General features: G+C 40.9%; 2 protein-coding genes, 1 non-coding gene and 2 pseudogenes across 3 annotated transcripts; all 5 read right to left on the bottom strand.

Moving 5' to 3' along the window:
* Positions 1-241: 241 nt before the first annotated feature.
* Positions 242-18753, bottom strand: Taf7l (TATA-box binding protein associated factor 7 like). Its single transcript, XM_051141838.1, has 12 exons — positions 18414-18753; positions 13831-13901; positions 12961-13039; positions 12341-12474; positions 10535-10664; positions 10266-10321; positions 8030-8071; positions 7175-7247; positions 6656-6757; positions 6001-6261; positions 5703-5815; positions 242-286 (listed from the first exon to the last, which is right to left on the bottom strand). The coding sequence occupies exons 1-12, from the start codon at positions 18751-18753 to the stop codon at positions 242-244; spliced, it is 1446 nt and encodes a 481-aa protein (XP_050997795.1).
* A 6477-nt stretch (positions 18754-25230) lies between these two features.
* LOC127186070 (uncharacterized) lies at positions 25231-25350 on the bottom strand (annotated as a pseudogene).
* Positions 25351-28654: 3304 nt separating this feature from the next.
* LOC127185347 (osteoclast-stimulating factor 1-like) lies at positions 28655-31322 on the bottom strand (annotated as a pseudogene).
* An 8411-nt stretch (positions 31323-39733) lies between these two features.
* LOC127186048 (small nucleolar RNA SNORA48) lies at positions 39734-39882 on the bottom strand. The gene has a single exon (XR_007830302.1). It is a non-coding gene; the product is annotated as a small nucleolar RNA SNORA48 (small nucleolar RNA).
* Positions 39883-66863: 26981 nt separating this feature from the next.
* Positions 66864-69925, bottom strand: LOC127185348 (melanoma antigen preferentially expressed in tumors-like). The gene is made up of 3 exons (XM_051141840.1): positions 69642-69925; positions 68131-68715; positions 66864-67377 (listed from the first exon to the last, which is right to left on the bottom strand). Exons 1-3 carry the CDS (start codon positions 69923-69925, stop codon positions 66864-66866), a joined length of 1383 nt encoding a protein of 460 aa, XP_050997797.1.
* Positions 69926-72089: the final 2164 nt, after the last annotated feature.

The raw sequence follows: 72089 nt of genomic DNA on the forward strand, positions 1-72089 counted from the left end.
AAAATCTCTAATTGACAAAGAGAAACAAAGTCCCATGTGAAGTGGGGTCTCTAAACCTACTATGCATTTTATATCATCTCGTTATATATGACTATTATCTTTAAATTTGCTATAACTCATAAAAAATACTCAACAGATACAGTTGGTCAAGATAAAGTAAGTAGAGGGATAGAGGCTTGTGGTTCCAACCAGTCTTCATCTGGAAGGTGAATCCACCTTATGTGCTAGCCTGAGGGTTTCCTCATTCCTTCAGAAAACATTTCAGTTGTTCCTGTAGGTGATGAATCTGTAAGGAGAGTGAGGCAGAAAAACATTATAAAAGCTGTATGATTTTTCTGCTATTCTAAAATTTTTTATTCTAAATTTTTCAAAAACATCTTCATTATAATTTCAAAAGTATGACAAAACTCCTTTCCCATTTCAAAGAATTGATAAACATGTACAACAGGACAAAGCCGTTTGAAGAATATTCATATGGTAAAAGATAATATCCATAGGCATTTGTCCAACTTCTAAGATGTAATATAATACTCAGGTAGTTTCTTTCAAGGTTTTTAAAGCTGCCTAAACCATCCACATTTATAACTTCATTCCTCCACTACAGACCAAGGGAGGTTTAAATAAAATAAGTAGTTCAGCAAAGGAAAAATTGTTACTGACTAGTATTCCTGAGATGGTGCTGAGTCCCTGAGGTCCTTCAGTTGTTTCCCCCACATGTACAACTATTATTCTCTACCCCCTTTTTTGGTAAATCTAAATGTTTTTTGAACAGAGCATATTATTGATATATGGCCTCTGATATTTAAAATCCTTGGTTCATATATTGTTGAACTTTCAATGTTAAGAAGGTAAAGGATTCTGCTTAAGGGAGTGGCCCATCCCTAGCTACAACTCATAAGCATAGGATTGCAACTCATCCACAAAAGGTGTTTATAATTTTGACCTGTAGCCAGTATTAAAAGAACACTGTCACCCCCCCCCCCCAAAAATCAAGACCATAAACTGACTTAAAAAAAAAAAACCCTCAGTATGACGTAATTCCTCACTTCTTCAGATTACAAACCAAAGGAAAACAGGAAACCAGTTATCTACAATCTTAAAATGCATTACTTCATCTAGTATTTACTCCTATAGATCAAAAAACAACAGTCATTTGGCATTCTTTGACATCATCTTAGTCTCACAATGTTCCAAAAAAACAGTCACACCATCAAGACTCAAGCACAATGTTGTGACCATAATATCTTTTAGTATGCCAGACTTATAAAGGGAAGCTTAAAATTGACTATGCTCAAAAACTGAATATATTTCCTGTTAGGAATCTAGGCTTATGTGAAAAATATACAGAGGTCATAGCCTGTGGTAAAAAGAAAAGAAATAATATCACTGTAGTCAGTTTGTAAAAGTAAGGTGATAAAACATTGGGATAGTCTTTTCTCAAAATGAACTTATGCTAAGTTTTCAAATAAAATGCTTGTGATTATAATTTCATAATTTACTCCTTTCCCTGTTCTCCTTCCAGACCCCTCCTCCCATATAACACACACATTCCTAAATACATAGGTGCAGCTTGCTTAGTTTCTATAATATTACTTGTATGTATATGCTTCCAGGGCTGGCCATTTAGCACTATGGTACTAAGATAACCAATTTAATTGCCTGTAATTCTATTTCTAGGGTTGAGGCCTATGAGCCTTTGCAAATTTGGAGAGGTATTTTGTTTTTTGTTTTACAACTTTAAAATTTTGTGTGTGGGTAGGGATGCACACATGCCATGGTAAATGTGGAAGAGAGAGGACAATGTGCTGGAGTCAGTTCTCTCTTACCACCACCTGGTTCCTACAGCAGTCAAACAAAGATTATCAGGCTCAGTAGGAAGTGCCTTTAAAAGCTGAGCCATCTTGCTTCAAATTTGTATGAGACTATATTAATTTCAAATATTTATGGCTTCATTATAGTATTTTCATACATTTTTATAATATATTTGTGTCATTCCTTATCATTGCCCTGCTCCAGTCCTCCATATTCCCTAGTTAATCTCCTCCCTATTCCCAACTATCACTACTTCTATTTTTCTTGTTTTTTGACTCTATTTTCATGTTTCATTAGGGTTGTTTACGCATGTGTACCTTACCAGAAAAAATGTTTTTACCTCCACCAACAAATGTTTCTATATATAAATACTCAGGGATGAGTAAAACCCTTACATGGTAATCTATCAACAGGCTCAATCATGTGCAGGTAATCAAAGCTACTGTGAGTTCAAAAGTGCAACATCTGTGCCTTGCCTAGAAGTCAGTGCCCTATACCACCACCACCACATCATTTTCCTACTGGCTATTACATTCTTTTTCTCCCTTCTTCCATGATGCTTCCAAAGTCTTGGAGAGGGTGTTAGGGGTGTTCCCAGTATGGCTGGGCATTTAATAATAATTTGTTCTCTAGACTTTGTCCAGTTAGTGAGACTCTGCTATCACCACTGATGACAAGTGCTGCAATCAACACTAACTGACTGCTAACACCAAGTTTTATTTGCTGCTCCTTGCCAGGTACCAAGACATTTAGCAATTCAGAGTGCTGATCAATCAACATCTTAATATTCTACTCATGTTAAGTCAGATGTCATGGGCCTTTTGTAGTATAGGATCTAATGTTTTAAAATGTTAAAATTGTAAAACCAAATTCACAGTTACATACTACCATAGGGATAGAGATTGTTTTTTAATATTATTCTTTTTTGATTACTCGATATCAGCAGGGATAAGGGATAATGTGAACTTGTAGTCTGTGAACTCAGCTAGCCTCTTCTCATTCAGATGCTAAATGACCACTTACTATGACCAATGACTGCTCCAGTTCTTCTTCCTTTATGGACTCCTTTACTACTTCCCCCTTCAGATAGGTTTTTCCCCAGCTACAGACTTCTTGTTGAGCTTGCCTAATTTAACTTAGCTAACCCATTAAACCCCTCGGCTTCAATGCTCATTTTTGTGTACAGGCATCCAATACCCCATTTTCAAAGGTACGTCTAATGAAACTTGCCATCTTTTCATTCTTTGTACCTTCCAAATCCTCATCTTGTTACATTAGCTTCAGTTACTGGTACACAATTTCTCAGGTACTTGGGCTTTGGAGTCATCTTTGATCTCCTTTTTGACCTGTAAATTTGCTACAGTTTTGACCCTGGAATGTACCCCCAAAACCCATATGTTTAAGAACTGGTCTCTAGTCTGTGGCAATGTTAGTAAGTAATGGAATCGTTAAGAGGGACTGGTGGAATTATCTTAGGTGATTTGAAATATGCCCTCAAAGGGGATTTGAGGATTCTGGTTTCTTCCTCTCTTTCTTTTTTGCTTCCAAGCCATATGTGTTAGGTAACTAGATAGAGATTAACAGTTTTAGAGGCCACTGAATATGGACCTACATACCGTTTTTATGGAGACACTACAAATGGAATCTTCACAGTTGTTCCCTGCCCCCATGGGATTTAAACTATGATATGAAAAGGTAGAATTTCTGGATTTTGCTGAGGTCCAATAAGAGAAAACTACTTCCTTCTAGCAAAATAATTGAATATGAGTTCAAGTATTTTACCTCTGGCCCAGGGTAAGGACATGACATTCTGATTTGCCTAAAAGACTGGAGCATTACATACTATTGCCTCCTCCCTTAAGAATTAATCCAGCTAGCCAAAATACCACTCCGCAGGAAGGCTAATTTATCTAAGGATATGTTAAGAAAGAGAGGCAGAGGTAAAATACTTGAACTCATATTCAATTATTTTGCTAGAAGGAAGTAGTGGCTAGCTGGATTAATTAATTCTTAAGGGAGGAGGCAATAGTATGTAATGCTCCAGTCTTTTAGGCATAATTATCCCTTAATGATATAATCACCTACACACACACACACACATACACACACACACACACGTATAATACCAATTTTAAAATAAAAAATTTTAACTACATCTGATTATCCTGCTTCATACTACACAAGGAGTTGCTTAAACCCACTTAAGACTAAAACCCATCTTTCCTATCCTAGCCAACATGTCAAATGATGTAACTTCTGCTTTAATTCTGATCTTATGTTAAACAACTCTCTTCATTGTTTTACATGACACACAAATGATCAAAGTAGTCAAGTTCTCTCTCTATGTGAGATCTTAAATATGCTCCACCCAAGAGGCTCATCCTATGTTTGTTATACTCTTCCAGTATAAGCATAAATAAAATTTCCTCAGAGAGGTTTGCCATGTTCTTGCAGTTTAATCCAGGGTTCTCCTTATTCTAATGGGAACACTGACATTTTTTTTCCCTTCATAGCACTTCTTTGATGTGCTATGAAATCTCCCCTGGCAGACCATTAGCTCTATGAGGGCAGATGTTGTGATGTATCTGTCTTATTCAATACTCTCTATCCAGTGCTTTTCACTCCATGGTATTCAATAAGTGTCAAACGAACAGACTTTCAAAAAGATCCTGATCCACCTTGCTATTGTCACTCAGAATATATGTTTACTATTATTCTTGTGAGACACACATTAGAGGTGAATTAGTTTTTCATAGCAAATTATTTATTTTAAAAAGTATTTCTTACCTCTTCACACTTTTGTTTTTCCAATATATTAAGCTGCCCCAAAACATTTTGAAAATGCCTCTGAAAAAAATAAGTTGTATTAGTGATGAAAGATGTGTCTCAAAGAAAAGGAAAACCATAGAACACAGTTTGTCACATATTTGATAAGAAAGCTGTCAATTATAGGAAGAACACTCTTTTTAGAAAAGCTGGAGAATAAAACTACTTCCTAACTACTGTGCAATCCTATCTTATTTTTTCCTTGTCCTAAAATAAATGGAAGAAATTTCTACATGCTACATTTTCCTAGTGTTGTAGAAATCTTTTGGCTACGACTTACTAAAGAAACTGATTTGGAATCTAGTGTAGATTCCTCTTTCTTTTCCTCTCACTAAAATAGAACATTACTACTCCTAATACAATGCCATATATCTCTGAATCTTTCAAAATGTATCTATACTTACTATCTTTGGCTATTCTAAAGGAATACAGGCAAAGTGGGTATAACTCTATGTCAAGCTGCTTCCCTTTGACAACTACTGCTCCACAAAAAGGATTATCTTACTACCAAGATGAGAGCAAATGTGGCATATCAATATATTTTCCTTTCACTGAAACCCTGAAAAGTCTCCATGAAAATAAAATAATTCTTATATTAGGCAGAGGCAAGCAGAGCTCTGAATTCGAGGGCAGTCTGGTCTACAGAGCAAGTCTAGGACAGCCAGGGATCTGTTACACAGAGAAACTCTATCTTGAAAATTCAATAAGTCACAGAGGAAGGAGAAGCAGACTATTTGAATGGGACCTGATAGGCTATGGTAATATGGTGAGGGAGGAAGTCCCCTTTTGTCAGAGGTCTAGGGGACAAGAATGGGGTGGAAGAGGGAGGAAGGGTGGGAATGGGAAGATACAAGTGAGGGTATAACAATCGGGATGTGATCTGAGTAAGTTATAATAAAAAATTTAAAAAAGAAAACCAATAAATAAATAAATGACATGATTCACTCCTATATCAGCACAAATGATTTAAAATTTTTAGTTAATGTGTTCCTTTTTTCTGAAACAGATACACAGAGATTTTGAAACTAAGATATCAGGATGTTTGCCAGCTGAAAAGACCTTACCTTGAGGGTCAAGTTTTCTACATTGTTAAGGAGATCCTTCTGTCGCTGTGCTTTTTTATAAATATATTGGAGCTTTCTTTCTTTGTACTGAATCAATTTCTTAATTCCCATGACTGAAAGAGGTAAAGAAAGGATTTTTAGAATATAAATACAGCTTTAAGTAATGGACCAAGTCACAAATCAAGTACAACTCCAAAGAAAAAGAGCTTCTGAAAACTAAGCATGCACATGATTCAGAGTTAGCCTTTTACACTGCCACCCACTGTATCCAATCCCTTTGTCTTTTCCTTTGACTTACTTATTGAGGTGTAATCTTTGCTTGTTTCATAGAGGCTAAATTGAAAAAATTTGGCTTGCAGGTCCCTTTCTAACTCTTCTTCACAATGGTCTGTCTCTTGTTTTTTTTCCTCTTCCTCTTCCTCTTCATCATCCTTATCATCATCCTCATCAGTCTCCTCTTGATTGTCATCATCCTCATCTTCAGTTTTATCACTTTTATCTTCCACATCATTACTGTTACTGCCAGAATCATCAAATATCTCCCGGAGCATATCAAATTCTATTAATTTTAAGCAAGGGAAAATTGAACTGATCTGAGGTTTTGGAAACGACCATAAACTTACTATCTACTTCACTAGGCAACCTGAACATTTTATAAATTATTTTTCTATGGAAATATCATTCCTTTTGTAAAATAAGGACAAGGAATATGAAACACTAACATTCATTTATGTATTCAATTATCAAGATATCTAGAGAATCTGAGGGCCCATGGGAAGTTGAATACCATGGCATAATAGGGGACTAGAATTGCAATTTAAAACCCTAAAGCACAGGTGGACTGATAAAGAAAATGGCACCCTTTTCCTGTGACTAGTCTGTGAGTCTGTGGATCTGTCACACAGTTAACACTTGCCCTATCTGAAGCTCCTCCTCTGTTTTCAGTAACGTACCTGATGAGCCAGGTCCGCTCATCTGTGTGGTTCCTGAAGTACTTGAAATGCACCCTTCACTTTCTGTTTCTTTGGTTTCATCATCTGTAACTACTTCCCAGCCTTTCAGGATAGTAGTCAAGGAAAAAGCCAAAGGGAGAGAGAGCACACAATTGAAAGGGAAGTGCTCTTTAACTAAAAATGCTCTTAATATTTAATTTAGGCCAAATTTAGATAATTGTATCTGCATTCCTAGTGTGAAGAACTGCCTTATATTAAATTACACACATTACCATTTCTAACTAGAAAATAGCATTTCAAAAATCTTAAGTTATACTTATCAAAACTAGCACTCTGACACCAGAAATGAGGACTAAACATGATGCTTAGTGTTACAGGGCTTAGCTGGCATAGTAAGGCTCTGAATTTGATCTCCAACATCACAAACAAAAACAAAACCAGCAACCAGAGGTGAGATTTGTCAGCACATGCACATGAGAGGAAATAGACTATAGGAAAAATACTTGATATAAAGGATACGGACACTGACAGCTTCAGCATCTGAGCACAGCAGTCTCTTCAATTCTTTTTCCACATTTGGAGATCCAGTGTACTGAAAAAATGTGTGGAGGAAAATACCAGTAATGCCATTTAGCACTCAGTTTTATGTAGATACCCCTTTCCTACATATTAATGAATTGAAATGATCGGGCCTTATTATATGCTCATCCAACAATAGTCCTGCTTAAACAGTGCTATTTATGAAGGAATCTACCCAAAATCTGTATTTTGTAATACTAAGCTCATTTTTCACAATTAAATCACTTGAGATGCAATTTAATTATCTGCCTATAACACAATGGAAAAGATTTGAAGCACTTATTGTCTTATTTACCTTGACTCATATTGACAAAGAGCAATAATTCCATGTTAGTTACTTATAATTTGGCTTAAAATCCAAAATTCCCAGACATCATTGTCCCATTTTTTTTTCTTAAAATGTTCCTGTAAAAACTAGATCCTATCTGCATGTTCTCCCTTGATTACAGTTTTAAACAATTACTCCACAGCAGTTAATTCATCATGACACAAATATAAAACAAGGCTTTTGATGAGAAATCCCACTAATTCAAGCAATTGTTGGTAAATTGAACCCTGGACTCCAAAGAATAACTTTTGAAATGAAAATAAGATGGGGGGAATACAGTCTGTAATGCCTGACATCACTAGCAAAATTGTTTGTTTTTCCCTAGAAGTTGTTACTGAATATTAAATAATTATTTCTCAGTAAATAAAATCCAGTCTATGTGTGTATATATGTGTGTATGTATCTTTATATGTATATATACATGTCATATTAAAGTATATAACAAAGATGATGATGGATGCTTGTACCTCACTAAAGTTGATTTCATCCATTTGTTTGGTATCTGGGAGCTATGAAGTAAAGTAAATCAAAGAACAAGGTTATACTTTGTCCTATTTAAGTCAAGCTTAAAGAGCTATACAACTATATTTAAATACTTTTATATTTGGTAGACAATTAATTTCATTGACTGGCACGTTATTGAGCCAAAGTTAGCACATTCATTAGAAAAGTTTATCTACCAGTTTAACAGCTTCTTTCAAAATTCTAACAAAGTTTTCTGTACACATACACAAATTTATTCTAAAATTCATATAGAAGAATATAGTTTCTAAAATGTTTGAAACAATATTAATAAAGCAAAATGAAGTGGTAGCAAACAACCTTCGGATTTCAAACTTACCACATTACAGTATTTGTGAACTGATTGATGCATGGATCAGAATAAAACAGAATAAAAAACTCATAAACTGTACAATACAAATTACAAGAGATGAAGGAGTAGAGGGAGAGGGAGAGGAAGAAGAATGGGAGAAGGGGAATCTTGAATTAAAACTCATACTTTTTTAAAACTGAAATATGGATTACAGGCATAAATATAAAATGTAAAACTTTTGAAAAATGATTAAGAGAAAATATCCCATATCTAGGATAAACAAAGACTCCTTAGATTTAACAACAAAAAGCAAGATTCTTAACAAAATCATCAATATATTAAGTCTCATCAAAACTAAATATCTTGCTGTATGAAAGAGCTTGTAAAGAGGACTAAAAACTCAAGCTGTCAGCTTCAGAAGGTATTAATAAACTATGCATATATGATAAAAGACTGGCATACACAACAGAAAAAGGAATCTTGAAACTTAAAACAGTAAGAAGTCATTTTAGAAAATGGACAAAAGAAGCAATGTGTCATGGTATATGTTTGCAATCCCAGCATTCAAGGAATGAGGCAGGAGAATTATTGTGAATTCAAAGCCATTATCTATCCAAAAGATAGAAATTAATACTACAATAAAATCACAATACAGTTATTAGAATGGCTAAAATAAAATGACAATACATAATGCAAGTGAGGAGATAGAAATTTGGATCACTGTGAACATAAAATACTTTCTCTGAAAACAGTATGGCAGTTTCATATAAAACTAAAAATTCTTGCAGCTAGTGAAGTGGCTCAGCATTAAGATGCTTCTTATTAAACCTGATGACCTGATTTTGATACTTGGAATCAATTCTCAAAAGTTGTCTTGTGAGTTCCATGTGTCTCACACATGCATGTACACACACTAATTGAATGTAAATACATTTTAAAATCTAATACTTGGCAAGGGACATACATCAGTTGGTAAAGGGCTTAGTTAACGTGTACTAGACTCTGTGATTAATCCTTAGCAACATGTAAAACAGAGTACGGTAGTGCATGCCTATAACCCTAGCATGTGAGAGGTGGTAGCAAGATGATCAAAAGTCATCTGTGATCACACAAGTTCAAAGCCGTCCTGGACTACATGAGAAGGACCCTGTCTCAAAAACTATTTTTTTACAAACTTTCCTCTTAGGTGCTCAGTGGTTAAGGGCACTTGTTGCTCTTACAAAGGACCTCGTTCAGTTTGCAGCAACCACTTACGGTGGTTCACAATCACCCTTAACCCAAGTTCCAGGCCATCCAACAAGCACACATGTGGTACATATATGTGCATGCAGGCAAAGTATTCATATACATTAGGTAAAATGAATAAAAATCTAAAAATATATTTTAAAACAAATGGTTCACCATTATTCCTGAGCATTTATCCTAGAGAAATTAAGGTTTATGTTTACGCAAAAACTTGCTTACAGCTTTATTTTTAAGTGTCAAAAACTAGAAACAATACAGATATGTTTTACTGGGTAAACAGTTAAACACATTGGTATGTTCACCCCATGGAATACAATTCACAAGAAAAAGGAGCCTTTGATACATGCCATTCTTGATGTTATATACAGTGTGTTTAATATATTTTTTAAAAACTACAAAGATGAAGAAAAGATTTTGAACTGTAAGGCACTAAAGACCAGGATCTCATTCTGTAGCTAGGGATTCCCTTAAACTGATAATCTTCCTTCTTTAGCCTCCCAAGTTCTGAGATTACAGGTAGGTACCACCTCATCTGATGGCTTATAAATAAATCAATGAATTCCTAACTGACTTTCTCCCTTTCTTTCCGTCTCATAGTTCTCTTCTAATTTACCCAGTAGAAACACAAATGGCATGAGACTAACCTTTTTTGTTGTTTTCCGGAACCTTTTCTTTCTGACATTCTTAAGTGGTGGAGTAACTACAATAAAAACATGATGAAACATATCATATGACTGATGACTGTCCTGTATCTACATGAGTTTGATAAAGAAATATGTCATGTGCCTGGCATGACTTCTTTCTCTAAAAATAAGAGATAAATGAACAAGGTAAGAGATCCCTGACTTATAGGGATTTGCGATGCAAGAATTAAATGTAGTCAACCAGAATAAGCGAGGGATTGGTGACTTACTGCCGTGCTTCCAGTTATATATTTTTTTATCTGTCTTCTCTTCATCATTGCCAGTTACAGTAGGATCAGTAGAGGTAGATGGCTTTTCTGGAGAAGTCTGGGGCTCTCCTTCAGCACTGCACACAAGCATCTACATTTAGCAAAGACAAATAAGGTGACTATTACCCAAATATTGGTTAGTAATCAATCATGAGCACACCACCAGAAATTTGGAGAACAGAAGATTCTTGGCATTTCCCAAAACCAAGTACAATATACATTCAGATTCTTTACTATATTCATTTGCTATCCTCTCTTTCTTCCTTCTCCTCCTTCTCTCCCTAAAGCATGATATATAGATTGGACTTTTACCTACTGTTTACCACTGCAGAAGGAATATCATGAAATGCATACATTTTAGCATTTTGATTTAGAGACGTAATCAAAAAAGCTCTAGCAGAGATGATGAGTAAGAAGCAATTTTTCTTCAGAGTTAACACACTGCTCTAGTAGAAAGTGAAGAAAAAGACCTTAGCCGTTCATATTTTTAAATTGATGAAAGTCACTATAAATGTCAAACAAGGAACGAGAGTCTGTAAAAGTAAAGAAATGAAAATTTAAATATCAGATACCAAACCAGAGCATGGCATTATGTTCCTGAGCAGTTAATTTGATGATTATAAATGGTAAATAGCCACCCTGGCGTGGTGGGGCACCCCTGTAATCCCAGCACTCAGGAAGGCAGAGTCAGGCCGATTGCTGTGAGTTTGAGGCCAGCCTGGTCTACAATGTGAGTCAAGGACAGCCAGGGCTACACAGAGAAACCTTGTCTTGAAAAAATGGTAAATAGCCATTTACCATGTGGAAAGAAATAATGACAGAAAGACTGAAGATTCCACAAAAGATATGAGAACTAGAAAATTAAGAAAATCAAACCAGTGGTGGTGATATAGATGATAGGTGGAGCACTTGCCTAGCATGCATGAGGCCCTGGGCCTGGTCCTCAGCACTAAAAAGCAAACCAAAACAATATTTTATGAATCTGTGGATATCACTCAGTTGGTAGAGTGCTTGTCTAGCATGCACAAAGCCCTAGATTTGATCTTTAGCACAACTTAAGAGTGCAGAAAGGCATGCCCGTAAACCTAGCACTTGGTAGTTGAAGGTAGGATTAGAAATTTAAAGTCCAGGCATGGTCGATGGCCAAACTCTGCCAAGACAGGGTAAGCAAGTCCTTAATAGTTTCTGCCTCACAAATATGTATGTATATATATTGGGCCAGAAGGCTGAAGAAGATGATGCTCCAACATTATAGAGAGTTTTGGGTGACTACTCAGGTAGCAAACTGTCTCTGCCATCTTCTCATTTGGAAAGCTACTAACCTGCACTCCCAGTATACTCCACGTAATCAAGCTTATTCCTTCTCAAGTCTCTGATGGAGTTGAAGACCAGGTAGCTTAGTTTTACAATGAAGCTTAGTTGTTTAGGGGTTAAGATGTTTTTAGGTCTAAATAGATGTTTTAAATTGATAATGACAAGATGTGATGGAGATTGATTTACATTCAGAATTTTAAACGCACCAAGATAGGAAAGATGTCTTATTCAAGGCTGCCAAATACAAATAGCCAAAACAGTAAGCATGCAACATTTATATAATTCCTGATTGTGTCATGGTTCTTCTTGCTGTAGATAATCTATTGTATATAGGTGTAATAATATAAATGTATATGTAAAAAATTTTAAGAAGAAATTTAAAGTCATACTCAGCTACATACTGAGTTTGAGGCTAAACTGGGATATATAAAAACATGTCTCAAAAATTCATACCTGAGAAATATCTGCTGTTTTATAAAATGTTTTTCTATCAACAGTTTTCAGGCTTCCAATAACACAAGGCAAATTAACCAGCTTAGCAGGCAGTGAAACATCTTCTACCTGAACAACTGCGTGGTGTCCATCAGCTAAAGGAGAGCAGAGAAAATTAATATTGACATTCCAATGGATTCTTCAGTCTCCCAAGTATTTGAATAATAATGACATATGTGAGACAGAAAAGTTCTTCAATAAAACTTGCTATTTCTTCATAGGCTAGAAACCAATATTTAATTAGTAACTTGCAGAAAAAGAGAGTAGCTATAGCTTGTTTTTTCATAATGTATGCTACTAGTTAAAAAGTATCTAAGTGTCTTTCTAATGGTAGCAAAAGTGAGAAACAGCAACTGTTTTTTTGTCATCACCAAATGAAAATTTCGTTCATTTAAATGCATTCCTCTTAAAAAGGCATTAATTTTTAACATTTATATTTGTGTGTTGTCTAAAAGTTGGAAAGGTAACATACTGTATCTATTCTTTTTCATTATTCTTTAATGCCTAGTATAGTGCCTGGCACATAGCAATCTGTAGCAAGCTACTGTTTAATATATTGTGAATTTGTCTTAGCTACTTACGAGAAAAGTCAATTTTTAGTTTATCCTTCATGGCAGAACCTCTAGAATGTATAATCTTCCTGACAGCATAAGCATGTTCCTAAAGGGAGGTAAATTAAAAATCAGAAAGATGGTCTAATTGATAGCTTATGGAATACATATTCCAAAGTGAGTCATTCCTTCCTTAAATAAAACATTTCCCAAATGTTAATTATGCTATGTACCATGAAAGACAATGTATTGTATAAGTTAGGTGAAGTCAACACAAATTTCATCATTATCTTTTAGGAACTACAGTTGGTGCTTTCTCCTAGCTTTTCAGTTCTACTTCTTATTGCTATCTTTCCATTGTAGTTGTTAAGGAAAGGCTTAGCTACAGTTTACTATAATTAATTAGCTATAAATGGATAATAACTTTCTGACCATCTCTATCATAGCCTCCTAAATGAAATAATACTTGAACATGGTTATCAATGGAAAAAGAGACTCAAGCATAATGTTGGAATGAGTTTGATAACCTTGCTTGGTGATGAATTTGCAGGTGACATAGTGGTAGTCCCTCCAACTACCTCTTCTGAGATGACAGAAAGAATTTTAGAACAATCTTACCTTGGCTGTCCAGAAAATTGGCTGTTAATATTTGTGATAAGTAACTGGATGATCCATAATTGTCATAGTTGCTTTGACAGGGAATTAACCCACATGATTGATGTTATATACAGGAAGAAATAAATATTGTGAGAATAGGCACTATAATAGGACTGTTTACTAGAACATTATTTCTGAGAAGCAAGTGTTCTGATTTTTTATAGCCTGAAATACAAATGTTACCTAAGCAGAACTGTACTTTTGCATTGAAGATATTGATTCTGAAATATAAAAGTGACTTACCGGAGGCAGTCTCAATATAAACTGTTCCTCGATTTCATAAGATTCATCATGCTTTAAACTCATGGCTTGTTCTTGAGTTCATAAAAACACAAAGAAAACAAATGGTAAGTCACTATAAACTCTTGCTCACTCTGATGACCTCCTCTGGTAATGCTGGTTATATTATGTAAGATCTTACCCATAATTCTCACTGAAATTGTGCATATAGTTTAGTAATACTTTATTTGACATATTGACTTCTAAAAGTCATCATTTCCAAAGTCAATCCAAGTTACATGATGCTACTTGATGAACAAATAATTAAGCTGTTGTGAAACATGATTTAATATTTTTAGTAATATATTTAAGACTGTCAAATAAGTACATTTCAACAAACTAAATGTCCTCCATGGGGCTGAATGCAAACAAAGAAAAGAAAGGAAGGAAGGAAGAAAGAAAGAAAGGAAGAAAGGAAGAAAGAAATCCACTCAGACTCACTGATTTGAAGTGAACAAAGAATTTTCAATATTTCAGTTGCCCAAATAGACCAATATTAGCCATTAGACAGTACATGGTATAGCAAAAAGCTTTTTTTATGGCTCAACTGCAATAACTCAATACTTCCTTGGGAGAAAGTTAGAAAGTCCAGTGCTTATATATCTATTACATGTACACTAGTTTCATGGAATTGATAAATTCCTTGAAAGAGTGATATGAATAGAACCTAAAATCTGATTTTATTTATTCATTGCTATCACTGTTACACTTCTGTCTCTCAAACCAAAGGTGCTTTAAATCTATCATTTAATCCTAAAGTCACCAGTTATTTTAAATATTCTTATAAAAGATATTTAAAATAATCTTAATATAGATTTGTCTTAATACTTCATGCATGTTTAGTATTCTCCACAAGAAAAAATTTTAATTTAAAATACATCTATGTAAAATGAATAGTGTAATCCAAATTAGAGGGTTTTCTGACCAATTATGTGTACCTTATACACTAAGTTATGGGAAAAACTCTAGTTAAAGCACAGCCCCAACACTCTGTAAATCATTAACTGGGACCCTACTTTTAAATCCAAATCTTCCTTAAAAGCACTATAACATATTTTTTAACACATAGAGTGGGACTCTCAGGTGAAAACTCACTAGTTAAAATTTCAATCACTTAGTATAATACTGGGAAAGGAAGCATTACCCGGGGTAGGGAATAAGAGAACAGGGTAGAAGCAAGAATATGGAGAGGGATAACTAACACTAAAGATATTTTGTAAAAGATGTGGAAACCTACTACTGCAGAATCTTCCTAAATTATATATATAGTTTAAATGGTTACCCCATAGTAGAGGACAACACCTCAATTTGACATCACATGCTTACAAATAAAAACCTCAGTACCAGGAATGGTCTATCTTTTTTTGATTTGTTGGCAAACAGGGTCCCATAGACCCCCAAACATTGAAGCATATTGTCAAATGTTTTTGGTTAACCCCCAAGAAATTGGTAGGAAGACCCTATTGCTGAATATACCACATATTTGATCATAGAAAATGAAGAAATCATCCCTACTGCCTAGCTTCCATAGTGATAGAAGGTGCTATGCATACTACCAGAAGAGAAAAGTAATCCAGCTTCAAACCCTGCAAGCTACAGTAACAATTGGTATGGCAAGCTATGCCTAATGTTGCAATAGAAGTATAAATGATATGGGCATAGCCAACTACCCTCCGATTGAATTTGAGACTTGCTCCATGAAATGGAACTGGTACTGTTAGTGGGGCAAAGAACCTGTAGTTACATAGATCCCAGACCCTATAAGAAAACCTACTACTATTATTATGCTAAATGTACACAGTATTAAAATGACACATAATGACTTATTGCTATTCCCATAGATCAGCTCATCTCCCAAACAATCAGAAAAGTTTTTGTTTTATATGAGACCCACGATGTGTTAATATTCAGAAAATGAGAGGCTGTGGAGTGCTCATCCCTAAATGGCCCTAAACAAACTATATCACACCTCTCAGCCCAAGGCTCAGGTATCTTCAAGGCAAAAGGGAATAAAAAGATTATAAGAGCCTGAAGTGGTAGATGACTACCAGGAAATGGTGATTTAGACACAACAGGACAACTGAACATATTAACTCACAGTGATTATGACTGCATGCACAAAGGCCCACCCCCTACCTTTGAAGCTATTGGCATTCTATAGTTGGTGGGAGAAGGAAAGTCAATTTTTTAAAATGGTGTGACCCTTGGTGGGTTGACTACACCTCAGGGCAGACCCCATACCCAAGAGTAGTTAGCAATACAAATTGGACTCCAAGGTTTTGTTTAAGAAAAACTCCACAAAATTAGGTTTGCAGGGAGGTAAAGGAGGGTCTAGGAACTGGGGGAGGTGTATGAATATGATCAACATACATTATGTAGAATTCTCAAAGAATTAGTTGTAAAAAATAAAAAAATAGTAAAAACATTTTGAAAAGTAATCCTTTAGTATAATTTTGAAAGTTATTAGAAAAGTATAGGAAGTACAAAGAGGCCAGGAATAAAAAGGACACCCAGGAAGGGGCTAGAGAATGTATAATTTTTTATAGTTATTTCTATTTTTATTGCTTATAAATATATATGCACATGTATATAAATAATGAAAATAAACATGAGTGTATATGACTGAAATACATCATATACATATATGAAAATGTCAGTGAAACCCCTATGCACAATTAATACACACTTATGCAAAATTGTAAAGTAAAAAGTAAATGCAGTAATCTTGGGGCTGGGCATAACACCTAATGAGAGAAAACAGAAAATAATTAAGACTTGGAATACAAACACAGATTTTAAGGAAAAAGCTGCTAAGCAAGGTTTTGTCAGATCATTATTATCTTTTAGACTTCTTAGCAGAACCAAGATTGGGGCATTTTGTTTATTTTAATGCCTATTTTGGCAAGTCCTCTTTTACAGAATAAAAACTTTACGAATCCAAAGTATTTTAAGTTATTTCCTTGTTAATAGCCCCAGTAAAAAGGTCTGAAGAGAGAAATGGTGAAAACCCTAGTTGAAAAGAATTTTAATAGTTGAAGAAGAAGAAGAAAAACTGGATGAACTGTATATTAAAGAAAATTAATCTGCTTTTTTCCCCAGAAATAATTTTCTTAATTTGTTTTTGAAAATTCCACAAGACACAGTTAAATGAATAGAATTTCTGTCCACTGCTCACATCTGCCTTATCTCCTTTCAGTAGGACAAATGGAATGGTGTGGCCAAAGAGAGCAAAAGCCCTTGCTCCAGGAAACACAAACTTGGTCCCACATTTTTTTTTAAAAGGCACAATTGTGAGCTGCTATTTGGAGACTGTCCCCTTTCCCTCTTTTTCTTAGGGAAACTGACAGAAAAGTTCTGCTTCTCCAGCTTCTGCTCATTCCTGATGAAAAAAAAAAGCCCAGCTATGCCACAGGAGCCTTCACACCTCACAGTTGGTCGACCCAGCTGAGGCATGATGCTGCGGAGACACCTTCCCACCTTCCCTGGAGCGTGGTGGTCCTCACCTGCTAGCCCAGACACTCTTTCAGGCACCCTTGGTAGCTGGGAGCCAGAGCCCTGACAGCAGCTTCTGAAACGGAGCAAAGAGCATGCAAGAGAGCCCTGGCTGACAGGTAGAGCCACAGCGTGCTCAGGTCCCGCCCCTTGCTCCGCCCCCGAGGCCACCAGCCAAACAGAGGGCTCCAGGCCTCGAAGCTTCTAGGCCATTTGTTCAGCCTCTAGGCTGTGTGTGTGTGTGTACTTGCACACGGATACGCAGAAAGAGAGAAAGAGAATGAGCTCCCCTGCTGCCCTGCGGGTGGTGGGGCAGGCGCTGGAACCTGAGGCCACCTAAGGGAGCTGGTGCGGGTGCCAACACACAGAAAAAAGGGTGGTGCAGCACATGCTTAATCGTCCAATCTGAGAACCTGTCACTTGGCTAGGCTACTTATGGGTGTTAAATAGAACATTCCCGAAGGCCCGAAATGGACTAGCCAGTTCTGAGCACTCCTCAGCACAGCAGGCCATAACTTCCTGTCCAAGAGGCCAAGCTGCTGCCTGCAACTTCTTGCCCCGACAGGTTTCACAACTCAGAGGAATCTTGGACCTTTTGAGGCTCACAAGTCCCTCTGTATGTGGGGACACAAGTGAGCCGCCCAGCTGAGGGCCACAACTGCCACCAGTAGTGCTGCAGGGCCCCCCCTAGGCCCCAAACCGCCTCTCTGAGTCTGGGCTAGCGATGCCAGCCATTACTTTCTATCAAGGAAGCCAGGCGGCAACCGGAACCCATAGGTGTCGAACTTCAGAGAGCCGCTCCCCAATTGTGGGGACACAAGTGCGCCGCCCTGCTGAGGGCCACAACTGCCACCAATAGTGGTGCACGGGTCCCCCTAGGCCTCAAACTGGCACTCTGAGTTCCGGCCCTCGTCAGCGACGCCGGCCATTACTTTCTATCAAGGGAGCCAGGCGGCCACCGGAACTCCTAGGTGTCGCACTATAGAGAGCCTTTCGAGGCACACAACCCCGCCCCCCCCCCCCACTGAGGAAAACTAAATTCAAAAGCCACTCACCTTGCGTTGACTTTTCGATGGTTTTGCCACGACCACGACCACGACCTCGACCCCGACCCTGACTACGACCCCGACCCCGAGCACGTCCACGCCCTCGAGGAGAGGTGCTTTCGTGGTCTTCCTGGGGCTGGGCCTGGCTGGCGACAGGAATGTCCGGGCCTCCAGCACCTCCGCTGTCAGATGGGTCCGGAACACTTTCCGCACCAAGGCCGACAGAAACTTCCTCTGATGGTGAAACAGGTGTTGAGGGGGCTTTGGGAATCTTGGGGTGCCCCACCTCAAGGGGTGCCCCCTCAGCGGGAGCTCCCTCAGCCCGCGCTCCCTCCTCCGCACGCTCCATGCCCCGCACTACTCTGAAAGAGTCTGGGGACAGGGGGCGCTAAAATGGCGTCGAGTTTTGTCACGTGGCGTAACGGGTTCCCGAAGCCCGTGAAATTATGCAAAACTATATTCCTCTTAAAGGGACAGTGGCACTAATAAGACGCTTTGTTGCCCGTCAAAGATTTTTGAACTTCTCTACTGCTTAACACTAATAATCAAAGCTCAACTTTAAAGAGTGCTTTTTTTGTGTGTGTAGAAAATCCAATAAATAAAGTTGGCAATCGCAAAAAAAAAAAAAAAGTGCTTTTTTTGAAAGATTTGTACAATCATTTCGTCTAGATACCTATTTTGTTTTTATGGTCAATGAATCCACATTAGCAGATCTATAAACCTTCAAAATAAAAGTTTTGGTGCGTTCTGGAATCCACCTATATTTATGATGGCTGCTAGAACTCTCAAAATAATATTTGCAGCCTACCTCTAAAATACTGAACCCGGGACTGGAAAGATGGCTCAACAATTAAGAGCAGAGGACCATACTTCAGCACCCACATTGGGTTGTGCACAGCTCTGTAACTCCAGCTCCATGGGGGAATGTGATGTCTCTTGCCTCCAGGGCACCTGTATTCATGTGCACACAGACATGCAATAATATATACACAATTGAAAAATGAAGTCTTAAAAATAAAACACTAAACCTTATTAGAATGTGTCGCCCCTTCCCTTTACTTTCCTTGTTTCTGTTTTTATATACAGTAAATAACACTGAAAACTGCTTAAATTTTTTTTTTTAAAAAAATCAGCTGTAAATGTTAGATAAATACTGTTCTAGCAAAAATGTCTGATGAAGCTGCGCACGGTGGCACAAGCCTGTAATCCCAGCACTCGGGTAGGCAGATGCAGGTGAATCTCTGTGATTTTGAGGCCAACCTGGTTTAAAAAGTGAGTCCAGAGCAGGCAAGGCCACACAGAGCAGCTCTGCCTCATTAAAAAAAAAATGTCTGCTGAAGTAGTAGCATGATAATTGTATATATTATAATGCATTGCATTGTAACAGTTTTGAACATGCATATACATACACTGATCATATTGATCCCTCTAGTTTCCTCTCTTATTAATTTTTTGTCCTTCCTACTTTTCCCCTTGTATTTTTTTTCAGATCAGAATCTTAACTTTTATTAACTTTTTAAAAAATAAATTTTAGTTTAGCATAATGACATTTTCATAGTGCATGTCATTATATAAGTGGATTTCATTTGTTCATGTCCCTTATGACTTCCCACATACCCTCTATACACCCCCCACATTGGTTATCTTCTTTTGCCCAAATAGTCCCTCCTTTCTTAAACACATGTGTGCTATTACTCTTTGCTCTCCTCCCTTAAGATTTCTTCTTCCACTCGTATAATCTCTTTCCACTTTAATGACTTCCCATCCCATACATATGTAAACACAGAATATATGTATGCAATTTAAATTTTTTAGATTTATTTATTTTATATGTATGAGTGTTTTTGCTTGCATGTATATACACTACAGATATGCCCGGTGCCTACTAGATTCCCTGGAACTGACGTTACAGACAGTTGTGAGTCATCAAGTGAGTTCTGGAAACTGAATCCAGCTCCTCTGCATGGAGCTTACGTTCGGCATTTAAGTGAAAATGTGGTATTTGTCTGAGTCTGGATGATTTCATTTAACGTAATGATCTCCAGTCACACTCATTTTCATGTGAATGTCATGACTTAACTTTGTCATCCCAAAATCTCATTTTTTATTAAAATAAATTTCATTTTATAATGACTGTATGAAATTCCATTATGTGTATGTAACACATTTTTTATCCATTTATCTATTCATGAGCATCTAGGTTGATTCCATTTCCTGGCTGTTTTGAATAATGCAACAATAAACATGGATCTCTATGGTATGTTGATTTAATCTTTCAGGTATATATCCAAGATATGATATTTCTATTTTTAGTGTTTTGAGATACATCCTTACTTATTTCCATAGTGACTGTACTAGTTTATACCCCTACCTGCATTGAATAAAAGAGTTTCTCTGTAACATTTGTTTTCTTGATGCCACTTATTCCAAATGAGGTGAGATGGAATCTCAAAGCAGTTTTTATTTGTGTTTTCCCAATGCCTAAGGATATTGAACACTTTTTCAAATATTTATTGACTATTTGTACTTCCTTTGAGAATTGCCTATTCGGGGCATTGGTCTTTATTGGGATAAAAAGCATGTGCCAATTCTGCCTGGCTTGGAGATGAGTCTTTATGTTGTACTTTCTTGTTATTGTAGTGCAGGGGAATTGAACCCAGGTCATTGTACTTGCAACTGCCTGTCCAATCCGCATTTTACTTTCGTCTTTGGACATAGTCTCACTAAATAGCTAAGCAAGAATGAAACTCACTCTGTAGTTCAAGCAAGTTTTGAACATACAGTCTAATTGACAGTCTCCTGAACAGGCCAATTTGTATTTTCTTTTGTTGATAGGCATTATCACAGGAATGAAATGAAATTTCAATGTAGTTTTGATTTGAATTTCCCTGGCAACTAAAGATGATGTATTAGCCATTTCTATATCTTTACCTGAAAAATGTCTGTTTAGTTCATTTGCCATTACTGATTTATAGTTTTGCTGTTGTTTCCGTCTTGAATTCATTACATAGTCTGGATAATAGCTGGTAAAACGTTCTCCCATTTTAAAGCTATCTCTTCACAGTACTAACTGCATTTAGTATTCTTTTTTCTTCTTCTTTTCTTTTCTTTTCTTTTTTTTTTTTTTAGAACATATGAGGTAGAAAAGTTCTCTTCTGCTCCTAATATTTGAGGTTATAAATGCCTGCTATATTTTTTATCTTAAGTCTAGGGAAATTTCTTCTATAATTTTACTGAATCAATTTTCTCTGCCTTTTATCTGTGCCTCAGCACACTCTTGTACACCACACATGCATATGTCTTATCTCTTGTATCCCAGAGATGTTTAATGTTGGGATGGTGAATTGTTTCTTCTTTAGCTTGATGTTTTTTGGTATGGCATATTGCTAGGGGGTGCAACATTTCCTCCAGATTGCAACATTCGCTCTGGAAGATAAGGAAGCTCACATACCTCAACAGAAAGCAGAAGGTAAGCCAAAGGTCACAAGCTGAGGTGAAAAAAAAGTTGGAAGATTCTTAAGGGCCCCTACCAACAATAGAAAAAGAGTATTCAATCACTAGGGATGGAGATTCTGAACAGCTGAACTGCAGAAAGAAAAAATAAGACATTTGAACTGTAGAGCTGCCTGCAGGCTGTGGAGAGCACTGGAAGTTTGTGATTTCCCCCAAGTGGTCACCTATGTCTGTGTGGGCTTTTCAATGATACAGCTGCTTTTGAGTTATCCCTGCTCCTTGTAAGTGAGCCCTCATCCGTACTCCTGTAAGTGACCCCACTGAGAAATCTCACACAAACAAAACCCATAACTAAACAAATAAACAAACCAAACAAAAAACACCCTCATGGTTCACCAAATGGATATTGGTACAATTGTTAATTTTGTCTGTGGTGGGCTCCATTTCTGGGCTGAGTAGAGGTGTGTGTGTGTGTGTGTGTGTGTGTGTGTGTGTGTGTGTGTGTGTGTGTGTGTGTGTGTGCGCTTATGTGTTGTCTCCTCAAGAAAAGTATGTCACACAACACTGACATATGGATAAAATAAATTAACTCCGTCTCTAGTCCCTGGTATATTTTTCTCCTGCCTGGTTTGGCTTACTGGTAGTTATTTCCATTATTTTTCCGTAATATATTAAGATTTCATTTCTCATACCCCCTGTTTTATCAATCTTTATCTTTACTGAATTTCTCATCCAAGTCTTTAACTAATATCTTTACTTCATTCTCCTATTCATATGAATTCTGTTTAAAGCAACTGATCATTTCTAATTTTCAAAAGATTTATTTATTTTATGTGTAGGCATGTTTTGCTTGAATGTATATAAGTGCACCACACACATGCAGTGCCCATGAAGGCTAGAAGAAGGCATTAGATCCCCTGGAACTGAAGTTACAAATTGTTGTGAGCCTCCATGTCAAGTGTTGGGATCCAAACTCTGGTCTTCAGCAAGAGCAGCAAGTGCCTTTATCCAAACACGGAGCCAGCTGTCTAGCCCTACACTGTTCATTTTTATCCAAACACGGAGCCAGCTGTCTAGCCCTACACTGTTCATTTGTAAACCAGACTCTTCAGCTCTTTGTCTGGGCTTCAACTACTTCACTATCTTTGGACTCGTCTCTCAGAGAGTTATAAAATTTAGGATGAGTCGTCATTTCTTGTTCTTTCGTATTTCTTGTTTATTTGTTGCAGTGTGTGCATCAGTTGGAATGAACATTTCCTTGGTTTTACATGTGGATCTCCTTCATGGTTAGCCTTCTTTTTTTTTTTTTTTTTTTTTATTCAATCCTCAGTACTGCTCCAAGCATAAAAGGGAACTGCTATAACACCACCATTACCACCACCACAAAACAAAAAGAAAAGAAAAGAAAAGAAAACCTACTTCACTTTCAGCCATAGAAAAGCAAGGGGCAGCTGGGTGCAGTGGCACGCATCTATAATCCCAGCACTCAGGGAGGCAGAAGCAGGCAGATCTCTGTGAGTTCGAGGCCAGCCTGGTCTACAAAGCGAGTCCAGGACAGCCAAGGCTACACAGAGAAACCCTGTCTTGAAAAAAAAAAAAAGAAAAGGAAAAAAGGAGAAAGCCTGAATATAAAAGTGTGTGTGTGTGTGTGTGTGTGTGTGTGTGTGTGTGTGTGTGTGTGTGTGTGTTGCACATGAATATCAGAGTATGGATGTGGACATTGGGAGATAACTCTGGGAGTAAGTTCTCTTTTCTACCCTAATGCGTGCTCTGCAAGTTGAGCTCAAGTTTTCAGAATTCACAGCAAGTGCTTTTATCTATTGAACTGTCTCTCTAGCCCCTCAACTGAATTTCTTATGTGTCTTAATGAGCTCTTTATTTCCAAGATTTCTGTCAGTATCTCTGGCTCTTTGCTGAATTCCTCATTCATATCCTGTGTCATCCTTCTTACTTCTGTATTTTCTTAGATTTCAATTAGGCTTTTTAACCTTTTATTGGTTCTTTGTGAATTTCACTTATGTACCCCAATCTCACTCATCTTCCTCTCCCCTAGTAACTGCCACCCTTGCAACCTTGTGCCGAAAGAGAAGAAAAATCTCATTGTGGAAGCTGTAGTGTGTCAGTGTGTCCTACATTATACCCTTTAGCCTACACTTTTTTGCTTGCAAATGTTCCTTCCAATGACTCACTCATCGCTCTGGTATGAGGCCTTTGGCTTCTGCTACTCTATCAACACTGGATCCTCACTGGGATTCCTCTTGGATATCTTGTTGCTCTGTGTCATGGAGATCCTGTAGTTTGGGACTGAGCCCCTTCATGTACTCTAAGTTTATCAATGGGGTAGATGTTGGGATGGGACAACTCAAAGCCATGGATCTGGGCCTGAGAGGTATCTGAGCTGGGCTGTCTGGTTCTCAAACCCTCAGGGCCAGCTCACCAGCAACTCCCACAACCAGGACCAGCTCTAGCTGCCCAGGAGAGGTGCAGGGCTGCTTCTCGAGTGTTGCAGCCAGAAAGAGACAGGGCCAGTTCTCCCACTCTCATGACTCTGGACCAACTCTCCTGCCTGATATAGTTGGTGAGGGACAAGGGAGAGGAGGAGAGCATCTTTCCCTTGTCTGCACCACTACACAACAGACGGGAGAGGCAGGGCCAGCTTTCCTCTGTGGCTCCCCTGCTACCCCCACATCCAGGGTGAGCTCTACTGTAATGCCTGGGAGAGGTACAGGGCTCACTCTCCTGAGTGCTGCAGCAGGTGAAGGGCAGGGACAGCTCTCCCATTCTGATGACCTCAGGCCAGATCTTCTACCTGCCATAAGTGACAAGGGGCAAGGGAGGTATCTCTACCTCTCCCATGTCACTGCTCAGCAGAAAAGTGGCAGGGCCAGAACTCCCATGCTGCCTAGATGAGGGGTAGGGCCAGATCTGCGTAGCCCTCAGACATCAACATGTCCCTAGACAGTATCCCAGACAAGGGAAATCTGCCTGGCCTTTGGTGGTAACAGATACCTGCTGCTGCAGGGACATGGTCCCACATGTGGCCCCCGGTAGCACTACGGGACAAACCCCCACCGTGGTCCTTGGTGGAAGCACTGAGTACTCACACCAGGCTGTTCCTCACTGCCCTGAGTCTCCAGTTCTGCCTCTCTTCATTGGTTCTACATCCTTCTGTTTCTCTTTCACTTCATTTCTTCACCACTTGCTTCTGTTAGTGGTGCCTGGGGACCCTGTGTGTCTGGGATTGTCTCAAGAGTGGCCTCAGGAGTGCTATGTCCTGCTCTTGCACTGTGGCACCAGGCATGGTCTAGGCCCCCACGCCCAGGCCTGCGCAGTGCCAGACTGGTGATTGGCTCAGACTTGCTTTTCTTTAGGAGATGTTTGGCTACTAATCATTCAAATGTTCACAGGTCAGAACACTGAGCATAAACATAGCCTCTTTCCTCTCCGCCACCTACTGACACACACTTGATACCGTAATGCCTCTATGGGCAGGGTCAATTCGTTTTTTGGGTTTTGTTTTCGGGGATTTTTAGAGGGGGTTTTGTTTTGTTGGGTTAGGGTTTTGGTTTGGTTTGGTTTGGTTTTCGAAACAGGGTTTCTCTGTGTAGCCTTAGCTGTTCTGGACTGGCTTTGTAGACCAGGCTGGCCTCGAACTCAGAGAGTTCTCTGAGGGCTGGAATTACAGGTGTGTGCCACGGCACCCAGCCATTCATTTTTACATAACTGTTCTTTTGAAACTTTCATTAGGGATTTCAACATCTTCAAGTCTGTTACTAGAGAAGTGTAGATGTTAGGAGTTTTCATATTGCTTTCTTTTCCATATTTATTGTACTCATGTGTTGAAATTTGTACACCTGTTGAGCTATCTCTTTAGATTTTATGTGATGGCCTTCCTGGTAAGTGTCTTTCTCCTAGACAATGTATCTGGGGTATTGATTTGTTGGATAATGCCGATATTATTCCTACCTGGGCATTCTAGTAAAATTCCCTAGGGCCACTGTCTCCCAAGTGCTGAGATTAAAGGTGTATACCACCATGCCTGGCTGTTTTTCTTTTCAAAAGTCTTATTTCTCTATTGTTTTTCCATTTGTGCATGTTCATTTTTAAAAATTATTTTGTCATTCTCCTAGTTGTTGAAGATGTTTTTCTTGTTTAAATCTTAGTCATGTCACCAACCTGGGCAGAAGCTTGGCCTGGAACTGGCCCTTGCCCGTTACTGACAGGCTGATCTTTGAAACCCAGTCTCCTCGGAATGGCATTGACTTACACTAGGAAGGACATTTGATGAAGACAAAAGAGTTTTAGGAAATGAAAACTGTGGGAAGCTTTCATGTCCCCAGTTTCTGGTTCTTCTTGATACTTTGTGGCCTTGTGGTTTTTCATTTTGTTTTGTTTTGTCTTGTCTTGTCTTGTCTTGTTTTTAATCCACCTATGACTGCTGACCATAACTTGCACTAGTCCCTCTGGGCTATGTCAAGGGGTCACTGAAACTAAGCTCCTTTGGGAGTGCTCTGGTGGAAGTACTGCACAGCTTCTGGAAGCTGCCTGTGTTCCTTGGCTTGTGGCCTTTTCCTTCCCAAGTGGCTGTTCATTGTTTTTCAAGTCTCTTCTGCATTAACTTCCAGCTAAGAATTTTTTTAAAAGATAAAGCCTACTTAGGTAATCTAGGATATGGTTTCAAATTCATCTGGTTAGCAACCATAGTTCCCATCTGCAAGGGGTATCCTCAGGGGCCAGATGTTCTGCTTGACACAACTTGTGCAAGACTAATAGTTTTTGGAGCTGAATTCATCCTCTCCTTCAGGAAACAACACTATTTAATTGGGAAATACTTTGGACCAGTTAGCCAGGTTGTGGAAATCTGGCCTCAGGACAAGGCCTCAGGGGCTCAAGTGGAGACAGTGCAGAAATCATTTGCAGAACAAAGTGGTAGGAACCATGAGATTTGGGTGCTTGTTGGAGGGTGATTATGCAAAACGATCTTGTAGAGTGCCACCAAGCTGGTGGCAAATGCCCAGGAGAGCAACAGCCAAGTTAAGGACTGTGATATGTCACTGACCTCCCATACTCCATCTTCTATGCCTTGGAAACAGATTGTGTTTTACATCGGGACATCGTGTAAAAGATTGCAGAGTTCTGGGTGAGATACAAGACATGGGAAAAAAGGAAGGGTAAGTTAACAGAAGTGTAGTGTATTTTCTTGATTAATGATTGATGGGAGTGGGCCCAGATCACTGGGGGCCATGCCACCCCTGGACAGGAAGTACTGGGTTGTATATAAAAGCGGCTGACAAAAACTCTGAGGAACAAGCAGTCCTCCATGGCCTCTGTCAGTTCCTGCCTCCAAGTTTCTACCTTGCATTCTTGTTCTGACTTCTCTGAATTATGGACTGCAAGGTCTATGATTAAATAAACCGTTTCCTCCCCAAGTTGAGTTTGGTCATGGCAGTTCATCACATGAATAGAAACCCTAACCAAGACAACCATCTTCCTCCATGAGAAAAGCTCACTAGAGACTTGTAGGTGTCCAATAGCTGCATGTGTCTAATGGCCACTGTATGAGACAGCAAATCAATAGAACATTATATTACAACAGAAAATTCTGTTGGGCAATGCTGTTCTTAGAGAAAGCAGGTAATAGAATTTGCATTATAATAGGAAATTAGATTTAATGATATGTTTCTTTTATTTCAGGTCCACTTTGATTTTCTTCCCCACCCCCCTTGCATGCAGAACTTTTCTACACACGTTTCTTGAAGGTATAAAGTCACTTGGTGTTGACAAGGAACTACTTTATTGGTAAAATTTTGTTGCCATCAAAATATGACGGTGACCAGTGTTAAATGTATAAAATATTTACATAACACAGCACAATAAGTTTTAGGCATTTGGAAATTACACCACATATGAAGACAAGATACTACCACCTGCGTTTTTACAATCATGAGCTAACTGGTCCCTATCTGGTGACTGTGCATGGTGTCAAAGGACAACACAGGCAGCAGAGAATTGCTTTAGAGGACACTGAACATTGTGATCTAGAAACACATTATGATGCCCGCACCACTTCTCTCAACGCGGCCTCATAATCCTAGAATGGCAGGTCCAGCTGATATAAAATGGAGAAGGACAGCGCAGCATTTATTCTGTGGAGATGCCCCACTCCTAAGCATGCACTGTGACTTTGTACACAATTCATCCTCCAAACATGTAACATCCACCCTTGTTTTTTTTAAAGGAGTTATTTATTTACTTATTTACTTACTTATTTAATGTATGAGTGCTCTGTCTGCATGTACACCTACAGGCCAGAAGAGGGTACCAGGTCACAATATAGGTGGTTGTGAGGCACCATGTGATTGTTGGGAATTGAACTCAGGACCTCTGGAAGAGTAGACAGTGCTCTTAACCACTGAGCCATCTCTCCAGCCCCTCCATCCTTGTTTTGTAGGTGGTGAGGTCCATCAATTTTGCACCCAACTGTTACTTCTTTCTTAGTAACTTTGGGTCCAAAAATTACCTGGAAGGCAACTAGGGGCTACTGCCATTACCCCACCTCTAATAAACCAATCCTTAGTTAAAGAAAAAAAAATTTAAAGTCTGTGGATTGCCTTCTGATTTTCACCCAATTATTCTGTTCATTTTCACAGGATTGTCCCTTGAATCTGTTCTTGATATTTCAGAAGTTCATCATTTAGAGTCTGTAGCATGGTCTCATATTATTTAAAAAAAAAAAAAAAGGAGTGCAGCCAAAAACCTATTAAAGCAAAATAAACAAACTCTATTGAAGAGCAAGATCAGACCCCTCCTCTTGGTTGTGCGTCCCAGGAACTCTCTGCTGTTTGGTCCATAGATGAGAAACTCCACTCTGCCAGGTTCTGCTGGCAGGACTTCTCAATCTTCACCACAGTGGGCATGTGGACATCGAGGTAAGAGGAAGCCATGGAGCTGTGGGTATTGAGGAACTCAACTGTGCCTTCTGAATGGAGGACCACGAGGACAGAGGCTCTGCCCCATTACAAGATGGTTTCAGGTGACTGTGCTCTGCGGGACTGGGCAGTCACATGCCATCTCTACCTGCTACTGCCAATCCCTGCAGCACCAGAGCCACTGCCTCCCTCTCAAGCTGGATGCTACAGGAAGTCTCTCTCTCTCTCTCTCTCTCTCTCTCTCTCTCTCTCTCTCTCTCTCTCTCTCTCTCTCTCTCTTGTTTTTATTATTTCCAAATAGCTGACAATTTTCTGTTGAGAATTTTGATTTATTGTTATTCTAAGCATTTCCCCTTGAGAAAATCCCACTCAAAAAAAAATTCCAATCCTTAGTTAAAGAAAAAAAATTTAAAGCCTGATTTTTTTTTCTTTAGTTTGACAAATAGAAATAATTTTTTGGTCTACTCTGGTGAACATAAAAGTACCCAGTCACTTATTGGCAAGCCATGGGTGAGACTCATTCATGTGCATCCTGACTCATCGGATCATAGTGCAACAGTGCCACGTTCATACAGACCTTAAAAAGAGCAGTTATCAAGAATCTTCTGACAAAACAACCAAGATTTTGAAATGCCAAAAGCAAAAGAAGTTTAGAAATCAAAGCAGCTCCACAAGGAATCAGTCTGAGTCCTTGTTAATAGCTCTTCACAGTAGATGGCTTCTGGCTTGGCGGTGGGGGTGGGGAGGAGTCAGTTTTCTTTAAGGGGCTGGCCACTGAAAGTTTGACCATGCTCCAATGAGTGTATGGGCGACACAAACTGGGCTTGGTGGGGTTGTTTTCGGGGGGAAGGGGCACAAGGGTCGGAAGGTAGACTTGGGAGGAATGGGAAGCGAGTGTGGTCGGGGTGCATTGTACGAAATTCCTGAATAATTAGTAAAAATATTATATTGGGGGGGGGGAAAGACAGTGCTCAGTGTTACTTAATGTTTGAACATCATCTGCCCCCTGATTCTTTTTCATAAGTGATGCGCAGGTGGCATTGGTGGCCATGTCAGAGGCCAGCATCTTAACATTGTTTAAGTCTGTCTTTGCACGTTCTCTATAATCCTTTCAGGCAGCCGCGTGCAGAGCTTTGCCTGCTGCCTTGTTTTGCTAGTAAACAGCACTTCTGATGGGGACACACACACACACACACACACACACACACACACACACACACACACACAGACACGGCCCTCTTGTCAGGCCCAGTACAGGGACAGTGTTTCCAGTGGCTTTGTCAAAGCCGTCCACACCCACATGATTGTCCAAGCACTCTCTCAGCCAGCTAGTCTTTCTACAACTTCATGCAACGGATTGTCAATGGATTAGTCCTGTTCTGCTCATGCAGGTCTCCTTCTATCATCTGGTGTCATTCATGTCACCAGAGATTAGATAATATCTCTTTTCCTAGATAAAAACTCCTTCCTCAAAGTACAATTCATCTGGAGTTCTGGATTCAAACACACATAAAACTCTGAAGACTTTAACTTGCCCTGGTTTGTCAGATGTAGGAGGTGGCTTGGATATATACCACAGTGTGGAGCAGGCAGCCTTACCTGCAGTCTCTGGGGAACTGGTCACCAAGCCTGCAAATGGCTGCAGCTGCTCTAGATCTACAGGCAACCAGTGCAGGACACTGAAACCATCAAGCATCCACCTTTTAATCACAGCACTCGGGAGGCAGAGGCAGGCAGATCACTGTGAGTTTGAGGCCAGCCTGGTCTACAAAGTGAGCCCAGGACAGCCAGGGATACACAGAGAAGCCCTGTCTCAAAAAACTGAAAGAAAAAAAAAAAAAAAGAGTTCTGTACCGTTTGATCTCTTCCTGTGTTATTTAAGATTTTTAATGTTTATTTTATGTTTATTTTGGTGCCCATGGAGATGAAAAGAGGGCTCAAGCTCCTCTGGAACTGGAAATTGTAAGCCACCTTGTGGATACTGGACACCAAACCCAGGTCCTCTACAAGAAAGTGTTCATAGCCATGCTTTCCCTATTTCAGTTTTGATGTTGTATGTCTGTATACATAGAAAACCCAAGACAGCTTAATAAAAAATATGTAGTTTGAGGCGGCCGTTCCTGCTGCTGCTGCTGCTGCCGCCGCCACCTCCGCAGCTGCTGCTCAGGCTAAACACACCCCGAAACAGGCCTCCGCACTATAGACCCACAGCCCCCGGCGCTGCACGCAAACCTGACCGCCAACAAGAGTTCCTGACAGCCAGCTCAGCCAACTGCCACAACACTCCATCGACCTCTGCTGGACTGTAAAGCTGGCAATTTCAGTGAAAAAACCGCGGTGAGACCAAGTGGTGGCTCCGAGCACACCGCGACAGCTCCTTCCGCCCAGGGTCAGAGCCCAGCACACACATGCGCACCCTCACTGACATGCCCTCGCTGCCTTAAGCACTCCCCGCGTTGCCCACGCAGTAGGTCCGTTGGTCCTCTTTCGTCCTGTGGCCACCTCCGCCGCCTGAGACACCACCCAAGGGAACCATCACCGTAGAACACAACCAGACCAGAGCCGAGCTCCCGCCCAAGTCTGGCCCGGAGCCCAGCTGCCGATCGTGTGGAGCCAAACAACTTTGGTTGGCCAGCACATTAAGTCAGCACATTCACATAAATTACCTTTTGACAGAACTGTGGCCATGGCCACATAGTAAAACCAGCATCCCAGACCCTTCCCTCACTTCGGACTCCTGAAGGTAATTAGGTCAGACAATGGACCCGCTTTCATCTCCCAGGTAAGTCAGGGATTGGCCAAGATCCTGGGGGCTATTTAAAAATTACATTGTGCTTATAGACCCCAAAGTTCAGAACAGGTAAAAATAAATAGATCTAAAAGAGACCCTGACTAAATTGACCATTGAGGCTGGCTTAAAAGACTGGAGATGCCTCCTACCTTTAACTCTGTCCTCTTGTTTTGTTCTAACCCCCTATAAGATCCTTTATGGAGGCCCACCACCCCTGTCTACAATGCTTCAATGCTTAATTCTTATCAGCCTTTTGCTTCCAAAACTGATTTACAGGCTCGCCTAAAAGGGCTACAAGCGGTGCAGGCCCAAGTTTGGGCCCCCCTCGCCGAGATCTACAAGCCTGGCCACAACCAGACGGGGCACCCTTTCCACATCAGTGACTCAGTCTACATCAGGAGACACTGCTCTCAAGGACTTAAACCCAGGTAAAAGGGACCTTACACCATACTCCTGACCACGCCCACCGCTCTCAAGGTAGACGGAATTACACCCTGGATACATGCCTCCCACGCCAAGGCCCCTCCCTCCGACTCTGACCACTGCACCCAATGGCAGCTCCACCATTCGAGGATCCTCTAAAGATAAGACTGACCAGATCTGGTCCTTAACTGTGCTCTCCCTCTTGTTACTGATTCTCAACATAAAGGCAGACCCCAACCCACACCGGTGGCCCTATAAAATTAACATGACAGGTCGTCTCCCAAAATGGAGATTCCATCTGGGAAATCTCTCTTGAGACAACCCTCTGGCCACCCTTGTATCCTGACTTGTGTCAACTGGCGATAGGGGCCCCCGCTAATTAGGATATAGAGGAACATACCGACCCCAAAAAGGCCCCAACCGTTGAATCCCCTTCCAGAAAGATAGGTTTAGTTCCCTGGGGAGGGTGCGGGACTGTTAGACGAAGGAGTCTGTTATGACGGCTATCCTTCTATATATGTCCAGGTTATCATAAAAAGAGAGACAAAGGCAAATGTAGAGGGGCCTACGACTACCATTGTAAGGCCTGGGGATGCGAGACTACAAAAAGTACTTATTAAAAACCCTCCTCCACCTGTGACTTTATCAAAACTAGACTCAAGATTAAAGAACCTCCGTCCAAGGCCCCTTTGGGCCCCAACTCTGTCCTTGCAGACACTGGGGGACAACAACGTGTGCCCCCGAGGCCCCAACAGTTGTATTCCTTACTCCTCCCTCTAACCTATAGTGGGCCTGCAACACTGGACTCACCCCTTGTATATGTTAGTCTAGCTTGTCCCTAGAATTTACTGCCAGACTGCCCAGGCTTTCGAGGACAACTTTAAGGTCACAAGCCCTTCCCACTTTCGGAGAGAGCCATTCACTCTGACTCTGGCTGTCATGCTAGGCTTAGGGGTTGCGACAAAAATAGGGACAGGGACGGCAGGTTTAATTCGAGGAACCCAGCAGTTCACCGAGTTTAAGATAGCTATAGATGAGGGCCTACGCACCATAGAACAGTCCATCACTAAGTTAAAAGAGTCCCTCACGTCACTATCTGAGGTAGTCCTGCAAAATAGAAGAGGGCTAAAACTGGTGTTTCTCAAAAAAAAAGGAGGTTTTATGTGTAACTTTAAAAGAACGGTGTTGTTTTTATGTAGATCATTCTGGGGTGGTTAGAGATTCTATGACCAAGTTCCAAGAATGCCTTGACAGATGACAGCGGGAACAAGAGGTCCACCGGGGATGGTGCGAAAAATGGTACAGTCAGTCCTCTTAGTTTTCCACCCTGACATTGTCTATCATTGGACCCTTGATTCTACTCCTGCTCATACTCACCTTCGGCCCTTGCCTCTTAAAACGCCTAATGGCTTTTATTAGAGATCGACTTAATGTCACTCAGGCCTTAATCCTGACCCAACAGTACCAAGCCCTTAAAACTCAGGAGTCTCAAGATTGAGACTTTTTACAACAAGAGTAGGGAATGAGAAACTGTAAAATTCCAGCCTTGCTTGCCCAGTGGCCTGAGAATCTACACTTCTGACCCCAGAGGCTTCTCCCAGTTCTCGGAACTGCTAACCTCAAGAGTTCCACCCTAATTCCCAGAATAGTTACATGCAAATTTGCAGGTATCAGATGTCCTCACAAGAAGTTCCCTCAGGCCAGATGTCCTAATATCCATATGGATTCCAGTGATAAGCAACCTCACCTGCTTTGTGTTTTTTGCCTTTAAAACTAGGCTGTAACAGCTACTCGAGGCCCTTCACCTCCCAAGTGCTGAAGGACCCTGACACATCAACAATTGGGACTTCTGGTGTGTCAGTAATAAATTTTACCTATACCTCTCAAAAATATGTAGTTTATAAAAATAACATGAATTTAAGACAGGCAACACTAATCTTCTGCATTAGAACTATTCATACCTGCAAAGCTCGAAAATACTACACTTGGGCAGGACAGATGACTCAGAGGTTAAGAGCACTGGCTTCTCTCCCAAAGGTCCTGAGTTCAATTTCTAGCAACCACATGGTGGCTCATAAACATCTATAATAAGATCTGGCCCAAGGGGCATGTCCCATGAAAGCCTTCACTTACCAGGAAAATGAGACAGAGGGGAGGACATCCTATTGGGACTCTAAATGAGAGAAGCATGGGAGAATAGCAAAGTAGAAGGATCCAGAGGGTCCTAGAAACCTACAAGTAGAACATTATGATAGGCAGATTTGGGCCCAGGGGTCCCGCTCAAACTAAGGCACCAGCCAAGGACAATACAGGAGGTAAACTTTAAACCCCTACCCAGATCTAGCCAATGGACAGAACATTCTCCACAGTTGAGTGGAGAGTGGGATATGACTTTCTCACGTACTCTGGTGCCTCACATTTGACCATATCCCCTGGAGGGGGAGACATGGTGGCACTCAGAGGTAGGACAGCAGGTTGCCAAGAAGAGACTTGATACCCTATGAGCATATACAGGGGGAGGTAATCTCCCTCAGGAACAGTCATAGGGGAGGGGAATAATGGGAAAATGGGGGGAGGGAAGAATGGGAGGATACAAGGGATGGGATAAACATTGAGATGTAACAAGAATAAATAAATTAAAAAAAAAAAAAAAGATCTGGTGCCCTCTTCTAGCAGGCAGACACACATGCGGGCAGAATATTGTATACATAGTAAATAAATAAAATCTGAGAAGAAGAAGAAGAAGAAGAAGAAGAAGAAGAAGAAGAAGAAGAAGAAGAAGAAGAAGAAGAAGAAGAAGAAGAAGAAAATACTACATTTACAAAAGCTGGGGAAAAAAAGAATTGCTCTGTAGGGGGACTGGAGATGTAAATTAGGTCAAGATGAACTGTTAGTCTTCCAGAGGACCCAAATTCAGTTTCTTGCACCAACTATGAGGTGGCTCACAACCACCTGCAACTCTAGCTCCAGGAGGCCCAATGCCTCTAAGCTCTGCATGCCCCTGCACTCATGTACACCCCCAAACACACACAATGAAGGAGGATCTTCCTTGTTAAGTGATGAGAATAGTATTTAAGTCATTGCAATCAAATCAATATAAATATCAAATTAAATAAATAGATCAATGGAACAAAATAACAGGGTCTAGGGTGAGATCTCGGAATATGTGAAAAGACAATGTATACTAAAGGCAGTAGCTAATTCAAAAATGAATACTGACACAAAAATTGGCTGTTTGAAAAAACAAAATGCGTTCCTTTCTTACATAATGTAGATAATGTAGAATGATAAATCCCAGACATCTTAATAGTTAATGTAAAATTAAAATGATGACAGTGGAAAATATGTATACTTGTGTTTGTTATGGTGCAAAGACAAATGAAACCCAGTTACATTAAAGAAGATACCAATGTATTCAGGCATAATTTTAGAAAGAGAAAATAAAGACCACAAAGATGCAGCAGTAGATAAAACAGAGATAGCTCAGAGGGTAAAAGCACTTGTTTGGCAAGCTGGTGACTTGAACTCAATTCCCAGAATCCGAGTAAAGGGGAAATGAAGGAACCAGCTCCCCAGAGTTGTCCTTGACTTCTACAGGTATTCCATGGCTCGTGTGGGTTATCTATCTATCTAAATACTTCTCTCACACACACATCATGTATACACACACATAAATACACACAATAATGCAATTTTAAAAGAAAGAGAAAGTAAAGAGGACAGGTGTGATAGTGCACATCTGTAATCCTAGTAGTCCAGAGGCTGAGGCCAAAGGTTCAAAGCAGGTTCAAGACCACATCAGTCTACGTAACAAGACTGTTTCAAAAACAAAAGGTATCATGAAACAGTTCATGATGATATTTCTAGTTCAAAGTAAACTTACAGGATTTACTTTTTGCAACAAAGTCTTACTATGTAGCCCAGACTGGCCTCAAGATCTTCCATGTTTTCCTCTTCGGCTGCTCAGATTACAAGACAGTTTTTTGTTGTTTTGTTGCTGTTTTCAATACAGGGTTTCTCTGTGTAATAACCGTGGCTGTCCTGGAACTCTCTTTGCAGACCAGGCTTGCCTCAAACTCACAGAAATATGCTGCCTCTGCCTCCTGAGTCCTGGGATTAAAAGTGTGCACCACCATGCCCGGCCAAGCTGCAATTCTTGACTTTAAAATATATACATTTTTATCCAACTCTTTTTGTGCGCTGGGGTTAAATATGTTCAACTTATTTAATATTATACTATACTGTTGAAAATCCTAGTTGCTAATGACATTAACCTATTTATTTCATCCTAAGCACATGTTTAATAATGTGTAAATAAGTTTTAGCATTGTTACTAATACTTATTATTAAATATAATTTGAGATTTATGATACTTTCTTCCATTGAATATATATCTCACCAGTTTAGTCAAACTCCTGTGCTTTAAAATAACATAGACACATTGGTTGTGTTAGTCTCACAATGACAACTAGCACATTCATTTTGCTTTAAATAGTTGTGGATAATTTTGAATTGATTATTGTTATAATTTTGTAACACGTTTATATGATTTTATCATCTAAACTATAAAAGTTCATCCAGAGAAATCTGGCTTCCATTTCTAATCTTTAATAAGCTGCGTAGTGCTTTGAATGAGAATGGCCCTCATAGGCTCATATATTTGAATACTTGGTCCCTAGCTGATGGAACTGTTCGAAAAGGATTAGGAGGTGTGGTCCTATTGGCAGATGTATGTCACTGGAGACAAGCTTTGAGGTTTCAAACAGCCCATGGCATGCCCAATTAGCTCTCTCTGCCTAGTACTTGTGGATTGTGATGTGAGCTCCCAGTTACTGCTCCACTGCCATGCTTGCCTGTCTGCTGTCGTGCTCCCTGCCATCCTGATCATGGACTCGCTGTAACTGTGAACACCCACATAAACTTTTATTCTATACGTTACTATGGTATTGTCATGATGTCTTATCACAGTAATATGAAAGTAACTATAACAATGTGTTATCTCCTTATTAAAAGTATATTTCTGGTTTTCTTTTGCTTTGTTTTTGTTTTGTTTTCTTGAGACAAGATACCTATGTATCTTTGATGTCCTGAAACTCACTCTGTAGTCCAGGCTAGCCTCAAACTCACAGTAATATATCCCCCTGCTTCTGTCTCCTGAATATTGAAATTAAAGGCATGAACCACCATCACCCAACAGAGATAGACGTTTTTATGAGCCTTTTGAGTATATTATACTGCTAAGTTATAAAAATTTAAATATAAGTTCCCATATTTCACCTTTATTTAGTAAAAGTTAATATATACAAAGAACTATAGGCAACTGAGGAAAGCTGGAAGTAGGAGAGGTAGTCTTCCCCAAGAAAGAGCACACCAATTGGTTGTCCAGTGGTAAATGGTCATCTCTGAAAACATACATATAAATCATTATATGACTGAACAGATTGCATTTAGCAGAAAATATTTATATACATATATGCATACAAAAGAAATTAGTGAAAAAAGAGACCATGAATTTGAAGGAGAGCAGGAAAGGGTATGTGGGAGAGTTTACGGGAGGAAAGGAAATAAAGAAAGGTTGTTACTATATTATCATCTGAAAAGAATAGAAAAATAAATTTAAAAATACAGTAAATACATTATATCCTATGGTTTTAGCTGTGGTTTTATCTCCCAAAGTTTTGTGTATAGGACAGTGGTTACTAGTATAGTAATCTGAGTAGCAGTTGGGACTTTTAAGAGGTAAAGCCTAATAGGAGGTCCTTAGGATGCTATTGAGGCTGCCCTTAGAATGTATTATGTAGCTGTTATCTGAAGTGTCATTTCTCATGAGAATGGGTTGTTCTCAAAGCCTGAGTCTGACCCCTGAATCACTCTTGGGTTTCTGGTGATGCTACCTTTCCATTCCTTGTGTACTCCTACCATCATGCCATCTAGCCCTTACCAGAGGCCAAAAGAGCCACCCAAAATTTGGATTCTCAGTTTTTCCAAAATGAAATACATATAGCATTTTCTTTCTTTCTTTCTTTCGTAAGTATACATTCTTGGGTAAATTAGCATAATAGTAAACATGGACTAACTTACATGATTTAACACTAGAAGGTCCTACAATGGTTATCTGCATGTTGAAGAGAGCCAAAGAATGCAGGGAGTGTTCAGGCTAAACAACTGGGAGCCTCAGAACAAGGGAACCAATAAAACAGTCACAATCTAAGGCTGGAGGCCTGAAACATCTCTAAAAATTGTAACAAGCCCCCAGACCTTATCACAAGTGACTCTATGATGGAAGTGTCACTCACCTGTAAAACTCAGCACACGGACAGCACCACCTGCCAAAAGTAAAACAAAGGCCCAATCTGTCACAGTCCACAGCGTTGGGAAAAGTCTCTACATGTACTAACCTTGCCTTTTGGCTTCTGCGGTTCCACTTCTGGAACTGAAGTATGTTCTTCACTGAAGTATGTCCACCCAGGACAAGGATTTTATGCTTACAAACTGACCCTGAGAAAGGAGAGGGGCTACACTGGGATCCTGAGCATTCAGTTGAGGTACAGACCAGCCAATAAAGACTTTCTTTTAAAAAATAAAACCTTTTTATTGATTGTTTGTTAGTTTCACATCACGGACCCCAGTCCTGCTCATCTGCCCATCTATCTCCCTATTCTCCCATACCTGTTCTTCACCTTTGCAACACCCTCCCAAATAACACACACACACACACACACACACACACACACACACAACACCTCATCATGGAAGCTGTAGTATGTCACAGTGTGTCCCACAGTACACCCCTCTGTCCACACATCATCACTCGGAAATGTTCATTGTAATGAGTCATTGCTCCGGTTCCAGATCTCTGGCACCTGTGACACCGTCAATATTGGATCTTCATCTGCCTCCTCCTAGTTATCCTGTTTTTGCTTTGTCACCGAGATCCTGCAGCTTTGGGTCAGCAGGACTGGCCTTTTTCATGCATCCCAACCATTTGCAGATGGTACAGATTTGGGGGTGGGCTAACTCAGAGCCCTGGATCTGGGCTAGGTGGTAGCTCAGCTGGTCAGCAGGCTGGTTCTCCCTTATCTGCACCCCCAGGGTGAGCTCTCCAGCACTGCTCTGGCTAGGCCACCCAGTGCTGCCCTCAGCAGCAGGCAGGGGCAGTTCTCCTGCTCTCATGCTTGCTCACAGGCACCCAAGCTTTCATAGCCAGCTTCGCTGTGCCGCCCAGTGAAAGTACAGGGCCCATGCTGCCAAGTGCTAGAGCCTAGGAGGCTGGGCAGCTCTGCTAATCTCACATCCTCAGGGCTGGCTCACCAGTGCCTTCTGGAGCCATCAGGGCCAGAGCCACTCTGTTTCCCAGGAGAGGTGCAGGGCCTGCATTCCCAAGTGCTACAGCTAGTGAGGAGGGTAGATCTAGCTCTTGTGCTCTCATGACCTCAAGGCCAGCTCTCCCAACTGCCACAGGTAGCAAGGAGGGAGGCATCACCCCTGTGCCCATGTTGCATCATCTCAGATAAGTGGTAGGGACAGCTCTCCCACACTCTTGTGCTCAGGGCCCACTCACCCACAGCCCAGCCGTCATGGCCAGCTCCACTGTGCTATCTGAGCTGGTTGCAGGGTCCCCTCTCCCAACTGCAGCTGTCAGTGAGAAGTGGGGCCAGTGCTCCAGAGCATGCCAGTCAGTGAGGAAAGGGGCCAGATCTGTACAGCAATACCAACTCCTGCTGGTACATTAGCCATAGACCTAGACATGGTCCTCAGAGGCAGCCTCAGTCTAGCCAACCATCAAGCTAGGATGAACAAAGGGCTGCCATCTTCTCTGCCCCTGACTTATATAAGAAGACCACCACCAACAAGATGCCTCTTTGAACATTGCCAGGGGGCAATAAAGACATTCTATTGGTTTAAATCCATTCTGAGCAGTCTTCTTTAGTGGATACTCACAACAATTATAAGTACATTTCCCTTTATGCTTTCCTCCATCTGAACTCTCTTAAATACCCTTCCTCATTCTCTTTCAAATTCACCATTGTCATTTAAAAATAATTATTTTGTTAGGATTCTAATTTCTTCTTTTTTTTCTAGAGCTTCCAGATGTGTTATTAGGTTGTTTATGTGGGATGATTCCTTTTTCTTTTTGAAGGCGCTTGGTGCTATGAATTTTCCTCTTAGCACTGCTTTCAATGTGTCCCACAAATTTGGGTATGTTGTTCCATCATTTTCATTGAATTTCAGGAAGTCTTTTATTTCTTCTCTTATTTCTTCCATGACCCATGTGTCATTAAGTAGAAAGTTGTTTAGTTTCCACGGGTTAGTATGCTTTTTGTTATTTCTGTTGTTGTTGAAGTCCAGCCTTAGACCATGGTGATCCGATAAGATACAAGGTATTATTTCAATCTTCTTGTATCTATTGAGGTTTGCTTCATGACCAACTATGTGATCAATTTTAGAGAACGTTCCATGGGGTGCTGAGAAAAAGGTATAATCCTTTGCATTTGGGTGCAAAGTTCTGTAGATATCTGTTAGATCCATTTGATTCATGACATTGGTTAATGAGGTTATTTCCCGGCTTAGTTTTTGAATCAAAGACCTATCCTTGAGTGAAAGAGGGGTGTTGAAGTCTCTTTTATAAATGTGGAAGCCCTTGTATTCGGAGCATAGATGTTCAAAATTGTGATGTCTTCTTGGTTGACTTTACCTTTGACGAGTACGAAATGACCATCATCATCTCGTTTGATTAATTTTGGTTGAAAGTCTATTTTATTAGATATTAGAATGGCTACCCCACCTTGTTTCTTGTGACCATTTGCTTGGAATATTTTTCCCCAACCTTTTACTCTGAGGCAATGTCTGTCCTTGTGGTTGAGATGTGTTTCTTGAATGCAGAAGAATGTTGGGTCATGTTTATGCATCCACTCCGTTAGTCTGTGTCTTTTTATTGGAGAGTTGAGACCACTGACGTTGAGAGATATTAATGACCAGTAATTGGTAAGTCCTTTCATTTTTGGTATTTGTAACAGTCGAGATTTTGTGAGGTTGTGATTTTGCAATGGTATATTTACCTATTTCCTATGTACTTTTGGTTGTAGTTTGACCAGTTGGGGTGGAGCTTTCCTTCCAATAGCTTCTGTAAAGCCGGATTTGTGGCTAGGTACTGTTTGAATTTGTTTTTGTCATGAAATAACTTGTCTTCTCTGTCAATGGTTATTGATAATTTTGCTGGATATAGTAGTCTTGCCTGGTATTTGTGTTCTCTTAGGGTTTGCAGCACCTTTGTCGTCGCCCTTCTGGCTTTCATGGTCTCTGCTGAGAAGTCAGGAGTAATTCTGATAGGTTTGCCTTCATATGTTACTCGGCCTTTTTCTCTTGCCGCTTTCAATATTTTTCCTTGTTCTGTGTATTTTGTGTTGTTATTATTATGTGGCGGGAAGATTTTCTTTTCAGGTCTATTCTATTTGGTGTTCTGTAGGCCTCTTGTATGCTCGTATGCATCTCTTTCTTCAAATTGGGAAAATTTTCCTCCATTATTTGATTAAAGATGTGCTCTGGGCTGTGGAGTTGGCTATCTACTCTTTCCTGTATCCCTATTATTCTGAAGTTTCGTCTTTTTGTGTTGTCTTTTAGTTCTTGAATGGTCTGTGTTAGGAACTTTTCAGATTTAGCATTTCCCTGAATGGTTGTTTCCAGTTCTGCGATTGTATCTTCAAATCCCGATATTCGTTCTTCCATTTCTTGCAATCTGTTAGATAAGGCCACCTCTGAGATGTTTGCTTTCTTCTTTGATGCCTCTTGATCATGTTTTTCTTCTGTGTGTTCCTGCATCATGGCTTCCATTTTTATCTTCATGTCTTGTACTGTTTTAATGATTTCCATCATCTGGTTATTTATATTTTTCTGAAATTCAAGTGCCTCTTTATATGACTCTTTTAACTCTTCAGCCCTCTTGTTTGCCTCCTCCTGCATTTGTTTACAGATTTTATTTATTTCTTCCATTATCATCTTCTTTACTAAGGACTTGAGGTCATTTTCTTGCCTATCCATTGCTGTTAGGTTCTCTAGGTTGTTTTCATTGGGATTGTTGGGATCTGGAGATACCAAATTGTTTTGGTTTTTGTTAGTGTTCTTTCGCTGTCCTCTTGTCATTTTGATGGCTCTGATGTTGGAAGGTATTTTGTAGTGACCTTTGCTGGTTGAGAGTGGTTAATTGATGACTGATTACAGGTCAGGTGCTCTTGCCTGTGGGGATCAGGGAGTATTTCCGTGGAACAGGTAGGTGATCCGGTTTCATTCCTGGTGATTTTCCTCTGCATCTTTGGCTCCAGGCTGAGTCAGCCAGAGTAGATATCTGTTTGGACTTTACTGTTGTAATTCAGAACAGCAGTTTTGGGATCTAGAATAAGGTCCGCACACAAACGTTCTGGTTATGTAAGTTGATCCCAGCTGCCTGTCCTTCCTGTGGCTTTGTAGTCCACACCCCAGGTAGTTCAGATCATCTGGGGGTGTAGCTGTCTTTTAGCTCTGTCTCTATACCCTGTAGCGGTGTCCAACCTCTCCCAGAACTATATGCCTGGAGGGACCAAGGTCGCTCTTGGTCAGCAATTAGACACTGCGGGCAAGACCTAAGGTTCGTCTCCTGATAATGTGAGAGTACCTGCCTTGTTGGGGCCAGGAGTCTCAGCTAGGCTCTCTCGTTCGGGGAGTGCAGGGCCAGAGCCTTGCAGCTGGGAATTTAGGGAGCCTAGGGTTGCCCGCGGAACCAGATCTTCCCGCCGGGCTATGGCACTCCTTTAACACTCTAGGTCAGCAATTAGACACTGCAAACATGACCCACCCATGTCTCATCTCCCTATAATGTGGGAGTGCCTGCCTTGCTCAGGGCTAGGAGGGGAAATTAAGAGTCCGACAAAGCAAAAGGAAACGCAGAATGAGAATATTCATAACTATTACCTTTAATATCAAATCAAAAAACTTACCGTGAATCATGCTCAGATATCTATAAAGTTCCTTGACATGTACTCACCTGAACATAAACACCTAACAAACACAAATGCAACAACTTAAAAATAATTCAAAATTACAGAAACAAGCAAAACAGTAGTGTAAGTTAATAAAATATAAATCTTACATGTTTCAGTAGCATGCTCTCTTTTGGATGGTTTAACAATGCACTGAGATCAAACCCCTAACGCAAATCTCAGGGTGATTTCCATGTCAAGTCTTAAAACACACAAGAGATACTCATCCCATTGCATGGACAGCAGCAACCTCATAATTTACAAATGAGCGAGTCTCTGGAGAGAGGGAGAACCTGTCTCCCCTACAGGTAAAAAAGCTTTGAATACATACTGGGGCTTAATGGGAAACACACACACACACACACACACACACACACACTGAGAGAGAGAGACAAAGACAGAAAGAGTCAGAGACAGAGACTGAGAGAGAGACAGAAAGAGAAAAACACACACACAGAGAGAATGAGAGGGGGGGAGAGAGGGAGAGAGAGAGAGAGAGAAAGAGAGAGAGAGAGAGAGAGAGAGAGAGAGAGAGAGAGAGAGAGAGAGAGAAGCTGCTAGACTACTGATCTTTGACTCATCAGGGATCAGCACCAACCTATAAGTTAAAAAAGATGAGAAAGTCCAAAGTCAATTCTCAATTCTCACACTCCAACAGTGGGCCTAGAAACAAGCATCTCCAAGACTTAGACATTAAATACAAATTGTTTATCCCATTGTGTTTCCTCTTTTTTCTTTTTTTCTCCAGCAGGGCTTTCTATCATTTACAGCACTTTAAACCGTCTAGCATTTATTCCTTTTGTTACATTTACCTAGTTTGTTCACGTATTTGTTCTTACTAGTGTACTTCTATCCTTGTCCTTTCCCCTCCACTTCCTAACATGCTCCTATTTTTCCCTTCTCCACTCTCCTTTCTTTTATTAGGCATTGCATGTCCCTGGGTTCCTCCCACCCACCCAGTTCATTTGGTCAGTTTACTATTTCCACTTTGGTCCACATTCGGTTTTAACTCTATGGTTCACTGCACAGTATATTCGTGATTCCTCTTCTTTTCTCATTTGTGCTGTGGTAGTTGGATATAAGCAACTTTGTGTCTCTTTACAGACATGGTCTATAATGGTGATCCAGTGCTTATTTTTGATCCTCTCTAAACAGTACTGAAGTTTTACCCCACTGGAGGAGGCTGCTCACTAACATCTCCAAATAAACCGTGAAGAGATACCAAGAGCAGGTGACGGAGACATCACAGCACAGATGCATAGGTCATATGAAAAGCACGGGAAACGGTCATAACCTCTTAAATGTGTAAACTAAAGACAATGAAGTGGTTGGAGGGCTCCACTGAGAATTCAAACGCCACACGAAATAGGACTCTCGGGGTTTCAGAGAAGACACAAAGTAGCAGGTGAAGGAATTCAACTAAGGACCTGGAGATGCAAACCAGAAACATGCATGAGTAGGTCAGCAGGACACTGTGAGTTTGAAAACAAAAAAATAGAAACATTAGAACTAAATAACAAACAAACAAAAAGCAGGGTAGAAAGGTTCACCTGCCAACTGTATCAGTTATCCTAAAGAATATTAGGGCTGGAAGAAAGATTCTAGGAAATTCTCCACTTAAACATCAAGATCATAGAAGAATTAAATAACCAAGGTGAAACTCTGGCAAGACCTAACTCAGGTCCTGCAGCATGCTCACAACCCGCAGCAAGGCATCATCAAGGTGGTTTTTTAACAGGGACACCGGGTGGTTTGAGCTACACAAATCACTAAAGGTAATACAGCTCAGACATACTTTTAGAGCAGAGAGCATGGGATGATCTGAAAAAGAGAAAGAAAAGAGTGCTGGCTTAAAAAGGACACATCCGAAAAACGGAAGGACACACAGAAAAGGCCTTGGGAAAAGCTACAGATCTGCTCATGACAAAAGCTCTGGAGGTTCTAAGAGCACACTGCTCCACATGAAACGCTTCTACATGGCCAACTTGTAGCTGACATTGGTTCAAACTGTGAAAACTAAAGACCGCTTCATCTAAAGTCAAGGAATAAGACAATGGGGCCTGCTCTCTAAAACTCTTTTCAATATGCTGCTGGAAGGCTTTGCCTACAACAATGATACAAAAGGAGGAAGAAAGTGGGATACAAACAAGAAAGAATGGGGTTAAATAATCTCTCTCTGGGCAAGTGAAAAGCTCAAAAGGTTAAGAGAGTACACACACTCAAACACAAGCACTAAGATGTACCTAACACTTTCACTAATGAAGCAGGATTCACAGCTACATAAAAAACTGTGCAGTTCACACTCACCAAAAATACATGATACTAGGAAAGGAATCAGAAACGCAATTGCAGGTAAAGTTATTTCAACTTTTAAAACACCAAGGAGTATACCTGAGGGAATGAAATACGTGAGCAAATGAAACTTTGAAACACTGAAGAAATGGAAAGAGACACTAGGAGAGAAAGGCTTCCCATTCACACAGATGAGGCAAATGACCATATTACTGAAAGTTACACACAGGTACAATGAAATGCCTTGCAAAACACCAATTATATTTAGCACGAACTAAAAGCATGTTCCAAAATACAGAGACGAGAACAAAAGACACAGTTAGGCAAAGCAGAAGCTGCAGCAAAGCAATGCTGGAGGAAGCACAATACCTGTTCTCAGATGACACTATGGAGCTACAGAAACAAAAATGAATGCTACTGCAGGAAAAAGACATACATAGACCCCCCAGATTGGAATAGATGGCTCAGACATATAGCCAAAGACACTTATACTTTTTAAATCATTTTTTTGTTTTTCGGGACAGGGTTTCTCCGTGTAACACAGCCCTCCCTGTCTGTCCTGGATGCCCTTTGTAGACCAGGCTGGCCTCAAACTCTCAGCGATCTGCCAGCCTCTGCTTCCCTGAGTGCTGAGATTTCAGGCCCATGTCCCTTACACTTCACCAAATCTAAACCAACATAGATCACAGTTCCTAATGTGTGATGGTACATACAGAAACCTCTCTCACAAAAACAGGCTGAAAATGCTTTAAGATATAGGCATATCAAAGCCTTTCTAAAAAGAGACCCTGGAGACAGCTTAGGAAACAACAAGAACTGAGTCAAAAGATTGTATGAAGAAACAAGCTTCTGCCAAGCAAAGAAAATAAGTACAAGTGAAGAGACAAATGTCAGCATGGCCACAATGCTTTCCCACTAGCTGAGATAATTAATATCTACACTCTATCATTTAATCGCCAAATAAAGAACCACCAACCAACACATGCCAAATGCACTGAACAGTTCTCAAAGGAATACAAATGTCCAATAAATGGATTTTGTAATCTTAAACATCATAGTCATTAGATAAATGTTCATCAAAAGCATTCTGAAAGTATACGGTCCCAGTCAGAAAGGGAGAAATCAAGAAAACAAGTAACAGCCAGGCACAGTTAGACATTACGCCCCTCCAAACCTGAGGACATTTGTTCTTTTCCAAGGAAGGATTAATATTAAAGGAAGATGAAGATAATATTTACTGAGCGCTTAGAGACAGATATTTTACTATAGCCCTTAAATATATCTCTCCTTTAATTTTGAGGTATAATTGAATCATGTTTCTGCCATTATAGCAGCAATTTGAAAGATTCTTAATGGATATGAAATTTCCAAAGATCAGGCAACTAGAGAATGGTAGCATGCAAGGCTGAGCCCCCCTAGCCAGTTACCTTGCATGTGGCCTAGTCTGAGAGGTGAGGCCAGCATGCAGGCAGCTGTTCACCCAACATCCTCTGCTCTGCTGTGTTTTGTTTCGATGTTCTATTTCCTCTTTCTGGAGCTTAGTAAAAATGTTCTCCTACAGCTGTTTAATTAAACAGTAGAGTGACAGGCCGGAGAGATGGCTCACTGTCTTTCGAGAGGACCCAAGTTTGATGCCAAGCACCCGTATCAAGTAGGTCACAACTCCTGCTAACTCTAGCTCTAGGAGATCTGACATCCTTTCTTCCCTCCTAGGGCAGTGCGTTCATGTGTATACATAAACACACGCAATTTTAATATAATATATAATTTAAAAAAAAAAAAAGAAAACAGAGTTGGGCACAGTGGCACAGGCCTGTATTCCCAGCGCTCTGGTACCCCTCTGTGAGTTCAAGGCCAGCCTGGTCTACAAAGAGATTCCAGGACAGCCAAGGCTACATAGAGAGACCCTGTCTCGAGGGGGAAAAAAAGAAATTAAGAAAGATAAAAGAAAGAAAGAAAGAAAGCAAATAGCTGGGTTTGGGATGCCTTTATTCCCAGCATCCCTGAGGCAAAGTTAGGCAGATCTCTGTGAAATCAATGCCAGCGAGGTCTACAAAGCCAAGTTCAGGACTGCCAGGACTAAAAGAGAAAACCTGTCTCAATAAACAAAACAACATAAAACAAAAAACACTTTTGTTTAAAATAAAGAAGAAAACAAATAACAAATGCTGAGGAGGATGTAGGGAAAAGGAACAGTTACACATTGATGTTGGCAATTTCAGGAAGACAAATGTAACATAGGTTCTCTCATATGCAGTATTTAAAGACGTATTTACACACATATATGTAATACATATGTAAACATACACGCAATTGTTCCCTACTTATATTGACCTGATGATGTTCTTTTCTCCCTCCATCCCTTTTCCTTTTCCTATAATCCTTCTACTTCACACAATCAGTCATTATTTTACTTTTATTAAATATATACATACATATTATAAGCTGTGCATGTTGGCAAAGGCTTTTAATCGCAGCACAAGGCAGGCAGGGGCAGGAGGATCGCTGTGAGTTTGAGGCCAGCCTGGTGTACAAAGTGAGTCCAGGACAGCCAAGGTTACACAGAGAAACTCAAAGCCAATATATGTATGTATATATATATATATATATATATATATATATATATATATAATATAGTGTGCAATAAAATATATATATAAATGTTTGTGAATGTCATAACAAATCCCATTATTTTGCATATAATGGAATATTCTTAAGTGAGAAAAATGCAAATTGGCAGAAATTGAAGAAATTTTAACGGGAGCCTGACCAGGAATCTTCAGATATGTTCAGCTTGTAAAGTTCAGTGATGATAGAGCAATTGTCTTTGGAGAAGTGGTGACTAAACTCACTGAAGTATCCTAAATGGAATCATGGACCACAATGACAACATTATGTGATTAAACCCATCAAATACAAATTAAATATGTGGTTTACTTATTAGGACTTCAAGAGTATTCATCTCCCTGTTTCTGGTAACTCTTTTAGAGTTCTAAGTTGTGTATACTAGGGTAATATGGGGGCAGGAAAACTGTGTCATGAGCCTAAGTTCAGTTTATAATCTAAAGAGGTTGTGAGATACACATCTGTAATGACATCACTAGAGACAGAAGCCGGGGGATCGTAAAGAGCCGTGAGAAGTTGCATGGCCACCGTGACTGGAAAAATCCCAAAGCATCTGAGAGCCTATTACACTAAACAAAATCACGTTCCTCTATGGCAAGTATGAAAACAAGGTCCATGAGCATGTACTTGCTCTTCAGGTGTGAAAACCAAGCTAAATTAATTAAATCCTGTAGAAAGCGAAAGACAAATCTACACAGTTCGGTCCTTACTGTTTTAAAGAGCTGGCCCGTAAAAGACGTTGCGGCAGGTTGACGCAGAACTCCAAATCCTCGCAGCACAGCTGTAGAAATACCAAGTCCTTCTCAGGGATATAAATCTCCTGAGCTACCGCTACCTCGGGAGAAAGGCCGGCCTCCAGAGACAGCACCACCTCACAAGAAACGCACCAAAGGCAAGCAGATTCAGAACCACTGGGGAATCCGTCCAGGTCACAGATTAATCCCTCTGCCCTTGTCATTTAGCCCCAAACAGGTTTAACTTACTCGTAGTTTACCTAAGTAAGAAGGTTCATGTATTCAGCAGCGGCAGCCACTCATTTTCGGAGAGGCTTTCCCCATGGCGGCACAGGCGTCCCAGGCCACGAGAATGAGGAAGCCGCCCTCGAAACAGTCCCGCCTTCTCCAGTTTAAACCAGTCACTTGAGAAATCTGATTGGTTCCTCGGCCTCACCTGACTTGTCACCAGATACTTCCGCCATCCGTGTGCGCCGATCATGTGCCGCATTGCTAGAGGGCTCGGAGTATGTGCCAGTCCACTTCCCTAAATACTATTAGACTAAGAAAAAAGAAAGTCACCCATAAAAATTAAACCCATCTCTGAGTGACACATAACCACCACCTGGCCTCAGATTTTTACTAGGCCTTGTCTCAAGCTCAGATACAAAGCTATCACAATTAGTGGAAACACTACCGGAAGTGTTTCATTCAAACTCGAGGATCTCCTGGAACTTGCTCTGTAGATCAGGCTGGTCTCTGTGCGAACTCACAGAGATCAATGCTTGCCTTTGCCTCTGGCTACACAGAGGAATTCTTGTTTCAAAAAAACAAAACAAAACAAAACAAAACAAAACAAAAACCAAACAAAAATAAATAAATAAATATAGAGCCGGGCATGGTGGCCCACGCCTTTAATCCCAGCATTCCAGAGGCAGAGGCATGCAGTTCTCTGTGAGTTCAAAGCCAGCTGGGTCTAAAAAGAGAGACCAGAACAGCCAATTCTACAGAGAGGAATTCTGTCTCGAACAACCAAAATGATGATGATGATAATAACAACAACAACAACAACAACAACAACAATAATAATAATAATAACCACAACAACAACAATAAGAAGAGGAAGAAGAAGAAAAAGTAATATACATAAATAAACCAACAAAAGTTGAGTGTCACCTATTGGAAAACATGGCTGTAACTTAGCACTCTGCTTTCTCTTGACAAAGATACTTGCCGAGGTGACAGCAGTCACAAAATGTAGGGTGCTTGAGAGGTTATTTTTGTTTGAGACAAAACTGAGGAACAAAGAGACATAATTCTTTTTTTTTTAAGCCACCACCACCACAAAGAAATTGCAGGAATAACCAATGATTTTTCAAACGGTATTCTGAACACTCTGCAGAGAAACCACTATAATATTTTTGTAGGTATTTCAAGGAGAAAAGAATACCTGCTCATCTTAGAATATTAACTGTCAATAAAGATGGTGGCCCCTACCTATTTAATATCTCATTTTTATCCTACAATACTGATCTTATTCCTCCTTACTTTTCCACATTCTCATGCAATTGTATACAATACCGTTGCTCATGGCATATTCTATCCCTTCCTGCCTACCATACCCTTTCTTGCCTAAATCCCATGAAAGAAAGGAAAAGGTGCTGAGAGCATTATAGACCATGGAGGTTCAGCCCAAGAGGTTTCAGAGGGCAGTCAAATTAGCAACTGAGTAAAAGGCCATTCCTGTGAAATTTTGGCTAAGCCCTTGGCTGTGTTGCATTGTTGTTTATCTATTTGCTTTCCCTGCCTCTTTTCTTGGAATCTGCCTGAGGCTAAACTGAGGAGTTTCCAAACTAATTGTATTGGCAGATGAGATTTCAGGATAGCCTCATATTGACTGGTTATTAGTCATCACTCTTATGCAGATTTGCAATGTTTGAGACTCAAAGATGTTGCTGATTCCAGAGCAGTGAGATTTCTGCCAGGGGAAGCTACCTACAGGAAGGAGAATCATCCCAAGAGAGAACAAAGTGTGTAGCAGTTAGAAAAGCTGACAGGATGGAACCATCTGAGCACTTTAACCTCAAGCATAGAGCTACAGGCTCTGGAGCTTGTCTTGCTCGGTTTTGGTCTTGCTTTGGTCCAGTATGTCCTTAGAGTGGCCCTAGTCCTCCCCTTTGGAATGATAATATATATGCTGTGCCCTTGTATGTAGGAATTATGTTATTTGGTCTTTTTTATCTTTAATTGTTGAAGGTTCCTGTGAAGAAATTGCCTTGAGTCTCAGAAGAAATTTGGACTTAAGGCTTGTAAATGGTCTGAAGGTCATATTTTTGTTTAGATTTGAGAACTTCTATGATTTTGCTGAAAATATTTTCTGTGCTCCCTTTTTTCTCTTTCTTTTTAACTATTATTAGAGGTAGGGTCTTTTGATTGCATCCCAGATTTCCTCGATGTGTTGTTCCTGTTTTTGTTACTGTTTGTTTGTTTTGTAAACATTTCTCTTTGATTTCATAATCTTTCTTTTTTTTCTACCCTGATATAGTCTCCTTTTCACTTCATTCAGTTTGATGATTAGACTTTCTGGTTTTCTTTTTCTTCTTCCTTTTATGCTTCTTTGTAGTTTATTTCAGGGTGGGTTTTCTTCTATGTTTGTATCCCTTCATTCAATTTTTCATGCTTTTAATTTTTCATTATCTAATTTAAGTGTTTGTATTTTCATGGTCTTCATTCAGTAATTTTTCCATTTCTTCTTTTAGCTCCTTGCATTTGTTAACAAGTGCTAATTTGAAATTCTTATATATCAGCTAAGTTGTTTTCATCTGATCAAATTATAGTGGCTATTGCTAATTTCTTGAAAATAGAAATTGTCTTGGCTGCTCGTGCAGTTTGTGTTTTGCAGTGGGATCTGGACATCTAGAGTTAGGATGTTCGTGGTGTTTCTTGGTCTGTACAGCTACTCTCATCTTCGTTGAGTATATTTGGATGTTTGTTGTTACTCCACTTGTCAGGTTCAGACTCTGTGTTCAGACTCCAAGAAGTTCCAGACTGGCATAGTGGGTGGGGTGGTAGATAGTGAACAAGGGACAAATTTCCACATCTTTCAACTTTCAAGTGATAGACTCCATTGTTTTAAAGTGTGTGCAAAACGTTTAATGCAATTTCAAGTTATTATATCTAATTAGGAATCCGTCGTTCAGAGGGAGCCACAGTGAGTGGATCAGGGCCTAGCTCATAACAGAACCCTATAGAATCTTCTTATTACGACTGATATTTCTGTATCCACTGACTCTGCAGTGAAACATTTGAGGTTAAATTTACCACATTATACTGACAAGGAATAGAACGGGAAATATCCCAGTGACCAACATTTATGATGCCCTGACATATCTATGTGTGGCTTTCTGCTGGATTTTTCTATCCCCACAATCCCCAAAAGTCGATTATGAATTCAGACCTCAATCCATACCCAAGACCCCAAGGAACTTTAGATCAGGAATATCAATGTCTGTATCTCATTATTTGCAGGCTGATTCTACTGTGCATTGCCCTAAAATGAAATTCTTGTCTGCAGTCAGACAGGTTAAAAAGTACACAAAAGAGCAAGGAACTTTAGGCTTGTTGAAGAAAATTTTTCTTTCACAGGTATCCAGGTAATGTAACTGGCTATCGTATCCTGCCCCAATGAGTATAATCTACATGGGGTTACACTCATCTTTTTAAGACTCAGGAGAGAATGGCAGGCAGGAAAACTACTAAATCAGGGAAGTAAACGACCACTTGGATACCTGGGAGTACAAAAAATTATTTGCTTTAGAATAGTTCACAGAAACACTGTTCAGACTTTAGAACTCATGCCTTAATTCCCGGCCATATAGGTCTCTCTAAGAGCTATGTGAATGTTCACACGACATTATCAGCTTGGTGGGGAAGAGAGGATTGAAAGAAGCCATAATGCCTTCCTTGAGTCAACCATGCCTAGCAGTCCATGGCCAACTTTAAATAATCATTTTAACTGGTTCCTTAGGCAACACTCTATTGCTATAACGAGACGCCATGATCATAGGAACTCGTATGGAAGAAAGCATTTTACATGGGCCTCTCATATAGTTTCAGAGGCTTAGTCTATTGTCAATATGGGGAGCATTGGCTACATATAGGCAGACATGGTGCTGGAGGATACTCTGAGAGTTCTATGTCCAGACCTGAAGTCAGTGGGAAGAAAGAGGCACTGAGATTAGATTGGGCTTTTGAAAGCTCAGAGTGCCCCCCCAGGGACATTCTTCCTCCAACAAAGTCACACCTCCTAATCCTTCTCAAGTACTTCCACTCACTGATGACTAACCATTCAAATATAGCAGTCTATGAGAGCCATTCTTATTCAAACCACCACAATTATTGTAAGAGGCCGCCCCCACCATAGAAAGCCTCCTGGTCTGTCACCCCTAGAGGGGAGTCTGGTTAAAGCACCTCTGATTGGACACATAGGAAAGATATGATAAGGCTACTGACCCAGTTACTAGGATCCATGTGAGAACTCACCAGATCCCTCCTGTCTGTTTTAGGTATATGAATGTGTGGTGGCCAGCCCTGGTTGTCTTTACTCTTTTCTTTCTGTATGTGCCTCTCTGTTTTTCTGTGTATTTCTGTCAGTTCTCTTTGCCTGTATTGACAAACAGCTTTCTCTGGTATGAGACACAGCCATTTGTCCTGGCTTTACACTATTACTGCCCTTCATAACTGGACCTGATTCCTTTTGCCTCTGTCAGGTCTCTCAGAGAAAACAAAAACAAAACCAAAACCCATTTCTGCCTAACTCTAGGGCTCTAGTTTATTTCGTTGCTTGAGTCCCAATCATGGTCTAGGCCCCTGTGTGGAGTAAGAGAAGGGCTGAGCCTCTCCTTCTGGACTTTGCCATGTCTAAACAAAATGCACACAGGGAGGGGATATAGTCCCTTAGGGTGCCAAGTTCTCTAGCTAATTCTAAGCAGCCACAGAGAAGGGGAAATGTTCCCCTGGGTTGTCCCTGAGAGGAAAAGGAGTTTCACCACTTCTTCTTTCATGATTTTATTCCAACTTTTCAACTGATGATCCATATAATTGAGAAACTCAAAACCCATCATTCTCTGAGTAAAAGTAGAAAAAACTGCCCCTGGGCTGCATGGGGTAATTAATGATAGACAATGCAGCCTGGATAAAAAGTAATTTTCCCTTATGTCCAACACTGATTAACGATACTTTAATCATAATCATCATTGGTCATATTTAGACAATTTGAAGACATCTGCTAAATGATTTCTTTTGTCACCCAATTGCCCTCCCACCCCTAACCCCCAGATATTAGTGTTGGCATAAGGTTACTGTATAATTCAAATAATGATTTCTGTATCTCCCATGTCTGGTTGCAACCCTATCCTGAGAATCTTCTGTCTCAAATGTTGTGTAAACTCTGCTCCATTATTGTCCCCTTGTATGTCAACAAAGCAGCTTACAGCCAATCACTGAGCATGGGAGACAATAAGGATGGAATTCCTGCCAATAGGGTAGCATGAATTAGAAAAGGAAGGAGGGATTTGGCCTGGGGATTGAGCCATGAGAGAGAGGTCCAAGAGACATCAGGAAGAAGCAGCAAAAGGAAAAGCTATAAAACACAGGTATCACTGGGATGTAAGCTTGGAGGAACCCAAATTAGTTGAGAAAGTTAAAAATAGAGTTGTGAAGCTCATTACTAAAAAAATTTAAGAGAGTCTCAATTTTTGTGTGATAGCCAGGATAAGAGAGAAACTAAGAAACAAATACAGTTTCATAAAAGTAACGACAACATATAAGGGAAAAGTTATAAAAGCTAAAATGATTAAGGGTATGAGTAGGTCCCAATTGCTGGAGGTAGCTTAAAGGGTGTTTTCCAACAGAGAAGTGATTGAGATAGACCTTTTATATGAGCAAAAGCCACTGTCACTTCTCAAGTAAGGAGACAATGTTAGACATCCAGCTACCCAGCAGAAGTGGGGAGTCTTACCCCCTGTGGGAAGAATATCTCCTAGCTCAAAGTCCTCTCCTCAATCAACACATATAGTTGGACTATCTCTCAGATTGACAACGATGATTCTCAGGTGTATGAGCAGAAACCAAACCCCCAAGACTAGCCCAACACCAGGTTCCTACAATTCTTCAACTAACCGGCTCAGCTTCCCCTGTGCAGATTAAACAATACCCAAAGGGCCTGGAAACAAAAAGGGAAATTGCAGTCCATATTGCCTGGCTTGGAGAGTCAGGGACGCTGTCTCCCTGCCGGTCACCTTGCCTGTGAAGAAACCTGGGACCTCACATTCTCAAGAAGCTGATTCCTCCAGAGAAACAGGTGTCCATGGTCTTGGACCAGAAAGATGCATTCTTCAGCCTCCCAGTGGCAGAGGTGAGTCAAGGCATCTATGTTTTAAAATGGAGAGACCCATGGGGAGATTATAGTGGACAACTGGACCAGATTGCGCTAAGGATTTAAAATCACTACCTGCTGATCCCCTGCCCTTCTGCCAAAGGTTTCCTGGGGCCATATTCTTCCAACACGTAGATTACCTACTCCTAACCTCTACAATTCAATAGCTTCTAAAAGGGCCCCTGAGGGACTGCTGCAAGAGTTACAGAGCCAGGACTACAGAATGCCCACTAAGAAGGCTCAGCTTGGTACATCAGAGGCTAAGTGTCTTGGCTGCCATCTGAGGGGAGGCAAAGGGAAGCTGCTTCAGAGTAGGGTTGCTGAAATCCTTCAGATCCCAACTCCAAAGTCTAAGAGACAGGTTTGACAGCTCCTAGGTGCAGCTCAGAATTTCTGCCTCTGGACAGCAGAGTTTGTGGAAATAGTAAGGCCTCTATACAGGAGCACAACGAGGGAAGGGTTGAATGAGTCAGAGCAGTCAAGGATACCACAAGAAACTCTGCAAAACTGTCAAAGACCAGCTTTGACACCACAGGGTAAACTGAGATGGGGCATAGATAGGCGGCTAGCTGCTCACCCAGCAGACTTCTCTGAGGGTAGAAAGCTTGATTCTCCAGGCTGTGACCAAAGGGAGCTGTCACTGATAGTAGCCACCATAGGGTGCAATTGATAGTAGCCAGCATCCAGTTTCCAGGCCAGAAGTGAATGTAACTAGTGCGGACTGCTGCTGATTGTAATCAGTGACTAGAGAAAAGGAAGGAGAAAACATCACACACACACACACACACACGCACGCACACACACACACACACACACACACACACACACACACAGGATGGATGAGGCAAGACTAGCTCCAAAGAGCAAGTTCCAACAAATTCATCAGTTAAATCGAATGGATGGAGCAAACTTCAAAGAGTTACCTCCAACAGTTTCGAGTAGTACAAAACTCACAATGTGGTTTCATTCTGTATTTCTTTACATGATTGGTCAGTAAATACAATGTTTTTTCAGTACCTTTACATGAAAAGCCTTATACATATTACAGGCGAGGAAAGCAAATTATTCGCAAGAACCCACATACATTTGTATATAAGCCACTTGTTATAGATTAACAAGTGTGAGCAAGCAAGCTAATTTTATAGCCGAATTCTCTTTATTGGTAGGCTGCAATGTTGGTTACAAACAATGCATCAATTGTCTTAAAAAGTAATCTTATAAAAATCTTAAAAGAATCACAAATCCAAACTTTTACATAAAACAATCCATTTCTACTTTAAACCCCCAAGCCTCACATCTACTCACTAACAACTCTTATTAAATCATATCAGGAATCTGAGGGCAAAACTGGTCACAAGAAATTAAGCATCACCCTATGATCACCAGCCCAAGTTGAGAGAGAGGCAGGTCAGCCAGTACTATCTTGGGCTATGGTTCTTGCTCCTTTACCTCAAAAGTTCCCTAGCTCAACTATTAAGAGTGGAACTTTCTGAACTTCAAACTGCTCCCTGAGATTTTCTACATCATAGCCATTGAGAAAATCATCTTAACCTACTAAACAATCTATTTTTGAAATCCTTTCTATGCTTAGTAGTCAATGCTAACTATCTACATCTCTAAGGTCTTTCTAAGGGTGGTGCTTGAATCATTAATCTGCTCCAGGAGCATTTCCTGAAACAGAGCAAGCACTATTATGGTAAGTGCCAATGACAGTGCCCAGTAAGGGGCTAGAAGCCCCCTTAGAGTTTCCATACAACTCATATAGTATGTGGAGACCACAGGGGCAACAAGCAGATTGATGCTCTCTAACAGGATGAGTTGCTCAGAATACATAGTCCCTGTGGCCCTGCCTCCCACGGTACACCCATGGTGGTTGTGCTAACTGCTGGGTTGCATTCCATGAGTTCTAAAGCTGTTTTGCTGTTCCTCCTGAATGGCCCCCGACACAAAACCAAATAACCTGGACCCACAGGGGCTCACAGAGTCTGAACCACCAACCGGAGAGCATCAATGGGGTGAACCTAGGCTCTCCCGACGACACATATATAACAGACCTAACGCTTGGTCCTCATGTGGGACCTCTAGCTGCAGGAGCGGGGCCTGTCTCTGACTCTGTTGCCTGCTTTTGGATCCCTTTCCTCTAACAGACAGCCATGTCTAGCCTCAGTAGAAGATGCGCCCAGGCCTACTTGATATGCCAAGAGCTTGATATATCCATAGGAGGCCTCCCCTTCTGTGGGAAGGAAGGGAGGCAGCTCAGGTAAGGGGGGGGGGTCAGGGGAGGTGAGAAGGAGGGACTGGGAGGAGACAAGGGAAGGGAAGTTCATATAAGGATGTAAAGGAAATAAATGAACGAATGAATCAGGGGGAAAAAGACAGCTTTGACTTTGCCTCCATCCCTAGCACTTCCAAATGTTGCAAAATCTTTTCATCTGTTTGTCCACAAAACAACAGATCATTAAAAGCCAGGTGGGGATGGCACATGCCTTTAATCCTAGCACTCCTGGGCGGCAGAGGCAGGTGGATCTTTGTGAGGTCCAGGCCAGCCTGGTCTACAAGCAAGTGCAGGAAAGCCAGAGCTACACAGAGAATCCCTGTCTCAAAAAACAAAAAACAACAACAAAACAAAAACAAACAAACAAAAAAAGCAAAAGCACACAAGAAAAAATATATTGCCAAAGGGGTTTAACATAAACTGTAGGGCCATGGGGCAGGGAAACACTCTGTTGCGTACTGGTCCAAACAGTTGGTCCCTCTTGCCACAGGATAGCCCCACCTGTCTAAGGGCTGTGGCAGCTACTGCCAGTTTAATGAAAAAAAGGAGACAGGTTGACTCTGGATCAGAATCTTGTACTCAAAGCACTCCCACGATGTGCTTGAGGCCCTCCTCCAAGGCTCACCAGAATGCTGGCTGTCTAAAAAGTATGTGGCCCAGAATCAAGCCTTACTCCTGGCCCACCCTGAAGGCCAGGTTGAGAAAACCACTGCGTTCAATCATCCTGCCTTCACCCTAATATTGACCTGCAGATGCTCATCCATGACTGTGACAAGATGAAAGATGAAACCAGGTACATGGGAGCTGCAGTAGATACTTTTAAAATTACCTGCTGTGTAATTAAATAGGTGATTAATTTAATATTGTATTATTAATTTAGTAAAATCTTTGATTACTCCTTCATCAGCCTAATAACCAAATAAGCACACAGAAAGACCTGAATCTATTTAATTAGCCTATAGCACAATGCTGCCCAATAATTATTCCATCCTAAACCTCGATGCTAGCACAGTTTCTTCCCATTCAGATTTCTCACCTTATACTTGCCTTTGAATCATCTTCCTGACCTGGTTCATTTCTCCTGGTGCTTCCCGGTCTTCTCACGTCTTCCTTTTTTTTTTTCAATAATAAACTAATATGCAACAATAAGTCTGGAACATTTATGAAAGCTGTTAGGCAAGATCTACATTTTTAATTTCCAGTACATATGCATTTGGCACCTTAGGGGAAACATTGTCTATTCTACCTATGAGAGTCCAAAATTTTGTACCTAAAACAATCTTTATCATATCTCACCGCTATCACCAAATAACCATCTGTCTAGACCTAAAAATGGTTTATTTATTCTCTTTACATCCTGGTCCTAGCCCCATCTCTTCTCACCTCCCAGTACCACTCTCCCTCCCTCTCCCCATCCCTCTCCCTTATTTTCAGAAAAAAGGAGCCCCACTTCTAATCCACCCTAGTGCATCAAGTGCCTTCAGGACTGAGTGCCTTCTCTTCCCCTGGGGCCTGGCAAAGCAGTGACATAAGGGGGGAAGTGATCAAAGAGCTAGCAACAGAGTTGCTGTTAGAGTCAGCCCCCACTCCCTTTACTACAGGTCCCACATGAAGCCTGAGCAGCCCATCAGCTCCCTCTTTGTAGGGAGCCTAGGTGTAGTCCAGGCATGGTCCTTGGTTGGTGCTTCAGTCTCAGCCAGCCATTCTGGGCCCTGGTTAGTTGGCTCTGTTGGTCCTCTTATGGAGCTCCTGTCTCTTCCAGGTCCTTTTCCCCGCCCTCCAGCTCCCCACTTTTTCATAACACTCCATTCACAATGCCCAATGTTTGGCCGCAAGTCCCCACATCTGTTACAGAGCACTGTTGGGTGGAGCATCTCAGAGGACAACTCTGCTAGGCCCCTGTCTGCAAATATAACAGAGTACCATTAATAGTGTCAGGGGTTGGCTCTCTCCCAAAGGATGGGTCTTGGCTTAGGCCAGGCTTTGGTTAGACTACCTCTGCTCTATCTTTTCTATCTTTATCCCTGCACAGCTTGTAGTCAGGGTGAGGATGAAGTTCTTGTGGGTGAGTTAATGTTCCCCTCCCTATACTAGGAGATTTGTCTAGTTCTAGGGTGTCCTCTTAGACTCTATGGCCCCCGATACTAGGAGTCTCTCCTAGAGTCTGTCTCATATCCTGCCAGGAGCCTACCCTGACTTAGGTGTGCAGCTTGTCACAGAGAAGCTCCTGCCCACAGTTTCTTTTATTTTTTTCTTCTGAAAGCCTTCAAGCCTCCTCCTTCCCCCTGCTCTCCTCAGGTCTAATCTCCACCATTATTTCTATTTGCACTCCCTAACCTACGCTATTTCTTCTCTTCTACCACTACCTCTGTCTGTTCTGTTTCCTCTTCTGGGTGAAGTTTAAGCATCCTCCCCTGGATCCTCCTTGTTACTCATCTTCTTTGGGTCTGGCCATTGTAGTATGATTATCCTGACTCTATGGCTCAAATCCACTTCTAAGTGAGTACATAGCATGTGTGTCTTTCTGGCTCCAGCTTACCTCACTCAGGATGATCTTTTACAGTCTTTACTGTCACAGAAAAGATTGGGGCCCAAGTCACATACCTCAGAGCAGAGAACAGAACTGATCAATCTCACTCAGGTTTTCAGGGAGGGAAAAGGAAACTCCAGCACCCTATAGGAAGACAGTCGCTATGCTTTTTAGTACTGTGTCCACTGCTGGCAGGGCTCTGGTAACTGACCTTCACCAGGATACTCCTCTGGGGTACACAAAACTTTCTGCATTGCTCAGCGCAAGGTATGTTATACCTAGGCTAGACAGCATAGTGTGAGATGTCTCAGTGAGATGCCAGGTTTGCACTTAAGTAAATCCAAAACAGAGAGACTTTTTGCAGAACAGAGTTTGAATGGCAGGCCTGCCAAGGTAGAATAAAAGTACTTCCTAGTGTTTAAAGACGTCTTTCCAGATGGGTGGAAGCATTCTCCTTCTAGAACTGAAACTGCTTAAAAGCTTCTCAAGGAACTGGTCCCCGGATTTGGGCTCCTCCTAGCAATGGAGTCTTACACAGGCTTGGCTCACATATTGAAATTATCTCAACAGTTAATGTTTAGATATAGATATAAAAGGTCACTGTGCACATATAACACAGATATTAGAGTTCTTGGCAGCTGGAAAGAATAAACAGGATCTTAAAAAACAAAAATAAAAAACAAACAAGCAGAAAACCCAAACCAAACCTTGAACCAAACTCTCCTTACAGTCCTGAGAAGGATGGATAGACTTCCTTCCTTTGCTTTTGACTCGCTGTACCCTATATAGGGAGGAATCCCTCCTTATGATACTATGTTCGGAAGACATCCCACACTGCTCCCATGTCACAGAGGCCAGAAGGTGGAACACTCTAAGCACTCCTTTTCCTAGTAACTACATGCTTTCTAGTTCTCCACACAGGCTACTAATTGGACTACCAGAGAGACCTAGCCAGCCTCTGGACTCCACCATTAGTTTCCCCTGTTTGAATTCAGTGATTTCATCAAGGTCAAGCAGGTAGCCAAAGGGGCTCTGGCACCAAACTGGAAAATACCCTACATAGTAATTCTCTCCACTGCTATGACTGTGAAGGTAGCTGGCATAGCATGGATCCAGCTTACCCAGGTTAAGAAAATGGAAGCCGCAAGTGATCTTGGCAAACAGACTATCTCTAGACCATGGACCCAATTAGGTTTCATCAGGCCCCGAGGTCATCCTTTCCTGCCCCTCTACCTCTGCCTAAGTCTTAAGTTTGATATAAACACAGGGTTATGGTCCAACCTCTCAGGCCTGGACCTGAGAACTGTGGAATACAGATAAAAGGAAGGTTATTAGCTAGTGTGACTACATGCCAGCAATCCATATTTTTGTTGACCTTTGCACAGTGATGCTTGCTTTAAAGGGTTATGTTAGAAAAAGGAAAATAATAGAAGTTATCTTTTAAGATAAAAGTACAGAGTTAACAATTCTATGCATGCGCTGCAGCTGGGTCCCCAAGTTGCCAAGAACAACTGAAAACACATCAATACATATTAAAAAAGAAAGCCCTCTCCCAAGGAAACGTATAATAGGAAAATATAATCCAATGGGCATAATATTAAAAATCTCTAAATTTCACAAGAAAGATTCTGGCCTTTGGAAAACTTGGGGATTCAGACTTTATCCCACAGGAGAGGATCCTGGGGACAGAGTTAATTGTTCCCAGGCAGATATTGGCCAGGATTGCTTGTTAGGCTTAGACCCCTGGCCCCTGTACGACATAGGGAGAGGAACTATCCAGGCTGTCAGCCCATTGACTGACAAAATTCACTGTGACTGGGAACAGCTCAAATTAACATTAAGGGAATTACAAGTGGCTGGCACTTGTCTAATGTCCAGAACCTTTAACCTAGGCCCTTCTGCTTAGTCTGATGCCTGCTATTCTGCCTTGTGGGTTACCTCATCTGGGCAACAGCAGCATTGCTGGGCTCCTGAGACTATTTGGTGGCATGTACTAAGGGTTTGACTATATCTGCCTCTCCTCATGTCGTCCAAACTAAGTAGACAGGTAGATTAGGATGCAGATATATTCAGATTCCATTTGAGGACTAAAACATCACTTAGATTCCCTTACAGAAATAGCCCTACAAAATTGGAGAGGCTTAGAGTAAGGGATTAGGCATGGCTTGGAGAGGGGAAAACCTGTTTTTTCAAGATAATTAGTGAAAACCTTCCCAGTTGGGGAAAACTTCAAAAAGAGAAAGAGACAAAGACATAAATCAGGTAATTGGTACCAGCCACTGTTTTCTTGGTCCCCTCTGGCTAGCAGCTCTTCTATTAGCACTAACTGGACCTTGAATTCTCAATCTGAATGGAGAAGTGGCTGGGCCCTGTATCTTAAACTATGTGGCCAATTATGTGTCAGCTCAGTCAAATTAACTGTCCTGAGGACCAACCACACCTCTTTGGAGCAGTATGAGTCACTGATTTGACTCAGTCACTAAGACCTATGGGGAATGTAACAGGGTCCAAGACCTCAGCAGGCCTACAGACATTAGCACAAGTGACTCCATGATGGAACTGTCACCCAGCCTGTAAAACTCAGCACACACAGACAGCACCACCTGCCAAAACTAAAACAAAGGCCCAATCTGTCACAGTCCACAGTGCTGGGAAAAGTCTCTACATGTACTAACCTTGCCTTTTGGCTTCTGCGGTTCCACTTCTGGAACTGAAGTATGTTCTTCACTGAAGTATGTCCACGCAGGACAAGGATTTTATGCTTACAAGCTGACCCTGAGAAAGGAGAGGGGCTACACTGGGACCCTGAGCATTGAGTTGAAGTACAGACCAGCCAATAAAGACTTTCTTTTAAAAAATAAAACCTTTTTATTGATTCTTTGTTAGTTTCACATCATGGACCCCAGTCCTGCTCATCTGCCCATCTATCTCCCTATTCTCCCATACCTGTTCTTCACCTTTGTAACACCCTCCCCCCCCCCACACACACCCCATAGAAAACGTCTTATCATGGAAGCTGTGGTATATCACAGTGTGTCCCACAGTACACCCCTCTGTCTATACATCTTCACTTGGAAATGTTTATCGTAATGAGTCATTGCTCCGGTTCCAGACTCTGGCACCTGTGACACCATCAATATTGGATCTTCATCTGCCTCCTCCTAGTTATTCTGTTTTTGCTTTGTCACCGAGATCCTGCAGCTTTGGGTCAGCAGGACTGGCCTTTTTCATGCATCCCAACCATTTGCAGATGGTACAGATTTGGGGGTGGGCTAACTCAGAGCCCTGGATCAGGGCTGAGTGGTAGCTCAGCTGGTCAGCAGGCTGGCTCTCCCTTATGTGCACCACCAGGGTGAGCTCCCCAGTACTGCTCTGGCTAGGCCACCCAGTGCTGCCCTCAGCAGCAGGCAGGGGCAGTTCTCCTGCTCTCATGCTTGGTCACAGGCACCCAAGCTTTCATAGCCAGCTCTGCTGTGCTGCCCAGTGGAAGTACAGGGCCCATGCTGCCAAGTGCTAGAGCCTAGGAGGCTGGGCAGCTCTGCTGATCTCACATCCTCAGGGCTGGTTCACCAGTGCCTTCTGGAGCCCTCAGGGCCAGAGCCACTCTGTTTCCCAGGAGAGGTGCAGAGCCTGCTTTTCCAAGTGCTACAGCTAGTGAGGAGGGTAGATCTAGCTCTTGTGCTCTCATGACCTCAAGGCCAGCTCTCCCAACTGCCACAGGTAGCAAGGAGGGAGGCATCACCCTTGTGTCCATGTTGCATCACCTCAGATTAATTGTAGGGCCAGCTCTCTCATGCTCCCCCGCTCAGGGCCCACTCACCCACAGCCCAGCCATCATGGCCAGCTCCACTGTGCTACCTGAGCTGGATGCAGGGTCCCCTATCCCAACTGCAGCTGTCAGTGAGAAGTGGGACCAGTGCTTCAGAGAACCACAGTCAGTGAGGAATGGGGCCAGATCTGTACAGCAATACCAACCCCTGCTGGTACACTAGCCATAGACCTAGACATGGCCCTCAGAGGCAGCCTCAGGCTAGACTTTATTATGGCCTCAGGTGGTGGGGCTAGCTGCTAACAACCGGCTCCTTCTCTCCACACTTGTGCCTCCTGTTCCATCTCTCTTCATATGCTTAAGCTGCTCCACTTCTACCTCCCACTCATCTGTCAACCTCATACACTGTGGTGGCTCCTGTTGCAGGCTGCCCATGTGGCTGTTGGGCCCCTGAGTGACATCCTCAAGGGGTGTCTACCACCTGCCTCTGTGCCATGCGCCAGAGAACAGGTCTTTTGGTGGCATGTTCTCTGTCCTCCTTCTCCTCCTCCTGTAAAAAGGTACCCTGGCAGTGCGCCAATGCCTGTAATAGCAGAACATGAAGGTGGACATGAGGACCAAGGGGCCTTGTGGTCCAAGCAGCCTAAGCATTGGGTCCATCTTAGATTCAGCAAGCAACCCTGCCTCAAGCAGTAGGGTGGAGGCTGACTGAGGAAGAGACCTTAATGTGATCTCTGCTCCACACCCACATGTCCGTAACATATGCATGTACACAATAAACAACCAAACTGTACACAGTCAAGCCTCCTGTGGGAAAATGCTCCAGAATCAACATCAACCTGTGAGTCTTTGACACATGACTACAGAAGATTTTGGGTGTAGATTAGCACTTAATTCTTTGGGAGAGATATTCTTTAAATTAGCTTTGATCATCTCTGAGCATGGGTTATTTTTCAAGTCCGATGAAAGCAAACAGTTGAGAGTAAGCTACATATATATGCCGAGAAAACATATAGTTACATTGGAAAGAGGAAAGCCAAAAGAAAAACTTAAATGAGACTCATGAACTTAAATTTTGATGTTTTCTTTAATATAGAGTGCCGAAATAGTCTGATGTTAACAAGGAAGCAATATAAACCGTTTGCTAGTTGCATTGACATTTTATTAAGTTGTTTACATTCTGTGAAATAACATGGCACAATATAAGCAACATGAAAACTGGGAATGCCATTAATTCTCCATGCTTGTTCCCAAATCTTTGAGATGCTTTGTTCAGAAATGCATCAGAATTGTGCATCTTGTTTTTACTTGTACTTCTTTTTCACTTTGATCATCTTTTATCTCAAGGATGTAATGAATACATACTTTACTTTTCTAGGTAAATGTTCAGGTTTTATATCTCCAAAATGTAGTTCAATTTTCATCTTGACATATGACAACTTTGAACAAAATTCTGTAGCTTTTAACTCTATTTTTCCTTAGATCTTAAATTCAGTATGTTACAATTTCAAAATTGAAGCAATACAGACATACTGTTGTTTCCAGTTTTTTCTTGCTAGATCTTTAAAATGCAGTTGAGATTTATTGCTGAAAAAGCACTGCATAAATTATTTTTCTTTTCCTTCATACTAAAATGCAGTGGTGTTGACATTTCAGAATGTGAGATAAACAAACTACATTGTATACATTTTTTGCTGTGTCTTTTCAATGCAGTTGCATTGCATGTTTCATTTTCAATGAATTCACAAGGTAAACACATTACTAATTAATTGCTTTTATATGGTTGTTTTAAACTAGATCTTGAACAAACAACATGCTTTTCAATTTATATGGTAATCACACTTGCGGCATCAATTATAAAGTACTCCAAGCACATATTTGCTTCACAATATTATAGCAATTGTTAATAGAAAGGAAATAGCAGAACACTCAATCAGAATCATGGCCGGCATGAAAGAACCGGTGGTAAAGAAAACATCTAAAGGAAGAAAGTAAGTGTTGTACTTGGCTCCTAAATGTCCTCCGAAGCTCAAATGATGAAATCTTGGACTCAAGCTGATGGCTCCATGGCAGGTGGGTGATAGTTTTGAGCAGGCTAGTTCAAGAATGGCTCCAGGGCAGGTGGTGGAAACTTTAGAGTAGGCTAGCTCGGGGACACAGATGGGTGTAGTCCAGCTCCTGAAGGGGACTCAGGTTCACCATCTCTCTACTTCCTGGCCTCATGAGTTGAAAGGGGCTACCTCTGGCACAAGCTCTTTACCATGGTCTGCCTTGCCAAAGATCCAAAGTAGTGCAATCAAGCAACCTTGGTGAACCATTTAAAACACGGAAACAACGTTCTCTTCCTTACCCGTCTGTTATGCCAGGTATTTTGTACAGTGACAGGGGGAAGACATGAAACAGATGTGAGAGAAAGCTTCCAACATGGTAACACTGAATACATGAATTCTGCAAGAAAAGATCCAGTACCATAAGAGTCCACTAGGCACTGAACAGAATAGGGAAGAAGATCAAGAAAGATACAACTTACACACCAAGAGTGAAAGACAACTTTCTACTATGCAGGAATGGCAGATAAGGCACAGAAACGTTCAGCCTCTCTCTGAGTGGCTTGAGTCAGGAGCCTGCCTTCCTTGTCTTTAGTGTCAGGCAGCCAAATGGATCCTTGGTAAATGAGTATGAAATAAAAATGAAGACACGCAATGGATAGTGCCTGTACATTTTTTTCTCAATGTTAAATTCGGATAGTTTTCTATAAACAGCTAAAGATAGTCTTAAGTATACAAGTTTAATACAACTTTAGGGATAAACATGTTTGGATTCAATCACTACCTGCCCTCCTAACCACAGGTAGGACAGGTTAGATTGTCACGACTGGTGTGAAGTATCCAGACATAAATCTCATTGAAGATGGAGCTGTGACATTTCGTCATGTAGTCTTTCCAAATTCTCTACATAAAATTTTAGTAGGTAAGATGAAATACTGTCAAGAATAATAGTCAAGAGACACATGGCTACTCTCAAAGTCCTCCATTTTCTTCTAGGTTACTCGCTATTGAAATGAGTTACACACCTATACTTTTAAACTGTATTTTCCTACAACATTAGGACCGCTTGTGTTAACTCTGTGAGATCAACAACAACAACAACAAAAAACCCATTCAGCACTTAGGAGAACATATGAACTTGAAACTGTGTTGGACTATGCAATTTAACCAGTGTAAGTGATCCAACACATGTCGTCCCTTTCTGCCTCCTGCAGCAGGATCTTCAACTGCGCATTCACATCAGCAACTTTCTGTGCATCCAAAGTGCACCGAACATGCCATCTCTCATAGCAATGCATGGGGATAGGATAAATCACGTATTTCAGCTGTGCCATGGGCGTTAAGTACTCAAGAATTCTCCTGAGCATAGGCATAGTAATGGGATTAGAAGAAAAGCTGAACAAACGGAGGTGGGAACAGTGGCTCAGGGCTGGGGCCAGAATAGAGAGTGTAGCATCTGTTAAAAGGCAATGGTTAATTGCCAGATGCTGCAAGGAACCAGAGAGATTCTCCAGGAGACAATAAAAGGGTTCACAATCTTCCCAACAAATTGAATTGTTGCTGATATCCAACAGCTTTAAATGGCTGGCTTGAGGGCACTGAGAGAGAAACTTGAAGTCGTTGTGAGAAAGTTCACAGAATGGCAGTTGCAAAAAATCCAAATCAGCGGATAGTACTCTGCAGAGAGGAAACACACAAGTATTTCTGGAAAATGAGCACTATGAGAGGGGAGCTATATCCCGGAATCTAGAGTAAACTATTTTGCACATATTTTGCATTAGCAGTTAATGCTGTGGGCTTTCACGTTCTTAGTAGACTTGTGCATCTGTGAAAGACACTTTATCACTTTAACAAATGTTATTTTAATCTTGATGATGCATACAAGATATTGCTATAGAGGTGTGTGGAAAGCTCAGTGAAAATATTATGTACTTAGTAACTAGAATATAATTAAAGGTGGGACTAGTTCAGCTGCTTGGCAGAGATAGGGCAGAGGGTGCAAACAAATGGAAGCTCCCTGTGGCCTGTCCATGAATGAAAACCTCCACATTCCTGGCCTGAACCTTGGACATAGCACATTAGGTAATTGGTCTGGCCCATAGTCAATGGGTATACGTGGCTATAAGTATGTGCGCCTGTGCTAAAACATAAACTTTCTCTCAATTCCTCCTCTTCATCTCCTGATGGCTACAGAAGTACGACACTGCTCTTTTCACCTTCACTGAGCACACTGCATGCATGTGCTTAGATGACCAGTTTTCTGAAACTCCGGTTTTCTCTTAAATTAGAAAAAGGTGCCAGTGCCCTTTCTTGGCTGTTTTTAAACCCACAGCATTGCCCATGCTAATATGGAAGGTGAAAGATGAATTCTTTTTCTCATCTTAAAAACAGGCTATTAACGGAAACCCAGTACCTATCCCAAGCTCTTACCTCAGGACATGTTCAAGATGATTGGTGAGGCAGAATGAGGACAGGCTGAGCTCCTTGAGGTGGTCCATACATCTCAGTTGGGAAAGGAAATTTCTAAAGGTTCTTCCATTGAAAGATCTACAAGTGATTTTAGACAGGCTAAGACTATCTAAGTTTACAGCCTGCTCCAGAAGGGACAGGACACTAATGAGAGAAGCCTCAACAACTGCCAGGTGAGAAACACATTTCAGATCAAGGTGGCTTAAGGCGCTTCTGCACTCACTCAAATTCTTAATGCGCAGATCACGGCAGCAGAGGTGCAAAGATCCCAAGCTCTGCTCAACTTTACTCAGAAGCAAAGCAAAAAATTCATTTTCCCTAAAGGACCTATCAAAGGAAAGGCTCACTAGTAATTCCATAGTTGTCTTGGGGGACTGACCCTCAGATTCTGAGCTTGAACTACTACATTGGCTTTCGACTTTCATGAGAGAGCGCTCAGAGTAAGCACAACAACGCACACAGGGTTTGCATGTAGTAGTAATCACAGGGCATTTGGTCTTACAGCCAGGATGCTGAGTTAAATCTAGGATCCTCAGTTTAGGGCTCCTGTAGGTTAAAAAAAGATAAAGCTTCTGAGAGGTAGCAAATATTAATATAACCAAGCGGGAACAATAATAATATGTAGTGACAAAATGATCTCTCTTTTTTTTTTTCGTTCCATCTACCAGCTATCTGCAAGACTCTCCTATGTAAATTCTAAATCCTTTATATCCTTCACTATTTTACATATCATTCAATTCTCACAGGCCTTGCTGCTCCTGCCTCCATTTCATGTATATCATTCAATAGAAGCCTCATGCACCTCTATTACAAAAGTAAAACCCTCCGTAAAACCTCAGAGTTTTTAAGATAGCCTCACCTGACAGACCAAACACCTTACACCCATTTTTCAACTTCTACCATAACAAACTGTGGAAGATAAAATACCATAGCTACCTGGTGTTCTCTTTCAACAGGTATGCCTAATGCACTAACGCAGCGTGAGAAAAAGGCTCAAACTTTACCACTGCTGTCAGTGCATCTTAAGCCCATCCACTGAGGCAGCATTGAACAACAGAACAAAGTTATCTTGGGATCTCCTCAAGTTCATGCATTACTGTGCACTCAGAAAAATCACTTTATTCTTGGTTTACTTTCCTTATACTGACTTACTGCCCACAAGTCGTTCCCATGAAAAGTGAACAGCACTCATGACTGTTTCCTTTAATTCTCCACCCATCCTCAGCAGTCTTAACATTCACGTCTTTCTTCAATGTAAATAGTAATACCAGAATACAAATCCATCAATATTGTCCTCGATCTCTTAGATTCCATATCCAACATTGTGAGACACTTATTTCAAAGTCACCTCAAGGTTTAGACTAACAGTCTCATCTTCTCTTTCACTACTAGCCTACACTACCTCTGAGAGAATATCAGGTAATGGCATAACCTCCTGTAGCTTACTACACCTCCGTTATACAGAATCTTACCTAAAAGCTGGGTTCTCAGCAGGAAAAAGACTCTCAACCATGACCTTCCACAGTGTGGGCTGGGCTTCCTGCATGCTTAATGGCCCAACATGGAGGCAGAAAAATGGCCAACTCTTCACCATTGCTGAAAGTATCTTCTCATGTCTACCCTTGAGGGCAGCAGTGAACAATGGAACAAAAAGCTCCCCTGGGATCTCCTGCAGAGCTTGAATTGCTAAAGGCTCATGGTGCAAAAGACACTGTATAGCAATATCAAACAGTGTGGATGGTTCCTTGAAGTCCATCTTAATGAATCTGCATCAGAGTGAGAATCATTGAGAAAATTTGACAATATCCACAGTATCTTCTTTGCAACCATTATTAACAACATGATAACTTTTGGTAGTAAAACAGCCACTTCTAGAAACCTCTATTTGTAGCCAATAGACATATGCTTGAGAGTATATTATGGCCTATTTGTATATGAATATACATATAACAACTGCTTAACATATATATATATATATATATATATATATATATACATACACACACATAAACCTGTGAAAGTGATGAAATGCCAATAGAAATGAACACTGTGAGTAGAACACAATTTTGGTCACTTAGAGACACGATATTCCATCCCAATAGTATACAAGCCATCAAATATGAAAGGGTAAATATATACAAAAGGGATAGCATCATCATTATCTTCAGAGAATTCTAAGACATCAAATTAACTGGGATTAAAGAGAAAAAAAAAAGAATGTCATTCTAGTTCATAACTTGTCATCCTGGCATCCCCCTCATGGCATATTGAGACACACCAAAATTGCAGGAGATATAAATAAAAGAAAATGGTTAGGGGCTTCAAACTGACCTGAGCATATACCCAGAAATACTAGTCACAATATAATCATATAATAAAAAAAATGTATCCTAAATGTAAAGGGAGAACTACAGTTTAATGAAACAACCCTCCTAAAGACGTCTAATTAAAATCCTTACATTCTCTCCCATATGTGGTAACAGTCTTCCTGATAATAGAACTTCTAAGCATCTAGTGAGGGAGCCACATACAGTGTCAAGGTGGGAAAAGAATTACAGGACATGTTAGTGTAGGGTAGAGGAAGTTATGGAAATACATAGTGAATTCCATTAACATAAATAACTAATATATGTTAAAAATGAAGGGACCCATGTGAAAGGGAGAAGAAAAATCCCTTGGCTGTCATGGGATGGGTGGGTTGGAAAGTGTAGAGAAGACTGAGTTGAAGGTGGGAATATATTTGAACTACACTATGTGATATTTTCAAATAATCAATGAAATTATTTTTAAAAATAAACGAATGAAACTTCCAGTTTGAAATGCAGTTTCTGAGAAAGTGTAAAGTCAAACAGGGCATGAGGATCATTCAAAGAAATACAGTATTTATGGGGGAAAAGCAAAGGGGGAAATTAAGAGTCTGATAAAGCAAAAGAAACACATCATGAGAATATTCTTAACTATTACCTTTAATACCAAATCAAAAAACGTACCGTGAAAAATTGTGCTCAGACATCCATGGAGATTTTGACACATACCCTCCTGCACATGAACACCTATAACAAACACAAATGCAACAACCTAAAAATAAATCAAAATTATAGAAACAAGCAAAACAGTAGTAGGTTAAAAAAAGGTAAACCTTAAATGTTTCAGTAGCCTGATCTCTTTGTGGACGGGATAACAAGGCACTGAGATCAAAACCCTAACAGAAATTTCAGGGTGATTTCCATGTCCAATCTTAAAACACACATGAAATACTCATCCCCATGCATGGGCAGCAGCAACCTTATAATTAACAAATGGGCTAGTCTCTGGAGAGAGACTCTGGAGCTTAGTGGGAAACACAGATGCATGAGCGAGTGCACACACACACACACACACACACACACACACACACACACACACACACACAGAGAGAGAGAGAGAGAGAGGAGATGCACGACAGAGAGGGGGGGGGGTGCAGAGGAGAGACAGGGCAAGCGAGAGAGGAGCGAGGAGCGAGAGAGAGGAGAGAGAGAGAGAGAGAGAGAGAAAGAGAGAGAGAAGCTGTCAGACTACTGACCTTTGACTCATCAGGGATCAGCACCAACCTATCTGTTAATAAAGATGAGCAAGTCCAAAGTCAATTCTCAGTTCTCACACTCCAACAGTTGGCCTAGAAACAAGCATCTTCAAGACTTAGACATTAAATACAAACTGTTTATCCCATTGTGGTTCTTCTCTTTTCTTTTTTTCTCCAGCAGGGCTTTCTATCATTTATACCTTACAGCACATTAAACCGTCTAGCATTTATTCCTTTTGTTACATTTACCTAGTTTGTTCACGTACTTGTTCTTACTAGTGTACTTCTATCCTTGTCCTTTCCCCTCCACTTCCTAACATGCTTCTATTTTTCCCTTCTCCACTTTCCTTTCTTTTAT

The sequence above is a fragment of the Acomys russatus genome, chromosome X, assembly GCF_903995435.1.
Source record: "Acomys russatus chromosome X, mAcoRus1.1, whole genome shotgun sequence".
In the NCBI taxonomy this organism is placed as follows: domain Eukaryota; kingdom Metazoa; phylum Chordata; class Mammalia; order Rodentia; family Muridae; genus Acomys; species Acomys russatus.

Coding starts and splice junctions, on each gene's coding strand:
- Taf7l (XM_051141838.1), bottom strand. CDS start 18,753: ATGGAGCGTGCGGAGGAGGGAGCGCGGGCTGAGGGAGCTCCCGCTGAG. Junction 13,040..13,830: donor TTATATTGAGACTGCCTCCG/GTAAGTCACTTT, acceptor ACCTCCCTTTAG/GAACATGCTTATGCTGTCAG. Junction 6,262..6,655: donor GAGCGGACCTGGCTCATCAG/GTACGTTACTGA, acceptor TAAAATTAATAG/AATTTGATATGCTCCGGGAG.
- LOC127185348 (XM_051141840.1), bottom strand. CDS start 69,925: ATGGACTTCAAGGAACCATCCACACTGTTTGATATTGCTATACAGTGT. Junction 68,716..69,641: donor GCTGAGAACCCAGCTTTTAG/GTAAGATTCTGT, acceptor TTTAACCTACAG/GAGCCCTAAACTGAGGATCC. Junction 67,378..68,130: donor CATCTTGAACATGTCCTGAG/GTAAGAGCTTGG, acceptor TCCTCTCTGCAG/AGTACTATCCGCTGATTTGG.